A 72089-nucleotide genomic window follows, 5' to 3' on the forward strand; every position below is an offset into this window, starting at 1 on the left:
CATTGTGACAGGAGGGAGGGTCTCCCTCTCCAGACGTATAGCCGTGAGGAAGACACTGCCCCATTTGAACTGTCTGTCTGTCTGTCTGTGGTTTGCACCAAACTCCACAGCTCATCACTCACCAGTCAACTATGTAAGTTTCTAAAACATGCAGAGAGATTTCAGACCTTAGGGCAAAATTACTTTATTACAACTACCGAGATAGCTTGTTGCATGCAACATGTGGATGATAACAATAAAACTAGGGATGCACCGATACCGATACCAGTATCGGGTATCGGGTCCGATACTGTGCTCATGTACTCATACTCGCAAAACAGCTCCAATATCACTTTACACTGGGCTGGGATCCCACCTCAGCCGGCGCGCGTTGGCCTTCACTTTCATTGCGCCACGGGGTTTTGCTTGCACCCTCTGACTCGCGCACCCAACATGTTTTGACAACTGTAGGTCTTCGTCAGGGCTTACAAACAGCCTTACCCTTCGTAAGCCCTGACGAAAACCTACAGTGTTCGAAACATGTTTGTTTTTTTAAATGATTTAGCCACTACAATAAAGGCTTTTTAATATATTATCTTCCTTATTGCTACTTTTTTGATATTTTGCAGTGCCTGGATTGCCTTCCTGTTTATTTTTTCCCTGTTTTCCAAGAGCACCCGACACGTTTTGCCTTACGATTGAACACACCGAGCAACCAGTAATCTCTCTTTCCAACTAAATAAAAAGGGTTAATGGACACCACGACAGGTGCCGCAGGCATTCAACTACATCAATCAACCCCCTAACACTTCTTACAGAATTAACAACAGATTAAAGCATCCCAAAAGCAGACAGCACAAAAAGGTAGACATATTTTACAGCAAAGAGAGAGCTGCACAATTGTTGTACACCCCCGTAGTGCACATATACCTCCAACTAGCAAAGTACTTGTAAGGGTTTACAACTATCAAATAGAGAGTATTAAAAAATTATTAAAAACCAATGCTACAAACTGCAGTGGTTGTTGATGTTCTCTTCTAGAGCGTGAGCTTGTTGTTGCGCTTGACTACAGTATCTAAACGACATTCTGCAACCTTCATAATGCAAAGCAAAAACTCACTCAACGCACCTTTGGTATAATGTCTTAACTTCATATTATGCTTGTATGATTTTGCCCACTTTTAATTGTATTGTTTTATGTTTTCCGTTGTTATTTTTTGTGGTTACCATTTAGAATTTGCCACATACACATACAGTTAGATGCCAGACACCCCCCTCAAGCCTGTCTGAGTTTACCTTGGCAAGCACATTAAAAACTGACGATGTGTCTGACTGTGGGTATAGTTTAACCGGCTGCACGGGGGGCGTCAGTGCCTTGCTCAGGGGCACCTCATGACCCTAACAATCAAACATATTTTGCTACATGGACTACTCACACTGCTGTAGAAGTAATGCTTTCAATACTACTACTGTCCCTCCTTAATGCCAGGGGATATTGATGCTACTATTACTGCTATCAGTAGCAGTACTGGAAGTATTTTCTGGGTAAATCAGTGCAGCTCTGAGCTCTGAGTTCAGTTTGACCTCATTGACAGACAGAGAGAGAGAGAGAGAGAGAGAGAGAGAGAGAGTGTGGTAGAGTGTCATAGAGGAAGAGTTATAGAGCAGGGGGAGGGAGAGAGAATGAGTCATACATGTGGACGTGGCTTCCCTCTCTCTCTCTTTCTTTTTTGCTCTTAATCACTGCGTCTTCGTCCGTCCCTCCTTTTGCTTCCCAAACCAGAACAAGGCCTACAATTATCAGTTTTTTTGGCAGAGAGAGAGAAGAAGAAGACTGTGGACTAACAAACCCTTCATCTCACCACTGCCTCTCTCTCTCTTTCTCTCTATCTCTCTCAACCCAGGAAATTCCTTTATAATGTTCTTTGAGATTAAACTGATTCCGACTCTCTCTCTCTCTCTCTCTCTCTCTCTCTCTCTCTCTCACTTGTAATTCCAGTAGGTGGCAGGTGGCAGTATAGAGTGTAGTCAGTCTTGCTCACAGGCCTGTCACACACACATCATTATCACATTAAATCATTAAGGGCAGTTTGAAGTCTTTCTTTAGCGTTTTTGATGTCTGTCACTCGTTTGTCTCACGGAACCTCTATTTCTACAAATGTAACTCTGAGACATGCGTGTGACAAGACACAACTCTCTGCTCAGGCTGTTTTTTCCCTTCACTGCCTATATCAGTGTTTTTGAAAGAACTGTAGAACTATATCGGTCAAGATCTGCCCGTACATGCCCTGGTCCTCACTTCATCTACCAGTGGGGCAGCTGTGGCGCAGAGGTAGAGCGGGTCGCCCATAAAACGGAAGGTCGGCGGTTCCATTCCACATGCCGAAGTGTCCTTGAGCAAGATACTGAACCCCAAATTGCTCCCGAAGGCTGAGCCATCGGTGTGTGAATGAGTATTTAGATGAGAATCTGATACGATGGCAGGTTGGCACCTTGTATGGCATCTTCAGCCATTAGTGTATGAATGAGTATGTGAATGTGTGTGTGAATGGGTGAATGCTGACATGTAGTGTAAAGCGCTTTAAGCGGTCAGAAGACTAGAAAAGTGCTATATAATTGCGAGTCCATTTAGCATTAGCTTCTCCGCAGCGTAAGAAATTGAAGGAATTAACAATCCCTCTCCTGGGGCTATTTTCATAATATGTGTTATGTGTCCATTGTTGAACTTGATTTGAAAATATTGAATCTCTCTTTTCATGGTTTATTTTCTTTGAAAAAGGAAAAAGTGAGTACATTAATGGGGGGCTAACGTTAGCTAGCCAACGGAGACCCGCCAGCGATAGTGAACCGGTCGGCTGGTATTGCTTGGCTTTGTCTGGCTGGGTCGTTCGCTATCACTGGTGGGCTCCGCTTCGCCAACACCACCCGGCTCCAACCGGCCGAGCCAACCGTCACCACCGGCAGGTCCCGGCTGGCCGGCACTGAACGGCTTCAACCAGCTGGAGCTGGGCAGTGTTAGCTAGCTCGGACCCCACCGGTTATAGTGAATGACTATGTTAGCTAGCTAGCTAATATATGTGCTAAGTAAAGAAGGCTAACTTAATTGAGGTCCGTTCAACAAGACAGTGACAGCTGGTACTCTTCTTGTGGTCGTCAGGCAGCAGCATCCAAGAAACGTGAGAAATCATCAGGGAGAGAAAAAGGAGCAGGTCAGCTCAGCCTATTTATTATATTCTATAAGTTTATTCAGTTCAGACACATTCACTGACATGTATAAAACACACTGCTATCTGTTGTTTTGGAAAGAAAACAAACAAACGTTGGACCAAATGAAGATAAAGATGTATTTTAAGTGATTGCGTCATTTTTTTAATGATATCGCGATAATATGATTATTGTGATATTTTTTGCCATGATAATCGTATTGACAACAAATTGATATTATGACAGCCCTAACACACACACACACACATACACACACACATACACACACACACGCATACACACTCAGGCAAAACCCGATTATTAGGTGTAAACCTCCCGTTCCTAGCATACACACACTTGTGGTAAATGATTATTAGGGGGAGGCCCGTTTATACACACACACACATACACACACACACACACACATACACATACTCCGCATAAAACCCTAAAGTCGTCTCCTCTCCCGTCTTCGCCAGTAGCGTTAACTTCAAACAGCCAATAGCTTCCGTTCATAAAGAGCCCATTACACACACACAAACACACACACACACTGCTGAGGCTCTCAAAGGCAGTAATGAGAAAGCAGCAGGTAGGCTATCCTTTTCATCCTCCCTCGCTCTCTCTCTCTCTCTCTCTCTCTCTCTCTCTCTCTCTCTCTCTCTCTCTCTCTCTCTCTCTCACACATACCTACACACACACACACACACACAGACACACACAGAGGCTGTCTCGCTGTGTGTGATGACAGACAGCTGTGTACTGAGGTTTTACAACCTGAGAGGAAGTGCAAAGTCGACAACAGAACAACATCAAAGAGGCTGCTACTGTACAGTTCCGTTCAGATTAATTCAACGCGTGTTCAGTTAAATCTCATGCCGTGAAATTCACTTCAGATCTATCAAATTGACTTTAAATACATTAAAGCGTGCAGTGACGACAAATTCAGATCAAGTTCAGCTCACCACAGTTGTTTTGTTCTCCTCAAATGTTCGTGTCAAGAGTTTCAAAATGTCGAGGCCCAAAATAATCACATCTCTGCATTTACCGGCACTCCACTGCCATTCTGAACTCACATGAACTACTTCACTTTCTAATCTGTAACTGTACAGTCTGCCGGCATGTGCAGACTGATATTTATAATCTCTTAGGGTAGATTTGTGTTGATGGATTCCCGAACTGGAGTGTAAAAGATGTGCTTACTTTATAAAGTGTGTCTTCTCTGTCCACACACACACACACACACTGACACACACACGCACACACACACAAACACACGCGCACACAAAGGCAGCTAACATCTGCAAGCACTACCTCTTTACTTGAGGCAGAATTATATCCAACTACCTTCTGACTAACCCCTCGGTCACATCATTCCCAAATAACTACAAACTATGATTTAAGTAAAATAAGGCAATCCTGCTGATGGTGTTTAAACTAGGGCTGTCAATTGATTCAAAAATTTGATCGCAATTAATCACATTTCCTATTTGTTCAAAATATAACGTAAAGGTCCCATATCGTGTTCATTTTCAGGTTCATACTTGTATTTTGTGTTTCTACTAGAACATGTTTACATGCTGTAATGTTAAAAAAAACGTTATTTTCCTCATACTGTCTTCCTGAATATACCTGTATTTACCCTCTGTCTGAAATGCATTTCAACGGATTTGCAAGGGAATTGTGTTGCTAGGCAACAGTTTGGGTCCATGTTTACTTCCTGTCCGCTGATGTCATTCACATCCAATGCAACAGGAAATAAACTGGGACACATTTAGAATGTTTATGTTTAAAACCATGTAATGATCCATATATTGTAAATTTGTGACATCACAAATGGACAGAAATCCTAACGGCTTGTTTCAAACGCACAATTTCTGAATACGGGCTGTGTGTATTTCTCCGTATATTGAGCGTTTTGATACGTTAACAGTATTTATATAACACTTACACCTGCTTTATAATATAAAAGACATGACAATCTCACTTTTTACAATATGGGACCTTTAAAGGGAGATTTGTATTTAGTATTTAGTAATTATTTAATACTCTTATCAACATGGCAGTGGGAAATGACAACATTTCAATCAAAATATTGTCCAGAAACCCTCACAGGTACTGCATTTAGCAAAAAATATGCTCAAATCATAACATGGTAAACTGCAGCCCAACAGGCAACAACAGCTGTCAGTCAAAATCACAAGTTGCATTAATGTGTTACAGAAAGTAGTGGCGTTAAATGTACCAAATATGATGTCAATCCATCCAATATATTTTAGTCAAAACCACATGCCATGTCAACCTCATGGTGGCATTAGAAGAGAAGTCAGGGGATCACCAAAACCAGTATGGGCTTAATCCTCTGGGAACCAGGAATGTCTTCAAGATTTCTCATCAATCCATTCAATAATCGTCCAGACGTTTTAGTCTAGACCAAGGTGCTGGTTTGAACCAACATTGCCAACCCATTGCCAGTAGCATGGTTAAAGACTGACACACTATGCACACAGCGTATAGAAATTATACAAGTTGACTACTTAGTGAGAAACTTATGTACATAACTTAAGTTATGTAACAAATGTACTTATTTTAACCCAAACCATGACCTTTTCCTAAACCTAACCAAGCGATTTTGTTGCCTAAATCTAACCAAACTGTGGCCATCTGTTTAAAACTGTGACTGTTACATTTAGGTATGAGGACTTGATCTCCTGCCACCGGTAGAGGAGCCAATTTAAGAAACGCTCCTGTAGGTCCAACACGTTCTCATCTCAACTCGTCACATGCTGACGCTTTGTCAGATCCCTCGGCATCCCTTTTCGGTCGCATATAAACACGTGTTTAATGCTGGGAATAAAACAAATACACTTGCTTAGGTTTAGGCAACAAAACCATGTTTTTAGAGTGAATATGACTTGATGTTGTGAACACGCGACATGAACGATCAGCTGATTGCAAAGTGAAAGTGAAACAGATCAGAAACAGCGGTCTCCTGGATGAAAGCTTTGTGTTTGTTGATTATTAACTGTTAACCGACAAGATTTGTGCCTCGCATGCAGCGGTGTACCAGCTGCAGGAGCACAACAGATATTGGTTGACGGGAGTCTCCAGTTCACCGTCCGGGAGCGTTAGCTTAGCAGCTACGATGCTGCGTGTAGTGTCGCGGACATGCAGCCACTTTCCCAGTAAAAGTCTCCACCGCACATTTAGTTTAGTTCAGCAGGTTGTCAGCTGTGTGTCTGCCCGGAGTAACTTTAGCGAGTGTTCAACAAACAGTGTGTGTATTTGTGCTACGTTAGCAGCTCTAGCATTGCCGGAGGCTTCTTGCTCGCTGCCGCACACGTAGTCTGAGTAACTTTAGCGAGTTTCCAACAGACTGTGTGTGTGTGTTGGCGGTGAGTGTGAGGTTGTTGGTGGCGTTCTAGCTGTGATCGTAGGTGTAGCAGTGTGTGTACAGTTTATTTGTCGGTGAATAAATGCTATGAAACTACAACTTCCTGTATCCTGCAACTCTGGCTCCGCCTCTTAAGGTGGGCTGTTAAGGTGGACCAGCTTTTCTCCTTAAAGTGACGAGTCGCTCCTCTGAGTCGCTCCTCTGAGCCGCTCAGCTTTTGAGTTCATTATTAACATTTCTTTTAACCATTTTAACCGATAGCGTTAATCGGTTAAAATGCTTAATGTCGGTTAACGGTTTAACGGTTAATTATTGACATCCCTAATGTGAATGGATCATAATAGTCAATTCTGACCGCTGCTCCTCCTGGTTCGTGCTACACACAGTTCCAGAGTCCAAACTGCCTGGCCTGCATTCGCTTGTTGCAGCATCCTGACTGGACTGAGACTGAAGCTGCCAACAGTTCAGCTCCAGATCAAGAGGGAATCACATCTGTGTGTGTGTGTGTGTGTGTGTGTGTGTGTGTGTGTGTGTGTGTGTGTGTGTGTGTGTGTGTGTGTGTGTGTGTGTGTGTGTGTGTGTGTGTGTGTGTGTGTGTGTGTGTGTGTGTGTGTGTGTGTGTGTGTGTGTGTGTGTGTGTGTGTGTGTGTGTGCGTGTGTGTGTGCGTGTGTGTGTGTGTGTCTGTGGTTAGAGTGAAGGCAGCTCCACCCTGAAGTCTGCATCTCTGCAAACTGACCACAGGGCATTATGAGCACAGCAAAGAAAGTCAGTCAGCCAGTCCGTAAGAGAGGAACAACCAGACAGACAGACAATCAATCAGACAGACAGTCAGACAATCAGACAGACAGACAGACAGACAGTCGGTCAGTCAGTTAACAGTCAGAACAGTACAGGGAGTAATGACTGCTTCTATTTCAGTCTGTTTGGACAACACGCTGCCTTCCGGCCAAGGACGCACGCCCTTTTTTTTGCTTTGAATCTAATTTTTTCTTGTCTTCTCCTCTCCATCTTGTTTTTTGTCCTTCTTACCGTCCTACGTGTTCCACCACCTCCACTCCAAGTTCCTTTTTTTTCAAGAATGTGACTTCATACATAAATAATTATTGGACTTCAATACCCTTCTATGACGCTCCCCCCATTGTTCAGACTTTTAATATTTTAATTCAGCATGAAAGGGTGCTATTTCCTTACTCTATATAAAAAAGCGAGCCCCTGTCAAGTCAAGTCAAGTCAATTTTATTTATATAGGCCAATATCATCAAATCATTTGCCTCAAGGTGCTTTAGAATCTGTTGGCTATAACCTCTGTCTTATATATATATATATATATATATATATATATATATATATATGCTTTCACCTAGATGTATGACATTTGGTAGGTATATGTACCATGTTGAGACGTAAAAAAAAAAAGCCATATAGAGGTATACCGTAAACCCAACAGGAAGTCAGACATTTAGATTTTTGTGTGAATTTTTCGTATATTTTTGGCCATTTTCAGGCTCTCCACTTTAACGAACTTCCCCTACAGATTTAACCCAATCAACTTCAAATTTGGTCAGTACACTCTAAAGACCTGTGTGATGAAAAGTTGTTCAAATCGTGAGTTTTCATGAAACGGCATTGACGTGGCGTGGCGGAGAATTGACATTATTCGCCATTTAACGACACACTGTTGTAACTCGACTGTACTTGGTCCAATCTGCCCCAAACTTGACCTACTTCATAGCAGTCCAGGCCTGAGGACATGTACATGGCAATATTGACACTGAGTCATAGCGCCACCTACTGGCAACAGGAAGTCAGCGTTATGTGACAAACATCATCCGATTTAAACGATTACATAATTTACATGAAATTTACATTGTGTGGTCTACCCTTGATAATGAGCAACATAATGCATTTTTAGCGTGTGTTCTCTGGCGCCACATAGCGGACACAGGAAGTGATGAAAATTTTGCAATCCGGTATTTCCTGTGCCACTCAACCCACGCGGGAAATAACGTCTAACTTGCATGCGTGCAGTGTCCAATGGTCACTGAAATGGATAGCTGCGTCGACCGGCGTACCGTAAGCAACCCCGATGTGCGCAAAGGTGCGAGGGCCCGATAGTGTATACACGTGTGTGTGTATATATACACATTAGTGTTTACTGGAAACCTCAATAAAAAAATAAAATCGAATCTGAGCTTTATAAGTTTATGTATGTGTTTGCGTGTTTGTGTGCTCTTAATTGAAGCAAACATATAATTCCACATATTTGCTATTAGAAGCAGCTCACAGTCCAAGGTCAGAGGTCGCCTCCCAGGCTGTATACTACATAGATATAACACAGGTCACATCTTCTGTCTGCCAATCCCAGAGAGGGAAGTGAGACTTAAAAATATCTTCAATTATCAAAGGTTCAAACACAAATCCAAAGGAAAATACATTATAATTGGGAATAAGTCTTCATGATGCGGATTAGGACACGTGCTTATGGAGCACTATGTTCGTGTACCCAAAGTCCCCAAACCCAAAACGTCCATTACCCACTACACACACCCCACGCACACGTATACTAGTGCAGTTCCTTCGGTGTACTGCATTATTCTCAAAGTCTTGGATCCAAACTAGAGGGATAAAAATATATTTGTGTGGAATTTTAAATGTTTGAAGGAGGGACCCGCCGGTACAACTTGCTCTAAAGAAGAGCCAATCGAGACTCGGAGCCAATTGGGAACTAATTTGAGAGTGTTAATTGTGTTGTTTGGTGAATTGTAGGGATTCTGGGGCACATTTAGTTCTTCAGCCATGCTATACTAAAACAGATCTGCTCTGAATGTAGTTCTAGTCAGCTGTACACAAAATTACATATAGTCATTAAGATTTTATGTTTATGTTGTCTAATGTTCATTTTTTATGGCTTTCATCACTTGTTCTTACTAAATGTCTTTACTTTAACAACATAATTTTATACATTTTGCTTTTTTAATTTCTATAATATTTTTAATTTTCATCAAGCTTTGTGCATATACATATTGATATAAAACCATTTTATAAAAATAAGTGATTTCATGATTTTCTCTACACCCTGAATAATGTAGACGGTAACCATAGATGTCAGTTTTCCTACACAAACTCTATAAAATAGCTTGTTTTTTTTATGACAGATATTGTAATCACCACAACATCTACAGTGGTCACAGTAAGGACATGTGCGGAAATGAGATTTTTGCTAATATTGCAGATAAATGGCAGCTAGCAAGGTCATCTAGCATCTAATATACATGAATTCAACAGTTACTAAGCTGTATGGTATGGACAGAAATACTTCCTTGTTTTTCTTGATCTTGACGGTCACCTATGGGAGTGTCATCCATGTGCTCACTTGCCAACTTCTGTTTCCATGGAAACTAGATTTGTTTGTCTTTGAATAAAACTGTTACTTTGGCATTTGTTAAAGGTCCAATAATGTAAAAAGTAAAATTTTCATGTCTTTAATATTATAAAGCAGGTTTAAGTGCTTTATAAATACTGTTAAACTATCGAAACGCTCAATATACGGAGAAATACACACAGCTCGTATTCAGAAATTGTGCGTTTTGAAACAAGCCCTCATGATTTCTGTCCATTTGTGATGTCGCAAATATACAATATTTAGACCATTACACGGTTTTAAATGTAAACATTCCAAATGTGTCCCAGTTTACTTCCTGTTGCAGCGTATGTAAATAACATCAGCTGACAGGAAGTAAACATGGACCCAAGCTGTTGCCTAGCAACGGAATTACGTTGCCATTCTGTTGAAATGCACTAAAACAAAGTGTTTTTTAGACAGAGCGTGAATACAGGTATAATCTGGCTGACAGTATTATGAAAATAAAGTGTTTTTTGAACCTTAAAGCATGTAAACATGTTCTAGTAGAAACACAAAATACAAGTATGTACCTGAAAATGAGCATGATATGGGACCTTTAAGTCTCGCGGTAAGGACTCAGATGTGTGGGACAGGTGCATTTAGATGGAGAAAAAAAATGAAAATGCTTCATAACTTTCATTAAATCACATTATTTAGTAATTATTTTTATGTCAAGATGGGTAATAACACTGCGTATATATTTATCAATCATCAAATCAAATGACCGTAGTTGCAGAAACACCCACATATGAGTTGACAGGTGATTTCATGCAGCCAATCAGATTGATGGAAGAGGATCTATAGGACGGCATTCTGGTAATAACAGCTATTTCCTTTTCAAACATCTCCATCTGTGACCGTGATTTATTGGGAACAATTGAATCTGTCTTCCTCTTCGCTCATCTTCTTTCATTCCTCCTCTCTGCATCCTGCTGTCATCCCTCCATCCATTCCTTCCACATTCTTCCACCCGCCTCCTCGTCTCCGCACGATCTGTTTTTTTAACGACAGTCGGGAACTGAAGCGAGGAAGAGCCTCGCTCCCAGGGAGAAACAGCTGGGGAGCAACCCAAAATGAAGGTTTAGGACCCCCTCTTTACCGCCCCCACCTCCCCTCCTCAAACCCACCCTACCCCTCACCTGTCTTTGCTGAAAGATGAACAGCAGAAACCAAACAGCACTAACACCTGGACTGACAGCCGCCCATCAGTTAAGTGTGTGTGTGTGTGTGTGTGTGTGTGTTCTGTTTCAACGGTAAGTGTTTAAGATACTAATTTGGCAGGTATACCCACATTCACAACACAGTTATGCAAACAGTGATATATTTCCAGCCCTGTCTCCTAAAAATTACACTCCCATACAACGAAACAGCAATGTGAATTAAGTTTTGAGTGAAACATATTTTTACGTTGTTTTTGACGTATCACAAATACATTTCTAATGACATCGGGAGGAGGTCGGGGTGGTGGATCACCCAGGAGACCGCTGTTGGGTTCCCCAACACATTCTCATCCCAACTCTTCACACCCCTTGGATCGTACAATGAAAATGACACTAAACGTTGTCAACACGGAATACGAACGAACAACAGATTGTAACCTGACGCACGGGACACAAACAGCGGTCTCCTGGATGAAAGCCCTGTGTTTTTTGGACCCATCAGCCTCCCCTCCTGTCGGCCCGCTGTGCTCTTTAAACTACGTCACCACACTCCCAGCTCACTTTTCCGCTGTATTTTCGGTAGCCACATATGCGTTTACATTGTAGTAAATGGAACGCCCGGTGCGTTTCATACTGCCACTAAGGGGTGCCTTGTATGGCGGTATCGTACCCTGATGGCCATGACAAAGCCTCAGTATTTGATGCCCTGGGAATGAGAACGGGTTGGTGTTCCATGTGAAACCAAAAGTCTAAGATCACTTTTTCAATTTATGCCCGTAGCTTAAATAACGTAATAAGCGTAGTCATTTTAAGCCAAACATTATGTTTTTTATTAAACCTAACCAAGTACTTTTGTCGTGTTTTTGTTTTTGTTTTTTTTGTTTCAATTTCGTAGTCATTTTAAGCCAAACCATGGTGCTTTTTTACTAAATCTAACCAAGTAGTTTGGTTGCCTAAATGTAATCTGTAAGGGGGTCATCCCTTCAAGGCACTTTAGAAAGAAAAAAAAGTAAATTAATAATCAGGACCGGTTGAACGGGGATTGGTTGAAATGCGGCACCTGCAGCACAGGGGTAGCCGCTAACCTGCCCAGATGCCGTGCTCCAAAGCACCAGGGCCAGAGCGACAGGGGGAAGCAAGGCCTGAGTGACCAGAGGCTAACTAGGACAGAACCAGAACCGAGTTCAAACACTCATCAGATCTACACGAATCACACAAATGAACTGTTTTGGATTCAAAACAGCAATCTTTGCCGAAAAGTAACAAGATAAATTTCCTGGATTTAAAGACAAAACGCTAAAGTGAACCCTTTTCTAACCACTTCAGTGAGACCAACAGGTGAAACTGTCTTGTGAGGTCTTTAGCAATGCTTACAGTCACTTATCTGTCTGTCACCAGTGATGGTAATATTACAAACAGAAACAGAAGTACCAGTAATGACAGCAGCGGTTGCTCAGGTAATATGAGGCCTAAAGGAAAAAACACTTTTAACTTACAGCTCCTCAGAGAAGCAGGAAGCATGTCATTTGTCCATTTGCCTGGAATGGACGCTGCGTTAGCATGAGAAAAAAATATTCAAAGCATCCCCAGACTCAAAGACTGTAATCTGCACATACTTACACAAACAACAGGTTTGGGATGTTCGACGGTAGGAATCAGAGGTCAAGCTTAAAACAATCCTTAATCATGAGCTGAATTATTCTGAATACTTTTCAATTTTCAGTGTGCAAAGTAACTCTAAAGTTATGAGTAAGTATGTAAGAGACAAGCCTTATTTTTATTGTGATAATCATAGCTTTGAATTCAGGTCCAAAGTCATTATGTGGCCTTTTTCTCTTTTCAGTGGCAGCCCGAGTTGGTCTGTGGCTCTGTTGGCACTGTGGCGATGATGTGGCAATGATGCCATCGCAGCGTTCATATCATACAGAGAAAAAAGGCAGATAGAAAAGCTTTCAGAGGGTAAACTCAGCTCAATCTTTTCTGAAATTCTTTCCCTTTGTCAACTTCCTCAATTCTGAAGCTCAAAAGCTGCAGTTAAAGGTCCCATATCATGCTCATTTTCAGGTTCATACTTGTATTTTGTGTTTCTACTAGAACATGTTTACATGCTGTAATGTTCAAAAAACACATTATTTTGCTAATACTGTCTGCCTGAATCGGCTTGTTTCAAACGCACAATTTCTGAATACGGGCTGTGTGTATTTCTCCGTATATTGAGCGTTTTGATAGTTTAACAGGATTCATATAGCACTTAAACCTGCTTTATAATATAAAAGACATGAAAATCTCACTTTTTACAATATGGGACCTTTAAGACTATAAAAACCCTTGTATGATATTGCATGCGTTCAGCTTCTGAATGGCTTACTTACTGCTCTTCAATGCTTTTTGATTTTCCTGTAACACCAGCATTAACGCTCTGTTTATTTTACAGTACCTCAACTTCACTACTGCTGAAGTTCTTCATCCTTTTACAGCCATTTTTGGTGGCATTACTCCAATTCTTGGGCATTTGCCTGAGTATTTGCAACACTGTTTAGAAGGTGTTATCTATGCTAATAATAAACAATCGGTCACATGCCTCCAATTTATGATGAAGAGGGATTCATCATTCAGCACACCTGGGTAAGAGCACATTTGGATGGTTAAGAACGTTTGGTGCATCTGGAGTTGACTTCTCTTATTTTTTCTGTCAAGAGAAAATATAAGAGAAATTTCATAGAATGTTGCTGCTTGAGACAGGATTCAAATCCAGCTCTTCGCAGCATGGGCTTGGATGCAGACTAAATACTTCTGTGTGTGTGTGTGTGTGTGTGTGTGTTTGACATCTAGGTGTTAAATGTATTACCAGGTAAAAGTGAAACAAACTTCACAGCTTGTTAACAGTTGTCTGCCTTTTTGTCACCTTCTCTATAGACTGTTTGCGTGTCAGTACGACTGTGTGTGTGTGTGTGTGTATGTGTGTGTCATTCAAGGCCATTAGACTGAGACTGAAAGAGTCTGGAAGCTCCCACAGATCACAGATCAGTCGTTTAGGACAGTGATTCCATGACACTATACCAGGGGTTCCGTGAAAAGTTTTCAGATTTATTCAATTAAATCATCATGATATATTTATTTTCTTCTTTTTTTTTTTACAAAAGTCTTCATAGTTCAACAAATAATATTTAAATTTCTAAATCTACAGTATAAGAGTTCATTATTATGTGCTAATCTAAACATATCTAAGACTATGGAAGTGTAAAAAATCGTCTATACGTCAAAATACTCCAAGGGACGTACATGAGGGGTCCCAGGTATATGCTCTAACTTGTAAGGGGTCCATGGCTGATAGAGCATCTGGTTTAAGAAGCCCTCTAACTGATCAGAAGTCAGGTGATAAGGACTTTAGAGGGCACATCTGTGGTTTTCGACTGGATCTGCTGATTAACATTATTTTGCAACATTATTTGATTTAAAAAAAAAAAAAGATTTTAACTACTGCTCAGTACTATTTATTTTATTTTATTACATTTTATTTTATTTTATTATCCATATCTGTACATATCTGTACCACCATTTCCCATTTTCCCATGTTTTTTTATATATACGCTACATTCACACATTCAACCTTTATCTCAGTCATATTTTCATAATCCCTTATCCTTTATTTTGACATTTTTAATACGTTTACTATCGGATTACTTTATTCGGTGTATTTCTATGCAGTGGTTTATCAGTGTAAGATAACTATTTTAAAATGTGTGGTTGCTTCTCAAGTTCCTCCTCAAAGATTTTCCATGAAAAATGATTTGACTCTTCTTTTTCTTCTCAAAGACGTTCAGCCAACATTCCCCTCACCTCTCCTCACTTTGTGCTAGGACACAACCTGCGGACGACTCCTTCAGTATGAACCAATCACTTCACTGCAAATAAACATGAATGAATTATATATTGTATTGCCTTTTTACACCATTTACAACTGACTGACATATAAACATGAAATCATTCAATCTCCCACGATGCCTAACTACCCCTCTGGCCACTTGGCACATCATATAGAATATGGTACTTTATTTTCGACACATAAAAGAAATGACATTCATATTTATTTGTTCATGCTTATCCCACATAACATAAACTTGGTGTTATAACAATGATTTATGATCACATCTGTGTTCTGTCACCTTTATTTAATGTGATAGCTCAGTTAGTGGCAAAGGGAAGGCTTACCACTTAAAATGCTTTTCTAAATATTGAGTTTAAATAATAATATATTAAAGATTATAACAAAAAAACATATTCAGAAGCAAACAATAATTGGTTGATGCATTTATTGTAATTACACATACAAGAAGTAAAGCAAATGTCAAGTGTTAAAGTGATGAAACTGTATATTTTTGTTTCATTATTACAAAGAATAGATTTTTAAATGGAGCCAGGAACAGTACCCCAATTATTTTATCGTACAATGTGTCTAATTCCTGGATACATTCCCAAATAAACTTTGATATTCCATTCTGCATTTTCACCCAAAAGTGTGATCCATATACAGCAGCAAATCTTCTACATACAAATAGACTTCATGAGTACTCCTGAGAGTGCAAACTGTTCCACCACATCACCAATTTTTATTTTATCTGCAGTGAAATAATACACAGAAATGCAAAAGTCTCTCTGGGTCATTTAAATCAAGTCCTTTCTTGGCTCTTTTATCATTTGCTTCCAGGGTAATTTTAGAAGCCACCCCTCAGCTGCTTTCATTGGTTAAACCTTGATAAATCTCAATGGCCAGAAACTTTGATTCTGTATAATAATGAGTTCCCTTATAAAAGCAACAGTTGCAACCACAGGATACTTTCTTAAATTTGTTTGTTACCTAAGTGTCTTTCTACCTCCAACATATTCTCACTCCCAAATCGTCAAATATGGATGCTTGGTCAGTGGACCTACGCTTCAAACTGTGACACTCTAGGTACCCCTCTAGCGTCAGTTTTGGACGTGTCAGGGAAGGGGGGGTGTCAGTTTCCGCTTGTTACATGCATACAGTGTTTGTTCAAAACAGACTTCCAACTACTACTTAGCTTTTAGGTTTACTTGTTTGGATTTAGGCAATAAAAGTAGTTGGTTAGGTTTAGGCTACTAAAGCACTAGGTTTATACTTTACTTGGAAAAGATTGTGGTTTGGGTTAACATAAGTATGTTTGTTATGTAAAAAAAACGTTTAGACAACAAAAGTACTTAGTTAGGGTTAGGCAACAAAAGCACTTGGTTAGGTTTAGACAACAAAAGTACTTGGTTAAGTTTAGGCAACAAAAGTACTTGGTTAGGGTTAGACAACAAAAGTACTTGGTTAAGTTTAGACAACAAAAGTACTTGGTTAAGTTGAGGCGACAAAAGTACTTGGTTAGGTTTGGACAACAAAAGTACTTGGTTAGGTTTAGACAACAAAAGCACTTGGTTAGGTTTTGTCAACTAAAGCACTTGATTAAGTTTAGGCAACAAAATACTTTGTTAGGTTTAGGCAACTAAAGTACTAGGTTAATACTTTACTTGGAAAAGATTGTGGTTTGGGTTAACACAAGTACGTTATTATGTAAAAAAAAAAAGTCTGTTGGTTATGTAAAAATAAATATACCTCTTATGTAACTAACGTACGCAGCGTTAGTTAAGTGCTTAAGTTACGTAACAAAGGTAAGGTAAAATAAGTAAACATTGACTTGGTTTCATGCGGGACACGAACAGCGGACTTCTGGGTGAAAGTCCTGTGTTTGTTTGACCCAACCATTACCCCGACCTACGCAGACTTTCTCGTTCTGCTCTGCCCGTTTAATAATGACACGGATGGGTTTACATTGGAATTAGTCGGAAGCCGGGAACGTCTCCACAGACGCTAAATGGTGCGTTGGTGCGTTGGTATTGGACGACAAGGGGCACTGACCAAGCGTCTGTATTTGACGAGTTGGGAGTGAGAACAGATTGCTACCTCCTATCTGACCTTTGGGGATAATTAATATCATTTAAATCTCTTCTTCCCTTCATCTCGTGCAGAAATCCCAAACATTTCCATGGTTTTTCTCCAACTCTGCTCTGCCAGGGAAATGTTGGAAATTACAGAGTTGAAAATTTTGCTCCACTGATTACTCAGACTTTATTGCGTTACGGCTTTGCAACGTGCTTTCTGGGGTCAAACATGTAAGCTTGTAAGAACTGATTTGACCTACCAACATGCTAGAGTTAAAGCCCTTGAAATTCTGAACCAGCCAATTAACTCAAGCAACTAATTACCGACAGCTCTGTGAATGCAATGTCTGCTAGGATTCTTTTTAGGAATCAAAGCCTTTATGTACATTTATAGAACAAATTGACATGATTCTGTACTCTTTAATTTAGGTACCATAGTTCTTTAAGCTGAAAGGCTTAATCATCAGCTCCACGACAACAACATATTTGGCCCAGACTACACAGAAGGAAAAAAACACTTCACTGGTTTATTGTGCTGCATTCTACACCAACATTTTTTTTACTAGAGTATGTGTAAAGAAACTGTTACAAGAAAACTCCACTCATGTTTTGCATCCCTTTATATCTGACTGTTTTAACCTGCATGAACTACAATTACAACTATTTTGAAATCAGTTGTGCAAAAACCTCTCATTCTCACCCATTTCATTCCAAACAGCATGATGGAGATCCAATAGATCCAATATAATCCAAATCAGTCAGACAGTGTGGGCCCTCAGAACGCTGATATCAAGATCACATTTTGGAAAGTGATTTTCACTGTTTGTATTTGCAAACACTGGATCGCGTGGTGGCGGTGGTGCTTCCATGTATTCATGTTTGGATCTCACGTGACATCATCGCACTATTCCGATTCCGCCTACGTTGACGATGTACTGTCTGCAGTGGAAAAACGAAATTGAGAAAAGCACCTAATACCAAAAGTGAGTGGACAGAGTGAAATGCAATGGAAATGAGGCGTTAGTGTTGCAATACACATAGGGATCTATGGTGGGAAGTATAGATTTAGTTTAGTTAGGCAGAAGAAAAAAATCTCAACCTGCATTATTACTGGATGAATCCATTAAAGGGACTGTTTGTAAGAATCAAAAATGTCTTGTTAACAGCGCCACCTGTGGCCGTTAAGTCAACGAAAGTCAGCGTCCTGTTGCTCGCGCTTGTGCTCGCTCTACATAGACATGAACGAGCATCACTCAAAACAGTGAGGCGACACACGTCAGCTAAAAGCACAATATCACTCTATATTTCAGCTGCTTGGCAGTAATGTTAACTGACCAGACGAAGGTCTCTCCATGAATCACTGCTGATCCTAGTGTTGGCTTTTCCTGCCTCAGCCTCCCGACCGCGGCCGGAGGGAACAAGGGAGACACCGGAGTTTAGGTCGGAGACGATAACGTTTCTCTCTGCGGAGCCCCGTCACTTCACAAGACACGGGAAACCTCTGTTGGTCTGGAGGAGCTGCAGCAGTTATCTCTGCACAAACGTCCACTATATATTCACTAGATATTCTCATAGCTAAACTAACTCTTCTGCAGGGTGTATTGTGCGCGCATGCACGTGAGAGTTGGAGCGAGAGAACGAGCGTGGTGTGTGAGTGAAGGCAGGCAGAGGAGCAGAGAAGCAGAGTACAGCAGAGACTCTGGCCCTGGAGACCAAAGCTACGGTCTCCCCGGCGTCCTCCGACCGCGGCCAACACTGTTTAACAGACGGGTTTCACTAGATACAACCAAGAGGTTTTGGTGCTTCACCTTCATTTTTTTGTTGGAGTCTGAGTCTGAACAGCGTAGCCACACGCGAGAGCGCATGGAACATCGACCTGCAATGATTTATACGTGTAAGAAGTTACAAACAGTCCCTTTAAGCTGATATAGTAGAGAAGAGCTCAGAGTAGTGTGATGATCAGCTGTGGGTTCTCCATAGAGTGCTACAGGAATGAGTCCTGAAACCCTGGAAAAGGGTTAGCATTTTAGTTTTTTGAATGGGTTTCTAGTTAGATGCCTGAAATAAGGTCTGTGGTTAAACACAAGCTGAAGAGATTTGAACGTTTTGTTCTACGACATAAAATAAATCAATAAATACCCCACTCGTAAATTCAGAAGCCTTTATGTGTCTTAAAAAAGGCGGTTGCTAACAAGTGGCCAAATGAGACTACTTAACGTCGTCACGCCGACTCATCCGCCGTTACAGCCTCGTTGTGTTTACTCACACTCATGCGACCGTGGTGGAGTTGGTTTATAACTTAACGTTAGCTTTTAACTTCTAGCAATTGCATTCACACTTCATTTATGAAGATTATCTTGCTGAACAAAATGTGTAGGTATCATAAACGTGTGTTTGCCACAGAGCTCACTTTCTGCAATAATCCAGAACCCAATGGAACAATCCCATTGGAACCAGAGTGATGCTAACTTCCTGGTTGGCCTACAAAAATACATCATCCTTGGAGTACTCTATTACCAGCAACCCCTTTCACAAACAAATAGTCATTGTGACTTCTAAAAGTGTGTTATAGTCCTTTAAAGATTGTATTAGCACTGGCATTGGCATACACACATAGCAATCTGCAATATTTGAATTTTTTTTTACTGTAATGCATGACTCAAGCATGTTTAGAGGAAGCTTGTCCAAGCACCATTTTAAAAACTATTTTCTAACATGTACTTCAAGAATATACAGTATAAGATATGTGTGTTTTAAGTGTTTCTGTTCAAGACTTTGCTATTTGTATACGCCTAAACTCATTTCTTTTACGTGCCTAAACTCGACCCCACATTTAAAATGAAGTCATTCTGATGTATAAAGGACGGTTGCTTACTGACTGAGAGTCGACTGGAAATGCCACATAGTGAAGATACTGTTGAATGGTTAGGAGTTAAGTCTCTGTGGTGTGCTGCTGAAATGACAGTGATATGTTTTTTTCATCAGAGAACCATTGGAACAAAAGCTAAGTGTGTGTGTGTGTATAGGAGTGTGTAAATGCGCGTTTGTGTGTGTTGGTTTGTGGCGCTCCGAGGATCCGATCAGAGCTGGAGGTCGGACCGGGGGAATGATGAGGTGGCGCTTTCCTCCCTTTCTTCTTCGTTTCTGCCTCGCTTAAAGACAGATTGCATTCCATCCTCTTCCCTGTAAAAAAAATAAAAAAAGTAACAGGCAGACACATGGATAATGTGAAGGTATCTGCAATGTGTGTGTGTGTGTGTGTGTGTGTGTGTGTGTGTGTGTGTGTGTGTGTGTGTGTGTGTGTGTGTGTGTGTGTGTGTGTGTGTGTGTGTTTGTGTGTGTGAGAGAGAGCGAGATAGAGAGAGAGAGAGAGAGAGAGAGAGAGGAGGAGTGAATTAGAGGCTTGCTTGGCCAGCTTCAGACTGTGCAACGTGTCTGCTGCTGGTGGATCAGATGGCAGAAAGCTGCTGCTCTGCGTCTCCCTGCAGCTCTCCTGCTCCATAATGTCTGTTTTCTGCTTAATTACAGCTCACCTGCAGCCCGGCCGGCGCTGCACACAGCCTTCTGCTGGGGGGGTGGGGTATGCGGGGGACGAGAGAATCGCCTATACCTTTATTTGAACTGGGGGGGAGGGGGGGGGGGGGGGGAACGCAGCCGCTAAAAAAGGGCTTTTATTATTTTGAGCCAATAACAATCATAATGTGTGCAAACCCCACAATTGTGCAGGTATTTCAAAACCGGCAGTTTCAGCTTCAGCCACTTGCTCAAGAAAATGAAAACATCTGGTTCACTCATAAAAAACGGCGAAGCTTTTTTACAATCAGCTGCTTCGCTCAGTTAGGTATCTGTCTTATCTGTCTGTAATCCGTGATTACGTGGAGACAAAGGTGCAGCACCTATCACGGTGCACCTTAAAGTTCTTATTTCTATACATTTCTATCAAATCTATATACATCGGAGGATAATTCTGCTGGTGCCGGATCTCAGGAGGAAGCGTTTCGGATCTATTCACACATCACTATACCATATACATGAGTCTTCTCTGGCCTTTATGTCTGCAGGTTCTCACCAAGTCCCAAGTAACAGGTTTTTTTTATAAAATTAGCCTCTGCACCAACTTTAATACTTCCAACATATGTTCAATGTTAAGGTCAAATAATCTGCTCCTGATCATCGGGATTGTTCAGTCAGTTTATGTTCATGCATCACATTTCATAAAAGCAGCAATTTGGAGTACTGCCTCTTGGACTTGGGGTTATACACTTGGATGCAAAATATGAACCTGCCCAAGTACAGTACTAATGAACGGTACTTCGTTGCTTGAGGCTCGAGGCTACATTAGCCGCTACGAGCATAACGCACAACAAATCTCCAACTGAACAGTTGAGTTGCATTGTGGGTAATGCAGTATGAGGAAGAAGAATGTGCCCCACCTTGGTCAAAGAACGTATGTTGCCAGCCAAGAAGTGAAAGTCAATTGTTCGGCCCCATTGCAACATCAGCACCCAGCAGTAAAGCTACGCTTCCGCCATTTTGGACCAAAAGCGACGAAGTGCTGTACAAAAGTAAAGCAAAATTATTTCTTGTCTGTGTTGAATAATAAAATATTTTAAATATAATAAGTGTTTTCAGTCCAAAATACCGACAGCAGCTGTTGTCAGAAAAACACCAGAGTTTTGTCTCTTTGCTTGTATACTCTTTGCCTTGGGTTAGGTCACATGACCAGGGGGGGACGTAGCTCACAAGCTAGTATGGATCTGAGAGCTGATACAGGACGACTCAACAATACAATTAAACATAACGGTGCCGTTCTCTTACAGACACTCGCCGTCGATGAGTCGCTGATCAAGATCTGAGCTCTGTCTGAAGTGCAGTCCTGTGACGCTTAAAGGAAAAACACAGTGATTTTGAATACATTCTGGGAGTCATTTAGTGATAAAAGCTTGTTGCCCATGGACCGTCAGATGCAAATTAAAGGGGCACTCTAGAAAATTTGTATTGCACTTGAATAAATTTGAATGACTCACAAAAGAGAGATTTTAAAAAAGAATGGTTTAAATTGAAGCAACAAAGGCATAAATATACTGACTCTCAGTCCCTAGTACCTATGGGCCAAATATTGCTGGATCCTACAATTCCCATAATGCAACTTAATAGACCCTCCCTGCCTGGTAAATGTCAACTTCTTTCTAACTCCATGCACCATGTTTTTGAGCTGGTTTGTACAGATAGAAAGTAGGGTATCAAAGTTAATGTGATGATAAAGCGTTGACGCAAATCTGTTTTAATGCCACAAATTTCTGTAAGGCACATAAAAAACGTTGATTCAATATTTTAATGGATTGACAGCCCTAAGAAAGTAAAGCTAACATTTTGTCAATATGGTGACCATTTTTTTCTTTTGCCCCTCGGGACAAATAAATGTCTCGAACTTGAATTTTTCTGCCTGAGGGAGACGAAGATTGACAAGCTGAAAATGTAGGCTACAAACAAGTTCTTATTAAAACTATCTCTAGTTCAAGCTTTAGTGCTGAGGTTATAACATGGTGACAATCCAACACATGAAACAAGTTAATGTTAAGTCATGTGGACAATGCAAACAATGAGGCTTTCCAAACCTGAAGTCAAACATCTATAATCATCAGAACTGAATTAACAACAGAAACACAAATACAAGCTATAAGCTAACCCTACGAACCAAAACCAACTAAGCCTGCAGCCATGCTCAGCACATGTTAAACCATAAAAACACTTTGATGACACAATCTACAACCAAATACTTATCTTAAAAAAATTCAAGAACCTATCCTGAAACACAACACACTGAAACTGGACTAAAACTGTAATGTTCTGAGATTTTCTTTGGTGGACTAAACCTAAAACTGAAGCCAGACTCCCAGAAGGAGTCTAAAACTCAACTGAAATCAAAGTGAATCAGGAAGTAGACCAGAACCAGAAATAAAATCTGGATTAAACCCATGGCTGCTGGAGGAGAAGATCCTCCTCCGACCCTCCGATGCTCTTCAGGATCAGGTTTCCTCCTGCGCCCCCCTTCCTCCTCTGATCCAAACTCCAACCCTTCTGCTGTGGAATTATGGAAGGAGGGACCTGCTGCTTTTTCTTCTTCTTCTTCTTTTCTTCTGCTGTTTTTTTTTTTTCTTTCTTTGAAGGAGGGGTCCATTCTTGTCTTCCCTAAACGTGCAGCAGCGGGGTAATGAGGGTGCGTCCCCAGCCGGTCCAGTCCCCAGCACCTCCCAGTTCTTCAGGCTCCCATATAAAAACCCTGGTGGAAAGTGAGTGTAGGCAGTAGGGAGTTTTCTGCTGGGGTCAGGAGGATTGTGAACAAGACGAGCGGACCCTGCCCCAAACACCAGTATATGAGTGGAGTGTAGCAGGAAGAGAAAACATCCCCAACTTTTTTTTCCTCTCGCCTCAAAGAGTCTACATGTCTGGTGGCATCTAGTCATGTTCAGCTTTGTGGATTTGCGGCTCGCGCTGCTGCTCGGTGCAGCGGTGCTTTTGGTCAGGGCGCAGGGCGAGGACGACCGTAAGTTTCATCACTGTTTACTGGAGCAACCTTCTTTTTTTTCTTGTTTTTTTTTAACTGGGTTTTTGAAAATGGATTTTCTCTTCATGGGTGGACGGCTGCTGAGACCTTAGACAGAGAAGAGAAGAAAGGAAAAAGTTTAAACTAGAAATAAGAACTTTGATGCGTGCTGCTCCTTTGTATAGATGTAGATAGATAGATAGATAGATAGATAGATAGATAGATAGATAGATAGATAGATAGATGTGCTTGTGCAGCTTGTAGTTTAAACAGTACAGGGTGTACTACGTAATGCATTGGACATCTCAAGAAGGCCCCTCTCTCTCTCTCTCTCTCTCTCTCTCCTTGTGTTTGTCTCTGTCTCTCTACCCCCCGCCCCCCGTGCATGCAGAGCGAGTTGCTGCAGGTTTTCCAGGCTTTCCTCCAGGCGACGCTTTCTAACGGAGAATGGCAGAAATGCATGTTTATCCAATCTGAACCCCAAAAGCTAAAAACATCAGCTTTTTCTGACTTGAAAGGCCTAATCCTTCCATGTCATTTTTCTCAATTTGACACCCTTTACTTTTGCTGCCTTCCCCCAGTTTGCCAAAGGTTGATGTCAACCTAAGAAGGTGGTAAACTGCAGTTTTGGATGTAAGACTGTAGGGGGGGGAGAATGACCTTTTTAGCAGCGAAGATCCCCCCCTGCTTCCAGCTGACACGAGGCAGGTAGAGAAAGCTTCTACAGGGCTGATTGATGTGGCAGATTAATTTACTGCCTGGAGCCAAGTGTTGAGTTGGCCTGATGAGTGAGTCACATAATACAGAGAGAGTAGGCGTAGTCTTTGTCTGCCGGAAACATTTGACCTCTACAGCCTGAGCAATCTTCCACTTTATGCTCTCTAACAGAGTTTGCAAAAAGCTCAGATGCATTTAAAACTAGAGTTTTGGGGTCATTGAGGGGGGACGAAGGCCTCTGCTTGAGTTCACCAACTCGTAAGGAGACAAAGAAAATCAGCTCTGGAAAAAAACGAGGAGCTGAAATTCAATTTTTCCAGATGTTGCTGTTGTCTGGAAAGGACTCAGCTGTCTGTCTATCTGATGCAGATGTGGTTTGATCCTCTGAGCGGTCTCGCAGCGCCACCCAGAGGTTTCACTCCGCACCTGCAGACACATCTGGCCGCCACGTCCCCTACACCGCCTCCTTTTCCCTCCCCCCTCCCCCTCCTCCTCCATTTCTTCTTCTTCTTTCCACTCTTTTTTTTGTTTCCTCTAATTGCAAACACATGCGGACCGTGTTTCCACCAGCTGCTGCCAAGCCGACAGTCTGCTGCTTTTCCCTCTGAGCTCAGCAGTTTGGCACGCTGGGACACTTATGACCCCTAAAAGGAGCCCCAGTTTGGGTTTAAGCTTTGTAGAGAAAGCCACAGCAGCGGCAGTGATGCAACTGCAGGTCGGAAAATGTGACTTTGAGTTAGAGCGGAGGAACGATCAGTTTTTTTTATTGTTGTAAAAGGGAAATTAAATCAGTTGGGGACGCGTTCGCTCCATGCGTAACGCTGATGTGATCTGCAACCAGACACAGCACATCGGTGCCCTCTCTGTCACCTTCAGCCTGTCCTCTTTCTGGTCCGGTTCTGAGTTCCACCAGTTCCTTTCCAAACCTTTCACAACACTCAGCTCTCCTGCTTGATATTTTTTATGTTACTGCCATAACCATTTTCTCTGTTCCTGTTCATAACGTTTGCGTCAATATATCAATTATTTTTATGTAGCCTATTTTCTCATGAAGTACTTTAAAACTTGCCTTTAATGCTAAGAGTGCAACAGAACAAAAACATGGGCCTGTATAGATTAACTGTTATAAAAACTATTCATTATTAATATTCTTATTTAAATTGTATTATAATTAATTTTTTAGGTGACGTGATATGGGTATTTTAGGAAATTTGTTAAAACACCACCAAACTAAAAGCTTAACATTTATATATTGGGGTATTATATATATATTACTTTTTATTATTTTTATTTTTTTTCAACTTTGAATTTCAGCTGCTTTTAAATTCCGCTTCCATCTATACCCTTGATTTATTTCTGTGTATGTGTGTTCAGGTTTCTCACTGTCTCTCTCTCTCTGTGTCGCCCCCCCCCCCCCACCCTCAGGTACGGGCGGAAGCTGCACCTTGGACGGCCAGGTGTTTGCTGATCGGGATGTGTGGAAGCCAGAGCCATGCCAGATCTGTGTGTGCGACAGCGGCACAGTGATGTGCGATGAAGTCATCTGCCAGGACACAACTGACTGCCCCAACCCCGTCATCCCCCACGACGAGTGCTGCCCCATCTGCCCCGACGACGGTATTATATCTCTTTCTTTCTTTCTTCACTCAATTTTTTATACTTAATTCCATATTCTTTCTTGTTAATGTCACTTATGATCAATTTCTTTTTCATATTTCTTATTCTCCCCCCCCTTCACCCCCCCCCCCCCCCCAAAAAAAACAAAACAGTCAATCACTTCCAGTCTTGCTCACCCATCTCTCACACCTTCCTTCACTTCTTTCACATTTGGCTCCAACATGACTTAACATGTTGTCTGTCCCCATTAACCCCACAAATATACACACATACACCCGCACACACATTCCTACATTACCAACAACAGAGGACTATAATGCTTCTCCAACAAAGTGGGGACTTCTGTTTCTGGTCACTTTGAAAAAAACAAAAGTAGAATAGAACATTTACTTTTAAGGTCGTGGGTCAAATGCACACACACACACACACACACACACACACACACAACCTTGTACTTCTATCTTTGTGAGGACACTCCATGACATAATGCATTCCCTAGCCCTTTACCCTAACCTTAACCATCACAACTAAAATGCCTCATCCCCAATCCTTACCCTAACTCTAACCTAAACCTAATTGTAACCTGGACCTTAAAACCCAGCTTGAACCCTCAAACAGGCCTTTGAAAGTCTGTCCCCAAAGTGAGGACCGCCCAAAATGTCCTCACTTTCCAAAACTGTCCTCACTCTGAAGGTCTGACACTCAAATTGGTCCTCACAAAGATAGCTGTACAAGTACACCCCCCCCCCTCCTGACTCTTCTGCTTTTCTGTGTGTTTTCTTTCATAAACTGATCTAATAACCTGTCTCCTCTCTCTGCAGGCTATCAAGAGCCTCAGGTTGAGGTAAATATTGATTATTTCTTTGATCCCAAATCATTCAATGATTGTTCTAAATTGTAAATAATATATTCATCATCATCATCATCATCCCACAAACAATATAATTCAGTGAAACAAAAAGACTTAATTGGTTTGATGTAACTGTTGATATTGATATTGATATTGATCACTGATCATTGATGGAGTGATGATTTGGACATATGATAATCAAGAGGAAGATGATGATTCTTTAACTAAATCTATAGATGTTGCTTATTGGTCTGTATCAGATACATTTAGTTGATTGATCATATTCATGTGAATCACACTCTGATATATCAATTACATAATTTAGTTTTAGACTGAGACACTATCTCTTTTTGTTTTTCTTTACTCACAGGGACCCAAGGGAGACCGTGGAGCCAAGGGAGATAGGGTAAGGTTCACACTCTCTTCCTCCTATGATTCACTTAATCAGTCTCTTGATTTCTGGTCACCATGTGGTGCGTTCACAGTCTGTCTCTCTGAGCAGATTCCTGTGTGTTCTGAAGCAGCTTTACTGACAAAAAACGTGATGTGTTTACATGTATTTTCATTCAGGCACATGTGGAAACAGGAACCTTTAGCTCAGTCCAGCATTCAAAATCTCACTTACATCAAAGTAGAGCAGTAAAACAGTGTGAAATATGAAAAGTAAGAGTACTGTGTAAACAGTAGCTGGTCCAAATGACATCATGTCTAGCTACTTATTGGCAAATAGTGTCATATATGATAATGGATTTTGCATTTAAACATTCTTCTTGCAAAGTAACTACAGTCATCAGATAAACAGACTGATGTAAAAGTCCCAGAAAATAGCCTTAATAGTCACTTAGAACTGCGCTACTTTTACTGTTTTGGCTTCCACCTCTGAATTAAGTCAATGCTGCTCTTGTTTCTAGAAATCATTATGAAGCAACAAAGAAAGAAATGTGCTTTAACAGGGTTCATCATTTACTGAGAGCTTTGAAATTATCAGTGACTGAAAACATGCAGAGGTCAGGTTGAAACATGTAGACTGAGGTAGTGAGAGCTTTGCTTGGTTGAAGAAAAGTTAGAAACTGTCAGAAAGAGGGTTTTAATTATTATTATTATTCAAGCAATTTAAGAGTTTTCACACAGAAAACTCAAATTTGATGTCAACGAAATCGACAATATTCTCAAAAAGTTTAGGCGTGCCTTATGGGAAAATCTTCAGTTGTGTTTGGGATTCATTTTGCAACGGTTATGCCACTTCTATTAAAATTGATGAAATCTCGAATTTAAAGTTGAGTTATATTATTTTTTACAGATTGATTTGATTATTTAATTACATTTTTGTCATAATCGGATTTGATTCAGCTAGGGCAGCTCACACTTACAACTGAGATGGGGAGGACACCTCTAATCATTTCTTATTGATATTTAATATCATATTATTATCTAATTATGTGTAATAATTATTATTTTCATGCATTCATGATATTATTTATAATTTATTAGGATCATTTATTTTGAGTTTGTGATCATGATGTAATTCATTCATTCAATGTGCAGTTTCCTATAAAAGGGTCAATGGCTGTTCTTACCCAGTTCCTTTAGCCTGATGTCACATGACCACCACGTCCATTCCTGGTTGGTCACATGTTTAGTCTCATAGGGGAGTAAACTGCATCTCCTCCAGGTTTAATGCTGCGTTCACCACTATAGGAAGCAAGTGAGGAGATTAAAGATTATACACAAGGATCTGTTCTGATGATGTAACAAGAGCGTAGACAGTCATGTGATTGGGGTTTGAACAAATCTAACAGTGGATGTTGTGTTTTCCTCTCTACTGGTCTGTTATTGGTGTGTTAGCATCCAGGTGACCCTCTTATTCTGACTCTTGAGCCTGACCCCTTCTTTCTTTATTCTTTCTCCCCCATCTGCAGGGTGCTGCTGGTCCTGCTGGTAACGATGGTATCCCCGGCCAGCCTGGTGTGCCTGGACCCCCCGGCCCTCCTGGACCTCCCGGCCTCGGTGGAGTAAGTTCAGGATTATTTTTTTTGTATTTGACTTGTTTAGGTCCAAATTGACCAGTTCTAAGCCAACCAGAGCTGGAGACAAAAGTTGCGTGACTTATGCATGTAACTCATTTGTTGGACAGAGGTGTGGCATCATATCGGTGGTCAGGCAAACAAAAACAAGCATTAGTCCCAATTCAGTTTTGTTCTTCTCAGCTCCCAAGCCCTCATATTCCACTAACCATAATTCCTATTGTTTCCTGTAGTTTGTTGGGTTGCATTCTCACACCATCTTGGTGCTTCTGTTAGAAAAATTTGAGATTCCCAAATGTCTTTTTGGATGAATGCCATAAAAATGGACCAGTATAAACCAATAAGAGCATGCTGGGTGTGAACACATCTTCAGAGAGGGCAGAAAGGGCTGGGCAACTGAACTCCACTTTCACAGCTAAAACTCAAGCTTTTCATTGACGTGATGGTCTCTCACGGAATCCAGTTATTGGCTTAAAATGACTGGCTCCGACTTTGGCTTTCAGTCTGGGGTCAGAAGGTCAGAAGTTTCATTAGGGTAGATGTTCAGGAAGGGGAAGCAGAGATGTTCTGGATGCTTCTTTGACCCATTAGTTGATTATTATTTTAAATCGAACAGTATGATAATGATGTTCAGTTAACCATCGACTTCCATCCTAATTGAGTATACTAAACTAACATTCCCACTGTCTCTCATTGTAGTTTAGGCTACTGAGCTAACATTCCCAGGCATATTTTGCATTCCTATATAGAATTTATCACATGCTAATTCACTAGGCTAGGCTAAGCTAACATGACATATCATCCCAGTCTAATTGACCATGCTAATGTAGAAGCTATCATTGGCTAGCATGCTTCTTTACCACATATAGCTAATAGAACCACAATCTAATTTATCATGCTACAGTATGATTCAGCTTACCCTTGACTTCTTTCCTAATTTTGCATTGTTGTGTAGAATTAATCATAGATTAAAATGCTAATTCAATAGGCTAAACTAACATGACATATTATCCTAGTCTAATTTACCATGCTAATGCAGGAGCTATCATTGCTTAACCTGGTTCTTTATCATATAGCTAACAGTATCGCAATGCAATTTAGCATGCTATGATTCAGTTTACCATTGATTTTTGTCCTAATTTTGCATTCTTATGTTGAATGTATCATTGACTCACATGTTAATTCACTAGGCTAAGCTAACATTATATCATCCTAGTCTGATTTAGCATGCTTGTACAGAATTTACCACTGACTCACATGCATATTTACCACACATAGCCTATAGCTTACAGTTTTAGAATCTAACTAAGCCTATGATTCAGTTTGCTATTGACTTCCATCCTAAATTAGCATACTAACTGACCATAATATACATACAACAGACTTCCATTCTAAATGACCACGCTAAGCTAATACTAACATTAGCATAGAGCTCAACAAATCCTACATCAGCAACATTACGAGTGACGAGGTCAAAGGTCATGGGATGATCCTGGCTGATAGAGAGAAGGGAACCAAACTGTTTGTCTACACAAAAATGATGGGATGTGGTAGAAACAGGAGTTGGACACGTGTACAGTTGGAGCAGACCAAACTACACTAGATATTGGAATTGGCATGTTTTGCTTACGTTGCTTCAGCATGAATCTTAGGATCAGGATTTGATTTAGACATAGGCCTACTTGAGGATGTTTTGGCTGGGATGCTCCAAAATCTATTATCAGAGAAAGAGAAATTGGTCTTGAGCTTGTTATGAAAATGTGTGAACATATTTTACATAAACTGGCATACAAACAACGTAGAAAAGGCATTTTATTCATGTCATTTAAACCTAGTTGATATTTTCAGATGATATATCACATGTATTTATATCTATGTTTGCTTTTTTTCCAGAACTTCTCCCCTCAGATGTCCGGTGGATACGACGATAAATCACAAGCCATGCCTGTGCCTGGACCAATGGTAGGTCACACACACATACACATACACACACACACACACACACACACACACACACACTATAATTTCACTGTCGATCATGGTGATGCAGTATCTGACCTTGCCTTTGTTTGATTGACAGGGCCCATTGGGACCCCGTGGACCCCCTGGAGCTCCCGGCTCTAGCGTAAGTACACCACTTCCTTCTTCCTCAAAATGTTTCAAAGCTGGGAGGATAGAGGAGGAGAGGGCAGTGGAGAGGGCATGTGTACCTCATACATCATCATGACATCACAAGCCATTTTGGCTTCATGCTCCACTGAGTAACTCTCATAGGAATGAACAGGAGCCCGCCTCCAACGCTGTAACTCTTTATACATCCTCCATGGTGAATAACAGTGGTAAGATATGCGTGAATGAAGCAAGGAGCTTCACTTTTTTTGTCTGAAAACACACTTAAGTTCCGCGTGCAGCTTACACAGGCAGAACCGTGACAGGAGGCTATAGATAGGTGAGCGTGTTTCAGCTTCGGCCAGTATTAACACAACATTTGGACAGCACCTTGCTTGCATTACCCTCCATGCTCCTCACTAAAATACTAAGTTTGTCTGGACCAGGAAGGATCATTCAAACCTTTAAGCTAGTGGGTTAGCTTTGAGCTTTCTGAGATTCACCACAGTTACCAATAAAAAATACAAGAAGTTTTCGGATCAAACATGGACTAAGTGATCAATGCAGCAGACTTGAGGACGTCTGTGAATGTAGTCGAAGCTAGCCAGGACTCACTCCAAATATACACAAATGATTTAAGTCAATGATAGAGAGTCCTGCTATATAAGGAGAGAGATTCTCCCGCATTTAAAATTCAGCTCCTGTTCCCACCCAAGATACCTCACTGACTCACAGACACATAGACATACAACTTATACCGGTTTGCATGTTATTACAATAACTTGGGTGGATTTACCCCTAATAGAGAGTAAGTGCAAAAGTAGTAGTGCTGATGTCTATGTGTGTCTCCACCTACAGGGACCTCAGGGATTCACTGGCCCCCCTGGTGAGTCTGGAGAGGCCGGACCTTCTGTGAGTATTAGAAACATGGAAACAGATACACACCTTGCACCTTGGTAGTTTGTCATCGTTCTCACCTCGGTTGTGTGTCTTTCTCTGCAGGGTGCCATGGGTCCCCGTGGCCCCGCCGGCCCCTCTGGAAAGAACGGAGAGGATGTAAGTCGACCGCATCTGCTCATTATTCACCATCTATGTCACAGTTTAGAGTAAAGAGTGACTTTATCCATCCACTCATCCCCCTTCTCTCTTTCTCTCAGGGTGAGTCTGGCAAACCTGGTCGTGGTGGTGAGCGTGGACCTTCTGGCCCACAGGTGAGTTGTAAATCTTAATGATGTAATGTAGAAAAAAAAAGAAAGAAAAAAAAACAGAGCAGTGATACTAAATTGTGCCTCCTATCTCTTTTCTTTCCCCTCAGGGAGCTCGTGGTTTCCCAGGAACCCCTGGACTGCCCGGCATCAAGGGACACAGAGTGAGTCAGATCTCCCCCCGTTCAACAAATCAACACTAGAGCATCACCTATAACTGTGGACTTCATCTGTTGCTATATGTCTCTCTTTCTCTGTAGGGATTCAGCGGTCTGGATGGTGCCAAGGGAGACAACGGCCCCTCTGGTCCCAAGGTGACTGCCTCACTTTGTTACCTTGCTCCTAGAAAAATGCCAATTTTGAACATCCAAGTGGGTGCAGCACTAACAGTGGCAGGAGCAATAGAAGAAGTAGTTGTAACAGTACTGCTACTAGCAATGTAAATAGTATTAATGTGGTACTCCAGTGAGTAGAATTGCACTTCCATAAAGTTTGGGTGCTCGCAAGATAAAAATGGAAGCTGCAGAAGTTGTGGTATCCTGACTTTTAGTCCCTAAAATTGGCTAAAACTGGCTCCTACATTTCCCATAAGGCCCATCTTTTTCTTTAGACCTGCCTGCCTGTTAAAAGCCCATGTCTTGCAAACTCCACATATTCAGGTTGTAGTACAAGCTTTCTGATATAAATTTTGTAGTTTTCAAGTCCAAGCAACAAGTAAACTGACTAAAATCAGTGTGCTGAGTTTTGGTGTTAGTATTAGTTGTGGTCACAGTAGTGTTACTACTAGCAGCAGCAGTAGCAGACATAGTAGCATCCATATTGGAGATCCAGAACTGGCCAATATGGCTAGTTATAATAACTAGCCAACATGGATAGTTATTGGCTCGTAGCAGCCATATTGGCTGGTTATATTGACAAACCATTCTCAACACCTCACCTGCCTGTGTGTTTGTGCATGTTTAGGGAGAGACTGGAGCCCCCGGTGAGAACGGAACCCCCGGTGCTATGGTGAGTAAAACAATCATCCCATTCATCTTGGATTTTTCCTCCCTTCAGATTAATATATATATATATATATATATGTAATTTATATATGGTATGGCTGACTGACTATTTGTTTCTCTGCCTCAGGGACCTCGTGGTCTGCCCGGTGAGAGAGGTCGTACTGGTGCTAATGGAGCTGCTGTGAGTCCACACACACACACACATACAAATATTGCAATCGATCAATGGAGTCGGTCAATGAACAGATCAACCAATCCTGTTTGTCTATGTCCTGCAGGGAGCTCGTGGTAACGATGGTTCTGCTGGTGCTGGCGGACCTCCCGTAAGTCTTTCATTTTCCCCAAGCTTTAAATCCACTCAGTGAGTCACCTGTGTCTGTCAATCAGTAGCATGTTTGAACTCCCAGTGAGCCTAGTTTAGTGTTTTAAAAAACCCCAGGGGGATTCTCAGATAGGAACCTTTAAAAAAACACATTATTTTCTGCCGGATGGCCGGATGAATCTGCTACTTTTGTCTGAATCTCTTTGTTTTATTGTTTCCTCCCAGGGTCCCACTGGCCCCGCTGGACCTCCTGGATTCCCTGGTGGCCCTGGAGCCAAGGTACAACTATGCCTGTTATGATCCACGGCACTCCATTTTTAATGTCTTCAACATCTTCCTAAATTTTCCACCATCTCTTTCACCATCCAAAATAACACCACACATGTCATTTGATCCCATTTCCTCTTCTCTATCTTCTCTTCTCGGGTTGAGGTTGTAGCAGTCATTAGAACGTTACTGAACTGACCCTGTAGTGCTTTGATGCATTCCTCTTCACATATGTGACCTTTGATTTGACCTTTGAACAGGGGTAACATAGGGTGGGGGGGTCATACGAGGTCGTCCAAGATGCACAGGAATTCTGTTCTATGTCTTTTTCCATACTGCACACTAAGTCTAAGCAAGTTTGGGGTTTGTAGTAGAGTGTGGAAAGTGAAAGAATGACATACATTATGGATATTAAATTTGCTTATTGTTTGAGTGAGCTGTTGATGGACACTAGTTGCCCGCAAGTATAAGTATTGAATCTTTCAAAATAAAACATTTACTATGTAGTGTGGAATTGGGACACAGCTTTAGTTCTAGTTAATTGTGTACAGATATTGGTGGAGATTGGCCAACAAGTTGGTGTTTTAATATTTTTTTTCAATTTGAACACAAAATACAATCCTCTGTTCTCCCACCTTTCAGAAGACTTTTCCTTTTTTTCTGTCATACTGGTATTTTTCATCCCTCTCCAAGTATTCAACCAGGATGGATCACAGCCTCGCTGTCGGTTTGGACATGATAATCTAACTGTTCTTTGGTTCTCCTCTACCCAGGGTGACGCTGGAGCTCAGGGTGCTCGTGGATCCGAAGGACCCGCTGGATCCCGCGGTGAGCCCGGTAACCCCGGACCTGCTGGACCCGCCGGACCTTCTGTAAGTAAACAATAGCCTTCTCTGATGGACTGTTTAGGTCCCAAATGAGATCACTTTCACAATGATGTCGTGGCATATACATCATTCCTCAGAATCTTCTGCCCTCTGGTTAATGAAAATCTCTTCTCCTCTCAGGGAAACCCCGGAACTGATGGAGCCGCCGGAGCCAAGGGAAACGCTGTAAGTATCTCTCTCAACTTCATAAGCATGTCTGGGTTGAGGATTTTAATCCTTTTTCTGTCTTAAAATTCTGTGCGAGGACGCTGACAAAGCAGCCGGTGCCGGTGTTTCATGGTAACATAGCGGCAGAGAGTGATTACTGGCAGTGCAGCATGATGTGACCGTGTTGTTGCTGTCTGCTGCCCCCTGCAGGGTGCTGCTGGAGTTGCCGGAGCTCCCGGTTTCCCCGGACCCCGTGGACCCTCAGGACCTCAGGGTGCTGCCGGTGCCCCCGGAGCCAAGGGTAACACTGTGAGTAAAGCTTTCTCAGAAAAACTAAACAAAGCCAAAAATAGTATTTTCTGAGATCCCTCTCCTGTTACGGACATGATTCAAAATCCAAACATAGTGAAGTAAAAGTAAAACCACTGAAAAGTAAAGATAAGTTAAGACAAGATAAGGTATTACTTTAGTTTCCTTCCAGTGTTTTGTTTGTTGTTGACAACTATTTGTGTTGCTTTTTATTTATTTCTTGTTAGCTCTGTCTCAATTATTGTTTATTTGTTATGCGTTTGTCCATTTGTTTTAGATAACTGATGTTAGTTGTTGTTGTTGTTGAATTGGATTTGTTTGTTTCCCTCAGGGTGAGGCTGGTGCCCCCGGATCCAAAGGAGAGGCTGGTGCCAAGGGAGAGGGTGTAAGTCCAAGTTCACCACAGTCAGCTCTGTAATACACACATGCATGGATACACATTCCATCTCTTATGCCATGCGTGTTGTTTGTGTGTTCTCCAGGGTGCCTCAGGAGTTCAAGGACCCCCAGGACCTTCCGGTGAGGAGGGCAAGAGAGGAGCCAGAGGAGAGCCTGGTACTGCTGGAGGCCGCGGAGCCCCCGGAGAGCGTGTATGCATTTCACCTTATCTTCACTATAACATACTGAGTACTGTAGTATTCTTTAATATTAAGCGTAATATGGAGGGAAAATGATAGAGTTGCCCTCTGGTGGTGTTCTTCAAATAGAAAAAGTGTCTATATAGAATTGTATTAATATCTGCTTGAATCACCATTTTAAGGCAGCCCTGCCACTTTTAACTGAGTCAATTTGAAATTAATCTAACTTTTGTGCAATGACAGACTTAACATGTTTGATTTTAAATTCTAAAAAAAAAAACTTTTTTGCTGGTCAGTGCAAATATGATTAAATATTCTGATAAATCTCATGAATATACTGAGGTAAAAGGTCAAAATATGACCTACTCATAATACAAGTATTCATCGTGGAGGCCACAAATTATACAGAAACCCTTAAGGGTCATCAGGACCATGCAAACAAACTCTCTAGTACCCCCTGCAGGCCAGAAAGTAGAACTGTAAATGCAGAAGCAGAGCATCATTTCCAAATATTTGGAAACATAGTGCTGATACAATATCTAACATATTGCACATAATGCACGGACAAAAACAGAGTTGAAAAATTATAGAATAAACTCTAAACATAGTTACAATTGCTTCCGAAGTCTTCCTTATAGGTCGTCAGGCAGGGAGTCTCCCAAGAGTTGTTTTTGCAATTTGCAGGTTACCTTCTAGACACGACCCATGTTAGGGTTAGGGATGCACCGATACCGGTAACGGATCGGATATCAATTGAATTCAAATTATTTTGATATAGCGTCAAATCATTACAGAAGTTATCTTCATATAGAGTAGGTCTAGACCGTACCGTATAATTTAGAGACCCAATGAAACCCTCGTATCGAATCAGAACTCAGTATCGGCTGCCACCCCAAAGCCCAGGTATTGCTATCGGTATCTGAGACTGAAAAAGTTGGATTGGTACATCCCTAGTTCGGGTCATGGTAACAGGCCAATCCTGTCTAGATGTAACAGTGTTGGCTTGTGTTCATAGAGCTAAGCATGATGTGCTTGATTCTCTCTGCAGGGTGCCCCTGGCGGTCGTGGTTTCCCTGGCTCTGATGGCCCTGCTGGAGCCAAAGTGAGTACATCCTTCCATTTCACTAACAAGCATTGAGTCACTCCAGATCAGTTTTGATTGAACTAATCATTGCCTTTCTGCCTCTTTTCTCCCTCTCTCCCCCCATCATAGGGCGCATCTGGCGAGCGCGGTGCCCCCGGTGCCGTTGGACCTAAAGGTTCCACTGGCGAGGCTGGCCGCACTGGCGAGTCTGGTTTGCCCGGAGCTAAGGTGAGATTCCCCTCTCTTTGTCCATCACATAATTGTCATCAACATCATTTATTCACTGCACAGGACCCTCCTTTGACCTCTGACCTCTGCCTGTAGGGTATGACTGGTAGCCCTGGCAGCCCTGGACCTGATGGCAAAATGGGACCTGCTGTAAGTTCATGTTCAAGTATAATGCATTTTGATCTCAATCTCATCAAAACACAGACATTTTGTGTTTACTTAAACTAATCCTTAATGAATTACCAGGGAGCCACTGGACAAGATGGCCGCCCCGGACCCCCTGGCGCTGTTGGAGCTAGAGGCCAGCCCGGAGTCATGGGATTCCCCGGACCCAAGGGAGCTGCTGTGAGTGTTGTGTCTCAACTGCTACACAGTATCATTGATCATCTGAATATTTTAGTCAGTAGACGACTGAGAAGTACGCTACTAAAAATGGTCTCCACATCTCTGGTAACAGTGCTTTTCTTTCTCCTGTCTGTAGGGTGAGGGTGGAAAGCCTGGCGAGAGAGGAGTAATGGGACCCACTGGCGCCCTTGTAAGTTGTCTACACTATACTACTGAATCAACTCCATTCTACCGTTTTCCTGCAATGCTTAAAGGCTACAACCTGCGAGTCTAAAAAGCATGCCATCTTTCTACCCAGGGTGCCCCTGGAAAGGACGGTGATGTTGGTGCTCCAGGCGCCTCCGGACCTGCTGTAAGTACAACGCACACACATGCCCACATTGACAACCGGTTCCATAAGCTTGATGGTCTACGAACTTACATACGCAGCGACTGACTGTCATACCAACACAATGCCTTACTTCTGGTCGTTTTCCGTTAGCTCTAACAGCCCTTCTCTTGCTCACCCTCAGGGTCCTTCTGGTGAGAGAGGAGAGCAGGGACCTGGAGGTTCTCCTGGATTCCAGGGTCTTCCAGGACCCCAGGGTGCCATTGGTGAGAGCGGCAAGTCCGGAGAGCAGGTATGGACTGAGATATGATCGATTTAGATATCTGATCAAATTGATACCGTCTCGTAAATCACCACATTAATTGCCTCTCTGTCTTTCTAGGGTGTGAACGGTGAGGCTGGAGCCACAGGACCCGCTGGAAATAGAGTAAGTCACTTATCATCATCATCATCATCATCACTGTCACAATTACTCAGCAATCTGCGCCCAGCAGCATCCATTAATGGAGGATCATTGGAGAGTTGTCTAAATAAGTAAATCTTTACCTACCAGGCTACAAACAGCTAAAAAAGCTTTAGGTTGATTGAAAATTTATGTTATTGCTAACAGGCTAAAGCAAGCTAATAACAGGCTAATGCCGATTGGTGAGCTATGCAGATAGCATGACTAACTTTAAGCTGACATTGTCTGAAAACTTCAACAAATGTAGCCACCTGAGGAAAGGCCCTTGCTTAGCAGATACATGTTTTGCAAAGCATTGCTGATAGTGTTTTGGGATGATAGCCTTCCACCTCACATCAGTACCTCCCTTTGGGGAATATCGTCGACTTAGATAGACAGATAAGAGTTTAAATTCAATTCAATTCAATTTATTTTTATATAGCGTCAAATCATAACAAAAGTTATCTCAAGACACTCTTCATATAGAGCAGGTCTAGACCATAACTGGGCTCTGGGTGGGCGGCCATCTGCCTCGACCGGTTGGGTTGAGATCCACAGTCAGATAGATTCTCGTGATTTCTTTGACCACTCTTGGACCTCCACTTCAACTTACCTAACTCTCTGCCACCCCTTCCCCTTAGGGCGAGAGAGGATTCCCCGGTGAGCGTGGTGCCCCCGGTGCTGTTGGACCCGCTGGTGCCCGTGGATCCCCCGGATCCGCTGGAAACGAGGGTGCTAAGGTAAGCCCAGAGAGATGTAAAAGAGAAAACCTCGATGGTCTGTGAAGTTCTCGTCGATCTGGTGTGTGACTCTCTTGCTCTTGTCCTCTTCCCCTTCCTCCTCTTCCTCAGGGAGATGCTGGATCCCCCGGTGCCCCCGGAGCCCAGGGTCCTCCCGGACTGCAGGGAATGCCCGGTGAGCGTGGTTCTGCTGGCCTTCCAGGACTGAGAGGAGACAGAGTGAGTCACCGAAACAATATTCCCAGTAGTCCCAATATTCCCAGTATATAGGATTGGATGTAACTAGTCACTACTGATGTACAGTAGTGAGTGTCACCAACGCCATCCGCAGTAGCTTTCTAGTGTATCTACTCCTCACTCCCCGTCTCCATCCAATAACCTAGGGTGACCAAGGAGGCAAGGGTGTTGATGGAGCTCCTGGTAAGGATGGCCCCCGTGGTCTTACTGGACCAATTGGACTTCCTGGATCTGCCGGATCCACCGGAGACAAGGGAGAGCCTGGTGCCGCCGGACCTGTCGGACCTGGTGGAGCTCGCGGAGGCCCTGTAAGTACCTACCTGTCTGTCTGTCCTTCTGAAGATGAGCTCAAAGTTCTCCAGCTGCTTGAATCTTGAGATCCTTGACTAACTCCTCCTCTTCCTCAGGGTGAGCGTGGAGAGTCTGGACCACCCGGACCTGCTGGATTCGCTGGACCTCCCGTAAGTCACTTCTGCATGAATGTCCTGGCTCCTGTGTTTCTTTAGCTTGAAGCTTCAACACAGAATTTACTGACTCTCTCTCTCTCTCCATCCACCATCATTCTACCACAGGGTGGTGATGGACAGCCTGGTGCTAAGGGAGAGGCTGGAGATAATGGTGCTAAGGGAGATTCTGGTCCCCCTGGTGCTGCTGGACCCACTGGTGCCCCTGGACCTCAGGTTTGGAAACTCATACATTCACACCTCATTATAGAAAATCCCATAATTTAGAGTGAACATTAGAAGTTTGCCTGGCACTGGTTCTCCCATGCTGACTGACAATATGTTTTGTCCTTTCAGGGTCCCGTTGGAAACACCGGCGCTAAGGGAGCCCGCGGAGCTGCTGGACCTCCTGTAAGTCACCACTCTTCTTCTACTCTGTCCTCCTCTTCCTTTAATATATTTACATTTATGCTGACTTCAGCTTCAGTTCCTCAATTAGGAGCATCATAAGCAGTATTGTAGAGGTCAGACGTGACGGTGCCCATGGCCATACTGAGCAGAGAGTGTAGTCCGTTGTTTATTATTCATCCTTCTTTTTTATTATTTACACTGACCATACACAACCAATTTTCCAGAAACAGTCAGCTAATGGACCTTTGTCTTTCCCTAGGGTGCTACTGGCTTCCCTGGTGCTGCTGGTAGAGTTGGAGCCCCTGGCCCCTCTGTAAGTCTTTCTCTCATGTGATTAGCATGTATTGTTCCCCATGACAGGGCTCAACGTCCAGGATGGTTTTTCAACAATGTTGTGTTCCCCCGCCATAGGGAAACGCTGGAGCTCCCGGACCCGGTGGACCAGCTGGAAAGGAAGGACCCAAAGGAAACCGTGGTGAGACTGGACCTGCTGGTCGCCCTGGTGAGATGGGTGCATCTGGACCCCCAGGAGGTCCTGGAGAGAAGGGTAGCCCTGGTGGCGAGGGATCTTCCGTAAGTGATCTTTAACATTCAAAACAAACTGGAGCCCCTTCCATCTCAATCTATCACAGAACCAAGTGATTGGTGGCTAATAAATGATATTATACATTAATGTTAAATGATTTGATACCACCTAAAATTATCCTCTTTAAGTTGTAGCACTGAATTAATTAAGTCTCCACATTTCACTGACAACACCACATTGTTGAGGTGTTGGTTGCTGTCAGTTTATGCTGCCATACACCAGGATGATGCCTAACCACTTTCTCTTTTGTCTCTCTCTGTCGCCCCCTGCAGGGAAGTTCTGGTCTGCCTGGACCTCAGGGTATTGCTGGATCTCGTGGTATTGTTGGTCTGCCTGGACAGAGAGGAGAGAGAGGTTTCCCTGGCATGCCCGGACCTTCCGTGAGTTCCTATTGTTACTCTACAAAACTACAAACTGCAGAGTGGATCTAATGGAACCAGAATGCCCATATGTCATGTGATTTTAAAGTAGTATAAAGTCATTGTAATTAGTAACTGAGGTTGTTACGTCTGGACTGACTGTGGCTGTCACCCACAGGGAGAGTCTGGAAAGCCTGGACCTTCCGGCCCCGGTGGTGAGCGCGGACCTTCCGGACCCATGGGACCCGTTGGACTGGCTGGAGCCCCCGGTGAGCCTGGACGTGAGGTATGAAGAAAGGATCGTACTTGTACACTAGCTGTCTGTCTGACTTGTATACTGGTGTAGGTGTTTCCTAATCAGTTAACCTGCTTTGTGTTTTAGGGAAGCCCCGGTAACGAGGGATCAGTTGGTCGCGATGGAGCTGCTGGACCCAAGGTGAGTTCAAACGATGTCATCGCTGAACTCGTTCTCAGTCAAGGTGAACAGTTTGCTGTGCTAGATTTGTTTTCCAAATGGCACAGTGACACGGTAAACTTTGTCTGTTGCTCCAGCCTCTACTAAAAAACTGAGCTTGAGAAAAGTCAGCTAGGTTGACCTGAACCAAGCAAGAGCTAAAGCCGCCTGCAAGGTCATTTAGCAAACAACATGCTAACCACAGTAGCTTCTGTTAGATACACTAATACTTAGCTGAGCATCTTCTGTAGAAAGCAAGTTGAAAAGCTGCCATCACACAAAATCAGAGCCATGTCTGTGAAAATTCTGTTGACATGGATGGAAACACCAATATTGTAGCACCCCAAAATCACAAACTACAGGTTTGGATGCCCTTAAGGCATATACACTAGGGAAACAGCATTAGGACAGAATGATACCTGCAGCTAAAGTTTTGTACAGCCTAGACTAAGGGAATCAAACAAACATCCTGAGGGCCAGAATCGGCACGCCAAAGGCCATTTCGGGCCACTGATTTGCCAATTTGGGCCAATGCAGCCCAATTCAGCCTACTGGATGACTTTGCAGAGTGCAAAAATTGCAGAGAATTAATTAATTCCAATAAAATGCACTGCTATTTTTATTAGTCTACTGGGGGTTGCACAGTCGTAATAAGAGTAGCAGGCCCTACACTGGTTAGGCTATTACCTACTACAGATCCCAACGTGCTTATGTATAGGCTAAGTGACAACACTGTCAAAAAAGGACAAAAGGGTCAGGTTTTCTAAGAAAAATGGACCAGTTCCGATTTTTTCACAGAGGTAAATGGGAAGTGTGCTTAGTGTGTTCACAGCACCTTTCAGTGCTCAATGAATACAGTATAATATTGAGCGCCACTTTCAGATTCATCATGGCTAGAAATACTAGAACTTGCAAGGAAAACTGAGCGAAGATAAATGGATTGTTGTCTGTTTTTAGTAATAGCCAAGAAATCAGCGAGACATCTCTGGCTGTTCATCACCTCTTTTGAAAATGGATTGTTCATAAATAGTGAACGTTTTCCAAATATACTTGTACTCCTTTACACTAAAAGAAAGGGAAAAATTTGGAGGTGTTGTTATTATGCAATGGTTTTACTGGTCCGGCCCACTTGAGATCACATTGAACTGTATGTGGCACAGGAACTAAAATTAGTTTAACACCCCTGGCCTAGTCAATAGCCTATTTCACCAAATCTTGTGTATCTGAAGTTTCTCTGGCCAAAAATCAAAGGCCAAAGACCTGTGAGATCCTGGATGACAGATATTTGGTTTTATCTGAGCCTCTTTCAGCAGCCCTTTATTTTATTCCTCGAACATAGGACCATGGTAATAAAATACATGAGATTAAAGCTGGTGAAATAAACTTATTTTGTGTTTGCGTTTTAGGGAGACCGTGGAGAGAGCGGCCCATCTGGAGCCCCTGGTGCCCCTGGACCCTCTGGTGCCCCCGGACCTGTTGGACCCGCTGGAAAGAACGGTGACCGTGGAGAGACTGTAAGTGACGGAACCATTTTTCACTTCAGTCAATGTCTTTTAATGAAAATAACTTCAGTATATACCTCAGTACATATTAATAAAAACTAGCCACTGATACTAGATCTACTGTAGGTAAGTGCATGGATTGTGTTTCACTGCAATCTGCCTTGCATTAAACTGATTTGTTTTATGTTTCAGGGACCTGCTGGCCCCGCTGGCTCTGCTGGCCCATCTGGACCTCGTGGCCCTGCTGTAAGTAACAACACTAGCACCATTAATAGACAAATACAAATAAACAACAACTAAAATAGATGGAACGGCGTACAAAGGAAGGCAAAACATCTCCTTCTTCCCACTAACAGGGAGCTGCTGGACTTCGTGGAGACAAGGGAGAGTCTGGTGAGGCTGGAGAGAGAGGCATGAAGGGACACAGAGGATTCACTGGCATGCAGGGACCTCCTGGAGCATCTGTATGTCACTTCACACTCGCACCTACACGTATGTCACACATGCAATATGCACACTTTATATCTAACTCCTGTTTTTGTTCTGGACACATAGGGATCATCTGGAGAACAGGGACCCGCTGGTACTGGTGGACCCGCTGGACCTAGAGTGAGTTAACACACCACATAATCTTTAAGTGCTTGGAACAGTTTTAGGTGTTTTGCATTTTAATATTTAGTTTATTTTCCGTGTCTCAGAGTGTTTGGAGGAACTTTGACATTCAGAGACTTTAAGGTTTTGCTTTGTGCCGTTTGTAGGGCCCCTCAGGATCTTCTGGATCTGCTGGTAAGGATGGTATGACTGGCCTGCCTGGACCCACTGGACCTCCTGGACCTCGTGGACGTTCTGGCGAGATGGGACCTGCTGTAAGTCTAACTGTCTAACTATCCATCCATTCATCTGGCTATTTACTTTGCATCTCCTTGCTAAGGGAAAAAAGGTGTTGTGATTTTCAAGGAAGCTTCTACCAGCAATAAAATAACCAACTTCTTCTCTTCCTCATCTTGCTCTCAGGGTCCTCCCGGAGCTCCTGGACCTCCCGGAGCACCAGGTGCACCTGGTGGCGGATTTGACCTCGGCTTCATTTCCCAGCCTCAGGAGAAGGCCCCCGATCCCTTCCGCATGTTCCGTGCTGATGACGCTAACGTTCTCCGCGACCGCGACCTGGAGGTGGACGGCACCCTGAAGAGCCTGAGCCAGCAGATCGAGCAGATCCGCAGCCCCGACGGCACCCGCAAGAACCCCGCCAGAACCTGCCGCGACCTCAAGATGTGCCACGCTGACTGGAAGAGCGGTAAGTGTTTATCCAACATTGGCAGGACAATTGGAAGTATAGAGGAGGATTGGAGAGATTAGCTTGCTGGAGTTGTGATTTTTCTGACCTTCTCCTCCTTTTCTGAACTCCTTGTTCTCCAGGCGAGTACTGGATTGACCCTGACCAGGGCTCCACTATGGACGCCATCAAGGTCTACTGCAACATGGAGACCGGAGAGACTTGCGTAGCCCCAACTCAGCGCGAGGTCGCCAAGAAGAGCTGGTACACAAGCAAGAACATCAAGGAGAAGAAGCACGTCTGGTTCGGAGAGGCTATGACCGATGGCTTCCAGGTAAACACGCTAAACCCGAAACACTTCCTCACTCCTTGCTCCAAATCCATCCCTACCTGCCCTCTCTTAGGTCAAGGTCCATCTCAGTCCCTACTTCCTCTACCCCTCCCCTCCTCTCAATTCCACTTCTCAGCCCTCTCTTGTTTCCTCGACTATTCCTCAACTCCATCTTACCTCTACACTCATTATCCCTCCTCTGGCCTCACAGTTCAGTCAGTAACTTCTCCCCCTCCTCCCTACACAGTTCGAGTATGGAAGCGAGGGCTCCATGCCAGGAGATGTCAACATCCAGCTGACCTTCCTGCGCCTCATGTCCACTGAGGCAACCCAGAACATCACCTACCACTGCAAGAACAGCGTCGCCTACATGGACGCCACCGTCGGCAACCTCAAGAAGGCCCTGCTCCTCCAGGGCTCCAACGAGATCGAGATCAGAGCCGAGGGCAACAGCCGCTTCACCTACAGCGTCCTGGAAGACGGATGCACGGTGAGAAAACTTTAGTTAAAACTCTCATCCCAATTCCACTCACAGCTGAATTAGCTTCAAATGCTAAGTCCCTGCAAAGTTAGGAATAACCAGTAGGTCGCAATTCAGCATGCACGTACACTCCTTGATGTTACGCACACAGTGTTTTTGAGTTAGATAGCAAAGACTCCAAGGAACATGCATGCTAGCTACTATAGATAGTCTTGCGGTTCATGTGCTTTGTACAAAAGTGCAGGCAAAATTGGAGGAATTTTGATATGTCCAGCGTTAACTTTGCAGCGGCCATTTTGAATGTTGACACTAACACCCCTTTCTTCTTCTCTCCCTCCAGTCACACACCGGTACATGGGGCAAGACAGTCATCGACTACAAGACATCGAAAACATCTCGCCTGCCCATCATTGATATCGCTCCTATGGATGTTGGTGCTCCAGACCAAGAGTTCGGCCTTGAAGTTGGACCCGTCTGTTTCTTGTAAAAAGAGAAATCTGGACTTGAAATTGTTGTTGTGTGTGTGTGTGAGTGTGTTTATTTTTTTTTCTAGCAGTCATCTCTCTCTAAAAAAAAGAACCCACCAAAACATTTCTCTAATTCCATTTTTCTGAAAAATCTGACCCATCGCTCCTGATTCTACGAATTCCTATTCGGCCATTGTTCCGATGGTCCACTTTGCCTAAAACCTGCACTTCAACAAGATGGCGGCGATGCGGCGGAGTCTGCATCGTCGTGTTCGGGACCACTACTTTTTTTTTGTTTCTGACATTTTTTTTGTTTTTTTTTACCATCACCAACACCAAGGATCCTATAGAGAAGACATTTTGTTTCACTGGCAACAAGAAAATAATATATGCTTCTGTAAAGTGTAAAAAATTGACTTCCCCCCTCTTCATCCAGCCAAACCAGGCCTCTCTGGAGTTTACAGAAACACACAGGTGACTTTTGTATTTTTATACACCACTGTGGTGAGAGGAATGAAAGGACAGTCCCAACAGACAGAACCCAATTGCTTTGTACCACGTTCAGGTGTTGATGAATAAACGGTGAAACTGACAGCCATGTTTGTCTCTGTTGTTCTGCCCCCAACCTGTCCACCTGCCCCCCAGACGAACACTGACAACTCCCTCATTTTGTAGCTGTTGTGATTGTTTGTTGTTGTGGTTGCTTTCTTGTTTGTTTGTTTGTTCCTTTCTATTTCTTTTTTTTTTTTTTAAAGAAAAGTCACATTAAAACCACCTGCAGAGAAACATGGGTTTAAACCTCTTTTTTTTTTTCAAGAAAAAAAAAATGGCTACCTCAGAAAAGCAAGGAATACCAGCTGTTAAAAAAAAGGGGCGCCTAGTGTTTGTGAAGTGAAGCCTGCAGTAGTGTTGGCGGTCGGCGGGGTAGTCGAGGACCAACTAACACTTTAACAGAAGCAGAAACAGCTAAAAACGCAAGGTGCTATTCTTTCTTTGAGGTCTCCTGGCTGTCCAGTATGGCTATATACTTTTGTGTAGTGTTAAGGTCACTCTGGCGTGGCAGGGCCCTCTTGGTGCTAAAACGAAACCACAGGTTTTTTGATTGTTGCCGTCCAGAATGTGGACAGACTTCCTCTATTCCCAGGCACAGTTAGTGCTGGCACTCAAACTCTATCACCGAGTTCAAGAGTGGATCCCCATCTCTTCTTCTTCTCCCACTTTTTGGTTTAATGTTTTGAACCAACCCCCCTCAAATTTGCTGTCCTCCAAAAGTCTTCTCCAACCCCTTTGTCCACACATCTGTTGTAGAATGTTTCTTGTGTTCTTATGCGAAGGATGAATTTGCTCAACGACAAAAAAAAATTGGCATCAAACAGATTTTTATTTGAAATGCACAGAAAGAGAGCCATCAGCAAAAGAGTATGTGAGAGAGTGCAGACAGACACACCCATGGGGGAAAACACCACAAAGATCTGTACCTATTTTGTATATGTATAATAAATTGAGATGTTTTTAATTATTTTGAATGCTGAAATAAAGCATGTTAAGTGGTCTAACATTTGAATCCTGCCTAATTCCCTGACTGACTCACTGACTGCCCCCATAGGACTTGAATCAAAGCAGCTTTTTCCACCTATTCACCAGTTGTACAGTGACTGATAAGGGAAAAAGATTAAAGAGAGATGTCAGAAATGTCTCCTATTCAATCTCCTGGAAGGGCTGAGACAGACGGTGTTAGTGTGTGGGAAGAGAGAAGGTGTAACTGAGACAAATCCCAGGAGGAAGGCTGTAGCACATTCTTAACTTTGGTTTAGGAGCTAAATCAGGTCTTAGTCTTGGACTTTGGGTGTCCCTGTTTGCTTAAAAAGCTCAGACTGGATTGAGAAATATTTAGCGCTGTGACATTCTGCCTCTCATCTGAAAATCTCTTAAAAGTCATTGTTTCCCAGAGTGGTCAGTCAAAAAAAGTCAGCCTCTTCTCATGTATCTTACAATTTTGCTCCAAACTGTGGTCTGAAAATACAGCCCACATCCCTAACTGGGCAGCGTGTGCTTTATCTCAGAAAAAGAAGGAATAACTGTGGCCTACCTCTCAGCTGGTGGAGACTCCTTGTTGTTGTCAGGCAATCCCAAAGAGCTGGGGATGTTTTATCCAGTAAATCCATTTTGAACATCCATAATCCATCAAGAGAACACATGTAGCTCTGATAATCCAGCATTGATGATGACAATATTTGTCCACAATAATCCAATGTTTCCACAGCGAGGCAGACGATCTGTGCAGCTCGAGCAGCAGTGACTGAGGGGCTGCTGGGTGGACCTGCGCCGGGCTCAAGCCTGTTGGCATCGGCTTGGCTTTACAAAGACACTGATTGTCCACCTTGAGGGAGGCAGCTACCCAGGATAGGTTTGCAGTCCCAGTGGGAACCTGGATTATTTCTGCAAGAATTTGGGTCTTTATTTGAGGCCTGGGCAGAGGAATGCTGACCTCTCCGATTTCAGGCACAGAGGAGGCTCTGTTTGCTGAGCGGAAACCCCCTCTGCAGGCGAGTGGGATTCAGCAGTTGACTTTACAGTGAGGGTAAACATCAGAGGGATGCTGATGAGGTGAGGTCTGGTAAAAGCAGATAGAAAGGTAGATGGAGATGTACATTAGGAGGGACTGGGATTTTTAAAGCACTTTAAAAGGTCAGAAAATATATTTGATCACTTCTACCCCAGTGGTATTTGGTCATGGAGATAGCTTTGGTTTTATTGTAGAGGTTTTGGAAAATCTGTCACCGAAATTGATGTCATCACCCCAATATTGGAGGAGAATGAAACTCTGTAAATGGTACAATGTTTTGTGCCAATCCATGTGATAGATGTTAAGATGTTTAAGTGAAAACTTTGACCTGCTGTCAAAAGTTTCATTTCTCTGGGGGCCCACAGATCAACCAACGGCCTCCTGACATGGAGCAAGGCCACTAGCGTGGCAAAGATGACTTTCTATAATTTGGGTCAACTGATGTTTTACAACCCAGTCGCCAGGAAAGAAATGTTGGCATTGTACTTTTCTTCGTAACAAAATACGTTTCATGTCAGCGTTGTATCACGCTTGCAAAGAAACACAAAATGCCACGAGGTTAATGTTGTGAAACGATTGGGGAGGTTTAGGAACAAAGCTACTTAGTTAAAGGCAGGGTTGGTAAAGATTTTAGAATTTATTTTTTGTTATATTAGTTGAAATTCTCATTACATAACGAAACCAATCAATAAATCAAATGCTCTGAAAAAAAAAGAAAATAAATCTGGTATGTGTGTCTGTTATAAGCTGTTGCGGGACTGTAATAAGCCCGTCCAATCATTTCTTTAAAGGTTCCATATTGTAAAAAATTAGATTTTCATGTCTTTTATATTATAAAGCAGATTTAAGTGCTATATAAATACTGTCAACTATCAAAATGCTCAATATATGGAGAAATACACAGAGCATGATTTGTATAACCGGAGTGACGATAAATATCTTGAATCTTACTTTGCGTGTCGCTCGTTGTAGAACGTCATTCGCTCTGACCGATTGCAAAAAACGTTGACATTCAACGTATCTGTGCTTTGCAGAAATGTACAATGCCAACATTATTTTTTCCTGGCGACTGAGCTGTGCTTTAATGTGCATATAAGAATATACTGTCATGAATAAAGTTTTTCTTTGCATTAGGGCCGTCAAAGTTAATGCGATACTACGTTTTAACCATGTCATACTAGCTTGTCATGAAGGCAGTTAAATAACGCTTCAAACTTACGCTAAATTTTGGCGAGGAAAAACTGTCATGGCCATTTTCAAAGGGGTCCATTGACCTCTGACCTCCAGATATGTGAATGTAAATGGGTTCTATGGGTACCCACGAGTCTCCGCTTTACAGACATGCCCACTTTATGATAATCACATGCAGTTTGGGGCAAGTCATAGTCAAGTCAGCACACTGACACTCTGACAGCTGTTGTTGCCTGTTGGGCTGCAGTTTACCATGTTATGATTGGAGCATATTGTTTTATGCTAAATGCATTGTTTTGTGTTGTTAATTGATTTCCAATAATAAATATATACATACATTTGCATAAAGGAAGCATATTTGCCCACTCCCATGTTGATAAGAGTATTACATACTTGACAAATCTCCCTTTAAGGTACATTTGGAACAGATAAAAATGTAAAAACAATTAATCATGGACAATCATGCGATTAAATATTTGAAGTGATTGACAGCCCTACATTGCATACATTCACAGATAATGACAGAAAGGAGGAGCACCGCAGGAGGAACTAAAACTCTCTCTAAGTTCATCCCACAGGTGTTCAGTGTGCCAGTACAGCGACAGAGACAAAGGAGTCACCATGATCAGAAGCCTCAACAGGATCACTCTCCTGGTCCTCTGGCTCTCCTGTGGGTTTCAATTCAAATCTTTTGACTGACCTGTACTCAAATTGTAATTGTTTGAAAACCAGCTCTCTTCTTTTAAGATCATTTTTCTCTCAATTTCAAACGCAGGCCTCTCACCGTGTAAGGAAGTCCATCAGGGTCCACCAGCCATCTTGGGACGTCTTCATGATTCTGCAACAATCAGCTGCAGCCATTCGATCGGTTCATACGACACAATGTTGTGGTACCAGCAGCCGACGGGTGACTCTGAGCTCAAACTGATCGGATATGTTTTCTACAGTAGCCCGATTGTTGAAAAGCCATTCAGTGATAATTTCAAAGTAACCGGAGACGGCTCAAAGAAAGCTGAGCTTCATGTTCTGAAACTTAGACATCCAGAGGACAGCGGCGTGTATTACTGTGCTGCTGCTGCTGCTACTGTAGTACGCACAGTGACTCAGTCACCTTCTCTTCTCTACAAAAACTTGATGAACGGACTCTGAAGGAAAGGAGCACACCTTCCAACCACAGACTGCCACAGAAAATTGGCAGTGATTAGCAGAAGACCCATGTTTGAACCAACATAATGAATGAATAAGCAATATGTGAACATGGTTTTCAGGCCAGATCTTACTAATGTTGTTGTCATCATCACCTCAAATATGCTCTCAGTGGCATATGATGTCATTTAAAAAAATAAATAAATCTGAATTGAGGTTTCAGGAAACACTGAAACTGTTGGTGCAGGTAAGGACAGATCCTTTATGATCACAGGTGGTTTTGAATAAGGCATAAACTGCCTTTAAAGGTCCCATATTGTACAGAGTGAGATTTTCATGTCTTTTATATTATAAAGCAGGTTTAAGTGCTATATAAATACTGTGAAAGTATCAAAACACTCAATCCACAGATAAATACACACAGCCCGTATTCAGAAACTGTGCGTTTGAAACAAGTCGTCAGGATTTCTGTCCATTTGTGATGTCACAAATCTACAATATTTAGACAATTTCACAGTTTTAAATGTAAACATTCTAAATGTGTCCCAGTTTATTTCCTGTTGCAGTGTATGTGAATGACATCAGCTCACAGGATGTAAACATGGACCCAAACTGTTTCATAGCGACGCAATTCCGTTGCCATTCCGTTGAAATGCGCTAAAACGGAGTGTTTCAGACAGAGCGTGAATACAGGTATATTCAGGCAGACAGTATGAGAAAAATAAAGTGTTGTTTGAACATTAAAGCATGTAAACATGTTCTAGTAGAAACCCAAAATACAAGTATGAACCTGAAGATGAGCACGATATGGGACCTTTAAAGGTACAGTATGTATGATTGGAACCAACTGAAACTTCTCCCGAGTGCCAAGCAAACCAAACACTGGCCCTATCTAGAGCCAGTGTTTGGTTTGTTCATTCTGGGCTACTGTAGAAACATGGCGGGCGGCTCCGTGAAGAGTGGACCTTCTCCCTATGTAGATAGAAACGGCTCATTCTAATGAACTGAAAACACAACAATTCTTATTATCAGGTGATTATACACTAAAGAAAAAATATATTTATGAATATTATATTATACCAATAGATCCCTCTAAATGCTACACACTGTACCTTCAAGTACCGGTTTCTGTGGTTGGTATTTTTTAATGCAATGGACGGGAAAACCAATACTATTTCAACATCATGTTGATTCATTGAAAATGCTGATTTCAAATGATGGCATTGGATTTAAGATCACTCTGCAATAGTTAATCAAAAGGGTGACATTTTTTTATCTCTGACAGATGTTAATGAGACAACCTGGCCGTGCTGCCAGCTGTTATCCTTGAGTTTTCCCATCTGTCTCTGTTTGTATGTGGTGTGGGTGTGGTTCCCTCCCCGGCTCCTGCCTCATTGCGATTCATTCACCTCACCTGTTCAGTCTGCGCAGCTGCCTTCCATCTATACTCATCAATTCTGCAGTATATCTACTCCGGTTCTCCATCTATGCATCGTCAGATTGTTGTTGCAACCACAACGGTGGTGGAAAATGGCATCAGCATTTATAAAAGATCCTGTGGAGCTCAGTGTGCTGATAGTGGGAGGGTCTCTTCGAAGGGCAAGAGTGTTCAGAGACCGGCAATACCCTTTGGCATTCCCTGACCATTTCATATATGAGAGATGTAGATTCTCGTCGGAGGGATTCTCAGGATAGAAATGACATTTGGGATACTGAAGCCCGCTTCACCTGCCTTCGTGGGCGCACCATTCCCTGGTTTACCGAATCATTTCAGCGTGCGTTGTGCTCCACATTTAGCCACCATACCGAAAGAGAGGGCCTCTCTTTCAGTCAACAACCTCCTGATGTTGTGGACCCCATCACCCTAGACCAGGGGTCAGCAAGCTTTACTATCAAAAGAGCCATTATAGGCAAAGAAAAAAATCTGTCTGGTGCCGCAAAGTATTTGAGCATTGTGATGAAGGTAACACAGTTTAAGTATATCATAATATTACAAGATAAAAGTCATAACTTTACGAGAAAAAATACGTAATATTACGAGAAAAAAGTCATAACTTAACGAGAAAATAAGTCGTAATATTACGAGAAAAAAGTCATAACTTTATGAGGAAAAAAAAGAAAATAACACATACAATTACTGCTTTATAATATTATGACTTTATTCTCAAAATCTCAGATTTATTTTTTTTCCTCAATGTGGCCCTAATACTCTGTCATACCGTCGTACCATAGACCTACAGCAATGATAAATAAAAATGAAAATGTAAACAAAAAAAACTTATTCATTTCCATTTTTTTTAAACCCACAGGGAGCCACTGGAGAGGGGCTGAAGAGCTGCATGTGGCTCCGGAGCCGCAGGTTGCTGACCACTGGTCTAGACCTATGAAAGCGACCAACCCACAGCAGTATTTTGCTTAAACACACACAAACAACAGGCCTTTTTTCTTTAAATTAATTAACAAGTCATTAGTCTTCAATTATTATTTCTCCCGTTCCTGTGAACAAAGAGTTTAATTGTCTCCCATGCCTGGAAATAAATTACGGTACTGAATTGCCTTCGTTTCATACTCTAGTTTCTCCACCTCGAGTTTCACTTTTTTAACTAAATGTTTTTTGTACTACATCAAGTCCCAAGACCCTCTTGTAGATGTTTTTTGTTTTGTTTTAGATTTTATTTGTTTACACATTTAAAAAAGGTACGAGTTGATATGACATAAACAATGACGAAGGTGATGGAGAGAAACAAAAAAAAACCTGAGAGGGGCTTGATCAGGGCACTCTCCAGAGCATACCTTAATCAATTATAAAAAGAGGATAAAATATTAAAAAGGACAGTAAAGAGAGAGAGAGAAGGAGATAAAAAAGAAAAGGATACGATTACACACACAAGCAAACAAAGAAGAAAACGTCCATATGCAAGTAGACAAAGTGTTGGAATAGAATTTAATATGATTCTCATTGTTATATCATCAACACAAACTCTGTATTGGCAATCAGTTCACAGCAATAATCCTTAAAGCTACAGTAGGCCAGATTGGAGCAAAAATGATTAAAAAAAGTTATTTTTATAAAACGGTCGCTATATCGTGACAGTAGTACATGAAACAGGTAACCTGAAAAAAATCATGTTCCTCTGTGTCCTCCGGTGTCCTATGGTGCTCCTAACGGCATCTGCAAGATTTCACAGACCGGAGGAAAACAAGCAGTAAGAGCTGATTTGAGGTCTGCTGTCCAGCTGCCGTCTATGAGAGCCGACTGTCAATCACTCGCAAACTCCGACCGGGTCAACCTAGGCAGCGCTGATGCCTTACGTTAATGCCTATTTCTCTCAGATGTTTTCAGAATCATCTTGTAGTGCACGGTTTAGCTGTAAAATGAGAAAGTTTGTGACGCATTCAATAACTTCAGTATAATGCATTGTAGTATGACAAAAATCACTTATTAAACTAATTAAGACATTTTGATGGGACTAGACTTTATTAAAGTGAAGTTATTGTATATTTTTCCCATAAAAATTCACCAAAATTATGCAAAAGCATATTTTTCCAAACTAATTGTTGCAGTACAACTAGGAGGAGATCATTGATGTGTGAAGTAATTTTGGTGGCACTACACTGTATAATACTGAGTGGTCCCTGACCACTTGTCTCACAGCCGGCTGCACAGAGACCAACGTTATGTGTTATGTGTTAATTAAAATGAGGTTGTAGCTCGTTGTCTACCTAAAAGTGGGTTAGAAAGAGACCTCGTTTGTGTTTTAACAACGCTTTGGTTATGAGTTATTGATCCAGGAAGTTTGAATCTGTGGCTGTGTGAGCAGCGTCAATGTAATGTTATGTTCACTAAAAGTGGAGAAATCAATGTAAAAAAGCTAAGACTGACTAATCCCTACATAAAAAAAAAAAAATGCAAAAAAAAAGACCTAACTGTGGCAAACACATTTAAAAATACTTACAAGTTTTGTTCAGCAAAATAATCTTCACAAATGAACACCACTTTTATGATTTTTAATGGACGAGTCGGCCTGACGTCTCATATAGCCACATGTTGGCAACCGCATTTTGAAGACGAAATTCTTAAGTGGGGTATTAATTGATGTATTTTATATCGTAGAACAACATTTTTAAATCTCTTCAGCTTGTGTTAACCACAGACCTTATATCAGGCATCTAACTAAAAACCCATCGACTTCCACACGAGGGAACCAGAAGTGCAGAAATGCTCATTTCCGGGTTTTAGGACTCGTTCCTGTAGCAGTGGCATACACATTTTTCATAATAATTTAATGAATTGATGAAATGCAAATACAGTGTAACAGTGTACTAGAAGGTGCATTTCTTACATTGTTTGATGTGGAATTTGTGGAAAACTTTAAAGCACTATATCTATAAAAAAGAAAAACAAAACTCTAAGTATCAGTGTCAACAATTTGTCTTTTACATGATGCTGTTAAAAATGTTGCATAAAGTCATACACACGTTGCTTGAAGCTTAATTACTTTTACGTCATCGTAACTACCAAAACATAAGGACAAGAGAAAACAGGCTTTGGGGTTAGTGTATAAAAATAAATACATTGTTGCGACACATCTCTTAAAGGGACTGTTTGTAAGAATCAGAAATTGCTTGTTAACAGCGACACCTGTGGCCGTTAAGTCAACGAAAGTCAGCGTCCTGTTGCTAGCGCTTGTGCTCGCTCTACATAGACATGAAGGAGCATCGGTCAACACAGTGAGGCGACAAAAGTCAGCTAAAAGCACAATATCACTCTATATTTCAGCTGCTTGGCAGTAATGTTAGCTGACCAGACGAAGGTCTCTCCATGAATCAATGCTGATCCTAGTGTTGGCTTTTCCTGCCTCAGCCTACCGACGGCGGCCGGAGGGAACGGGAGACGATAATGTTTCTTTCTGCGGAGTCCCGTCACTTCACAAGACACGGGAAACCTCTGTTGGTCTGGAGGAGCTGCAGCAGTTATTTCTGCACAAACGTCCACTAGATATTCTCAGAGCTAAACTAACTCTTCTGCAGTGTGTATTGGCGCGCATGCATGTGAGAGTTAAGCGAAAGAGCGAGAACGAGCGCGGTGTGTGAGTGAAGGCAAGCAGGCAGAGGAGCAGAGGAGCAGAGTACAGCAGAGACTCCGGTCCTTGAGACCAAAGCTACGGTCCCCCCAGCGTCCTCCGACCGCGGCCAACACTGTTTAACACACAGGCTTCACTAGATACAACCAAGAGGTTTTGATGCTTCCATGTAGTTTGTGTTGGAGTCTCGCCTGAACACCGTAGCCACACACCAGCGCACATGGGACATCGACCCGCAATGATTTATACGTGGAAGAAGTTACGAACAGTCCCTTTAATGGTTTACCAGTAGTTGTAGATACACCTTCAAAATCTGCAAAGTTTATTGCAACTGTACTTTAAAGTGTAGTATTAAGTCACGTCATTAGCCAGTACACAATTATCAAATAAAAACGGCAATCTAAACTCATGGGGAGCTCCATATCACTACTAAAGACGGAGTAAAGTGTCTTGGCTGCATATTAGACAGGTTTTTATCAGATGAAAATACGGCCTTTAAAGCCCCCACCAATATAAATCAAAGAATTAAATTTCTAGCCAGAAAAGCTTCTTTTCTAGAGAGCTCTAGTTCAAATTCCTTTTGATTACGCTGCCATCTCCTGGTATACCCAATTACAACACTTAAAAAGCAAATTATAAAAGGCCCAAAATAAATTAATAAGGGTTATATTACAGTTTTTCTCAATCGTTGTGGCAGATATTTTCTAAAGTCTTAACTTTTTCTAAACAGTAAGTACAATTGTCACAACTGTAATTGTCACAACTCTTTTGCATGTTTTCAAAAGGTAGTAACTCCCCCAAAACATTTCATTCATGCTTCAAAACCGAGCCATAGTGTCAGTAAATTGGCCAATGCCACCAAATTGAAAAGTTGCTCTGTCATCCTGTGAGCCGTACTGGTCAAAATGTTTTGGTGTTTTTTCACCATGGCAGTCAACCCTGGAAGTGTTCTAATACACAAATCTATGTTTTGTTCTACTGTTTTATTGACACTGACTGCTTATTGTACTGAATGTAAGTTTGTGTATGTGTACAGAGCTTTTTAGATTCCCATTTCAACGGTAAGTCAAATACTCTACAATACTGTAATAGTTACGGAGAAAAAGGATATGCACATTTGTATGTATACAGCACATTTATTTGTGTAGCAATGTGTTACATGTTCTGCAAACAGAAAATTCACTTTTGATCTTTCATGTAAAGTCATATACAGTGAACAGAAATTTTGCCACAAAATTACATCTATGCCAACAAAACAACAAAAACCCTGCAACAATGACAAAACCTGCAGTTCAAAAAACACAAATTATACCTCCTCGTCATAGATATTTATGGAATATATATGTACAGTATGTCTGACAGATTTTGTTAATTGAATGGATCACTTTGCATGTGATGGCTCAAATGATGAAAGGTTGTTTAGAAGTTGTGAAGAGGATGACAACTTCACTGAGAATCAACTCATCAGTTTTGATCAGCAAGACATGTGCAAGTGGTTATTGTGCAAATTGTAGACAATTGTACTTACTTTTTGTGCATGTGCCAAAACTAGTACAATGTTGCTTGAACGAATGAGATATTCTGATCAGTTGTGAACAACAAACAATTTTTTTAGAGCAGGAGTCTCCAACCTTGTTTCCTCTGAGAGCTACTTTGACAAAATGAAAGTGGCCAAGAGCTCCTCATACATTTATTTTATAATATTAGTAACATTTATTCACATTGCTCAGCATTTCTCGCCTCAAATGTTTTCAGAGTCATCTTGTAGTGCACGGTTTTGCTGTAAAATGAGAAAGTTTGTGACGCCGCCACCGCCATTGTAAAATCTGGTGAAGGAACGTATTTTACATGGTTGGAAAGCCTGTTTATTAACCTTCACAATGATGTCCAACTTGTAAGGATCATGCATTTGTGGGATGAGCAGCACAGCTGATTATGTGGGTAGCGCCCAAGTAAAATTTGCCAAAATTCTCTGCCGATGCTAAACAGTGTATTCTCCTGTTGATACTGACTCTTGTTTTGAGTTGTTTGGTGGATTGGATGATTGAACTCTCTATCAGTTACAAGGAACAAACAAGACATATTGGCAATTGCACACTTTATTCATTTAATACACCGTCAGGAGCCTCAGTAGCGGTGGAAGATCCATACGCAGCCACAACAGCCTGGCACCTCCTCCTCATGCTGGTCACCAACCTGGTCACACGTTGCTGTGGGATGGCGTTCCATTCCTCAACCAGGATTTGTTTGCGGGTCAGCCAGCGTGGTTGTGTTGGTCACTCTAACACGTACAGCACGCCCAAGCTGTGTGTGTGAAGAAGGGTTGTAATGGGTGTAACTATCACAGTGTCTGAATACTTGATGGGTTTTTTTTTAGAACACCCAAAGTCATTGCTTTCACCCCATAGTGTAAATAAAGCTTGAAAAAATCTATTATTGTATTTTTCTTACTTTGAATATCCTGTAGGCTTTATATAACTCTATATAAAAATATAAAAATGGTTACTTCTGATTTTTTATGATCATTTGTTGTGCCCTATCATGTTTTGTTTTTGTTGTCATTTGAGTGTACAATATGCGTAAAACTATGAAGTTGATCTGGTGGACTGTCAATCCTTGCATCCGTAGCTTTTGCATGAATTTGAAAGTAATTGATTTATATCCCGCTTGTTTTGTTCGGTCTCAAAAAAGGAAAAATATGCCCCAAAGACACGGCAGTGAAGATGAGGAGAAGGGGACAACATCTAAGAGTGTAATTGAGTGAAGCTTGTTCAACAGATAAAAGGGGAGAAAGCTTGCGGACATTGCAAAACAATGCAAGTGTAGCTGAGTCAATATGTTGGTTATGTTATTTTTATTATTTTTATTTTTTGTGAACATTCTCATTTGTGTCATACTTTCTTTTGCCATCAATATCAGCCATGTTATTTGTATTGTAACTTTACTTGTGTTAACTTTGTATTGAATTAATGAAACGGTTTTGTTTTCATGGTTCCGGATTGCCTGTTGTAGCAGGGGGGGCTTTAATCGTCGACGCACAAAATACACATAGGCAAAGCATGGACAGCTTTTGTGCTGGGGATTGAGAAAGAGCCTGCCACTGTGTGTGTGTGTGTGCGTGTGCGTGTGCGTGTGCGTGTGCGTGTGCGTGTGCGTGTGCGTGTGCGTGTGCGTGTGTGTGTGTGTGTGTGTGTGTTGACTGTGCCCTGTGCTGCTCCTTATAGAAAATAAAGGTGCAGATCCTGATTCCTGGTCTGAGTGGTGTCCTTCAATCTACAAGCAACCATTCTAGAGCTGCTACACAAGGAAGCTGTCGAGGCCGACAAAGCAACCTCAGAGGACATGAGGCAGATGAAGGAGAATAACGAGCTTCTGCTGATAAGAAAGCATCAAACACCCCAACTGCCTTGTTTAGGCAGTAATTTTTGATGTTCACATCCCCTCCTGCTAAAAACAGGATTTTAGTTAAATCCTCTTGGAGGCTCTTCAATTTCAGTTGAAAATGTTTTTTTCTAAATAGCATGCAAATAGCGGAATGAATCAGGTTGATAACAGATGGTTGTCATTAATTGATTTACAGGTTGAAATGTTTCACTAATGTTTAATAGCTGTGTGATTGTTTCAAATTTACAAGGATCACAAAGAGCATTAGTACATAGGTAATTATGGTTAGGTAATGCTTATTCAGCCTTCTTGTGCATTTATGAAGTATTACTTAAGAGACCCATGTGTTCACATTAATATATAATAAATTATGGTTAAGTAATGCTTATATAGCATGCGCAATAATTTAAAGGTTAGACTATATGTTAAGAAACGTCTCCATGAAAAGAAAGGAACAAGCAAACCTCTACATGAAGACCGTGGAGTGTGTCCACTGATCTCAACCTCTATCAAAATTTGTCATAAATTGGAGCACGGACAAGTAAGTGGACAATCATAACTTAACCTTAAATAAACAATTACAGAAACAAACAGTTGTATGGCTTAGCTGTGAACTTCATGACATACCTGTTAGTTAACATCTTTATTAACCATTTACTAATATTACTTAGTACATTCATTAGCATGTAAATCCTTAATAAATGTTAACAAGAGATCTGTTTTAAAAGTTACTTAATGCTTAGTATTGTATTACTTAAATGTTAGTTCACAATGTTCAGAATAATTTTCATTTTACAAACACAGTGTTATGTCCAACCATGTAGTTCTTTCCTAATCCTAACTATAGGGGTGTTGTTGGCTAATCCTAAAATGACACCAAGGTTAACTATAGTGGTTTTGATGCCAAAAATAGCGTGACGCCAAGGGGCGGTGAGTGACGAGTTGGGATGAGAACATATTGGCATATACTAGTTGACTCAGGCTTTACTTGTGTTCTCTCTCAGGTGTATCTGGTCGAGCTTGATTGAGGGAAAATAATAAAGAAAATATGAGCCCTATACCACTTTGAACTGAATTAAGCAGTGAAGAGCACAGAGAGAGGATGAATTAACCTGCTTTAGTATGGAATTCCATGTATCCTGTGTTAGAGAGAGGCCTTAGTCCTCCTCCCAGGCTGCTCTGAGCTTGTCAATGGGGCACACCTCAGGTCCAACACCTTGCCATAGAGAGCTGAGATAACCCTTTTGTGAGATGGATTTAAAGAAAGGACTGTATTAAAAACTGTTGTGTCTGTTGATGTACGGGAGCTGGACAATTGAGAGATCACAAAGTGCCTTGCTTGTAGATATTTAAACAAATTTGACTTAGGAAGACAAAAAAATGTTTGCTCCGAGTGAAGTTCCATCGAGTCAGGACAGTCGGGCTGACTGTAAAAGAAAGACCAAAAGGCAAGAAGTCACAAGTTAGCAGCCCAGTAATAGAAACGAAAATTTGGAAGTACCAGACCACCAGTAGCCTTGGTTTTTTGAAGGTGGGCCATGTTAAGACGAGGACGCTTACCCTGCCATATATAGGAGGAAATTATCGAATCAAGTTGGTCGGAGGATCTGAGGATAAAGAGTGGTAAGGCCTGAAAGAGATAAAAAAATTTGGGTAGGATGATCATTTTGATAGAGTTGGTATGCCCCACGAGAGACATGGACAGAGGTGACCACTGTTTCAGTGTTTGTTTAATCGGGTTAAAAAAAAACAATACGATTTTCTTTGTATTTCCTAGTATTTGAGATGCCCAGATAGGCAGGTTGGTGAGGCCTAAGGTTCGTGCCTCATTATTAATGGAAAAGAGCTCACTTTTGTTGAAATTTAATTTGTATCCAGAAAATCGATCAAACTGACTGAGCAGCGACAGAGCGGAGGGCAGTGAAGTACTCGGGTTGGAGACAAAAAACAAAAGATCATCAGCATAGAGTGAGACCCTATGCTCCGTGTTGCCTTTCCAAATACCAGATATGTTCTTGCAACTATGGAAGGCTTTGGCAAGTGGTTCAATGGCCAAATCGAAAAGCATGAGGCTCAGAGGGCACCCCTGGGTTCAGACGTTTGATTTTTGTTAGATCCTTGTGTTTTTGATGGGTCCGGTAGTTCTGTTTTCGTAGCTTTATTCATGTTAGGTTCAAGTTAATGATGGTTTAGGTTTGAGGGGAAAGCCCAGATCTTACGACCCACGGTCTGGGTGTCTCCCCTTCTTTTTGTCAATTTTGGCCAGCCCAGTCTTTTGCTGGTAGGTTTGGGTTGGGTTTCTTGTCATTTACCTTGTTTATCAATAAACTGAATGTTGTTTTCTGCAAATACTTGACTCTTTTGCTTTTAATTATGTTGGACCTCTTTTGTGAAGAGCCTCTCTGGGGGTCGTAAAAGGAATACAAAAATATAATTATAGTCTACTTGTGCTCTAGATGGGGCAGTGATATTCTAAGCATTAACTTAAACATTCCCAAAGTCGACGGTTTTCTGCCAGCTGTCCTTCCTGCATTAGATGCAACTGTATTTCTTTTAGCCTGGATTATGTGTTTAACATCTTTGTATATCTGTATTATTTTTGTTTGTTTGTTTATTAAATATACTGACAGTAGACATATAGCCCATAGCCCAATTGAGAAAACCTGGGTTGATTGACTGAGTTTATAACCACCGTCGTAGGACGGCTGACTATGGTTGTTAGAGTTAGTGAAGCCTGATGACGAAAGGATATCCTGGGTATGTTCAAATTGTTTTGTAGTACAGGCCCTCAGGATCATTACCCTCCGACTCCTCTGCTGGTCCGCCTGCCTCACCTGCTTGGTACCATAACCCAGAGTCCACCAATTACTGATCGTAACAAAATCTCGAGAGGATAATCATGAGCTGAAAAGTGCTGACCAGTCTGATGATGCCAACTCGTGACAGGAGAGATCATAGACTGAATTATGAGACGATCCCATCAGCTGTTGTCTCACTGTGAGAGACGTCTGTGTGTTGGATCCAAATGATCTCACCTCTCATCATCTGCACTGTTTCTCTGCTATGTATTGCAGGTACTTTTACCCAAAAGGCTTTATTTGTTGATTGTTAAACACCATGAGACTCAAAAACCCATGTGGTTTATTATGTGTTATATGCAAATGATTATTTATATCCAAAAGGGAGCATTTTTTAACATCTCAGCTTGTTTTCTTGCTTGATTCCAGGTGAAGCATTGACTACTGTAGTCCAACAGACCCCAGGCTTACTGGTGGAGAGGGGTCACTCTGCTCAGATGGACTGCAGTCACAGCAGGAATTGGTATCACATGTACTGGTTTCAGCAGTTACCAGGGGAGAGTATGAAGCTGATCGTCCACACGGTGCCTTTCAAGCAGCCTGACTTTGGGAACTTTAGCCAGGACAAATACTCAGCCAGCAAGACTGTGGCTGAGAGCGGATCTTTCACAGTGAAACACGTGGAACCAGGTGACAACGGAGTGTATTTCTGTTTTATTGCGTAGGGACACAGTGATGCAGATACCTGTCAAGCTGCACCAAAACTACATCAGAGTCAGGAGGGGTTTCATTACTTCCTTTCAGAGAAGCTGGGTGACATGTGCATGTGGCTTCACAATGTGGTGATCGTGGTTTATGTTATGTTTCCCATGCCTGCAACACTTTTGCAACCAAGGAAAATAGTATTGCAAGAGTCTTGAGTAACACAGTTTTAATGTTAAAAGGATCTTCTGTATCTTTTCCTGTTGCTTTGCGGGTAATGACTTCTGTTGAAAAGCAATCATCATGCCAATTTCTGAAGCTGGAGCACCAGGCCAGGTAGACAATTATAGACCCATCTGTATTCTACCTGCTTTCTCAAAGGTCCTGGAAGAAGTCATTGCAGAACAACTAGCTGACCACCTCGAAACCAAAAAACTCATTCATCCTACGCAATTTGGCTTTAGGCAAGGGTACTCAACAGAAATGGCCATCTGTTACCTCACTGAGAAGATCGAGAGCTCCCTTGACAAGGGCAATGTGGTGGGAGCAGGGTTTCTAGACCTTAAAAAGGCTTTTGATACCGTGAACCACAACATACTCCTGAACAAACTTAGTGCCTTTCATTTTTCAGACAAAGCAACTACCTGGTTTGCATCATATCTCCAATGAGCAACGTGTAAAAATAAATGACAAATATTAAATCCCCCAACAATCCGGAATGAGTATTCCCCAAGGCTCAATCTCGGGCCCGCTGCTTTTTCAGCTTATATATAAATGACTAGCCATCATGCTGCAGAACAGCTGGATGTCAAATGTATGCTGATGACACAGTCATTTACTTGTCAGCTAAAACCCCTTGTGTAGCAGCAGAGACACTATCTAGTGAAATGGAGGGTGTATCACAATGGGTAAAAAATAATCATCTAACCTTGAATCTTAAGAAGACTTTGTCAATGTGTTTCTCCATTAGAAGGAGAGCACAAGATAAGCTTACAATCAAAACTGATTTTAACAAACATGTTAAAAAGTTATGCAAGACAGTAAAGGTAAATCTAGACTGTTTTAGAACGATACGACAATACATATCCCTTAAAGCAGCTCAACTGTTTATGCATGCAATGATATTTTTACACTTGTCTTATTGTGTTACTGTGTAGCACCCCAACACGCTATAGTAGCTATAAATAACCTTAAACTAAGATGAAGGGGTGTTTGAGTTCGGTTTCTTAAGGTAGCTACCATAAAGGTTTACCTGTTATGGGTGAAAATTATAGGCTATCAAACCCAGCGTTCTTCCCACTCCTTCGTTCTCTCTTCTCCTACGACTGTTCTCCGTTTTCCCTTCTTCCTCTCCTTTCTCCGCGTCTCTCTTCTTTCTCTGTTTTTTTCTCTCCTCCCGCCCCCTACTGGTTCTCTCCCTTAACTACAACCAATCACCACAGGTGTCATTGACTGATGAACCAAATAACCAATCACAAACAAAATAGCTGAAACTAAAGGCACAGTCTGTGTTTTTTCACTTAGTTTAAATCCACTGTTTACCTTAAAACAATATACATTTATTTATTTTGAGCTACTCATTAACACATTTACATCCTACCTTATTTATGACTTAATTACTTTTTAATTAAACCTTTGTTCTTTCTTCATTAAACTAAATTACTTTCAGTTTAATTGCTTTACTGGATTTATCCACCTAACTTTATTAGGCAAACTTGTTTTAGTCCCTGACTGTTTTACACCGGGCTACACTGTATGGAGCCAGGCTTCACAGTCAACTGTCAAACCTGCTGCATCGCTATATAAACAAGCACTGAAAGTAATGGATCAAAAACAAATGAAATGACACCACTGTAAAATTCTGAAAAAGTATAAGCTGCTCAGTTTTGTTTTATCAAGTTTTCCTTTATCAAATTGATTTTTGAATGTGTGAACAATTTCTCCCCAGCTGTACTTTGTCCATATGTCACCAAAATGAATACCAATAGAATAGCCACTAGGGGATCAACAAATGGTAACTGCAGAGTGGCACAGTGCAAAACAATCTTCGGTCAGTCATCTTTTTCAGTAAAGGGAAAACATTTCTGGAACGCCCTACCAACGGAAATAAAAATACAACCTTACCTGAAAACATTTAATGAAAAGGTGAAACACTGGCTGAAACTAAACCAAACCTGTGATCACGGATTATTGATTGGGAACATACATATGTAAATTGATTGTAATGTACGATGTTGTATTATGTGATTTTATGTATGATGTGCTATTCTGTTTTATTTTTTTAATTTATTTTATTTTTCTTAAAAGCCTAACCAGGGACAAGGTCTGAAAATTAGCTATGGCTAGAAGTCCTATATACGTTGCATTGGTTGCACTTTAATTAAGTGTAACAATGCCTATGTATTGTCCCTGTCAAATAAACTAATAAAATGTTTGGGGAGGTTTTAATTCTGTCATTCATCAGAAACTAAGAATGTCTCTCTTTTTGTATCCAGGTGCCCTGCTCTTATCCGGAGCTCTGCGCTCTCATATATAAAACAGTGCATAGGATCCACACTAAATGTTTCTGTACATACAAATGAGGAAATACACGTACGCCAAAACACACCTGCCAGTGTGCAATTTCCATGATTTATTTATTTATACATGATATTATGTTAGTTTTCTTATGGATAACTAGGCCTGCATTACAAAAAGGACATGGAGTGTAACGATTGTGCGAGAGCCGTCCAAGCCCAGGAAGTGCGACGGGCTGTGAAGCAAATTTTCATAGTGGCCATACGGTGGTACTGCAACTTCTGTGTCCGTCACGTGATGCCATTGGGCCCAAAAAGACTTTTTCCCATTGACTTACATTGGGAAAGAGACGTCTGTAACTTTAAACTTTTTGTTCAACCGATGATGATAATTTCAGCAGCTGCGGTGGCTCCACAAGCTGACCACGAGTGTCAGTTCTGTCACATCGTTTAGAGAAGATTATATCAGTTAAAACTGGATGGGATAAAGGGCTGTGACCAGTAAAGATGTTTCCTTGTCCTGTTTGCATCTTTTCTTAGCTGACACAGAAATAGCAGCAGTCAGGCTGCATGGAGCTCACCTCAACTGTCAGTCAAACCGACCTGCACAGCTGCTCTTTCAGACAGACGCAGAAAGATGGAGGCTGAGATACTGAAAAGCTGCTTGGGGGGAAGGAAAGACACGACGAGCAAAGAGAATTCAGGTTTTTGTGTCATGCTTCTTCACTGTGTCAGTCAAATCCGGATTGGCCTGTTCATGAACCTATCTTTGGATATGGAACTAAACTCACTGTTCTGGGTAAGTCTGAAAAATATTTATATTGTTTGACAATAAGGGAAAAACTGTCTGACTAACTAGCTGTCAGATACCTGACTTGGGAAGAATGTGACCGGCTCTGATCCTAACAAAACCAACATGACCATTTTAGCTAAATGTTTCAGTTTAACATTATTATATTATATTATTTTTAGAAATGTCTTAAGATTCACAGAATACAAAGTAGATTTTTTTTCCAGAAGTCAGATTATGTTATATTCCATAATGTATAATTCAAGGTTAGCTGGTTTAATATCTACAAGGCATGGTTTGATGTTTTTCACCCTATTCTCTTAAATCAACCAAATTTTTCAAAAGAACTTTGGAACATTTGTTTTGTGTAAAACTCCAATGCTGTGAATTTGGATTTCAGAGGATGTCCCTTTCTTTTCTTTTTTTAGTCATAGAAAGCAAAAGTTAAATAATAAAGAACACAAAGCAACTTACTGTAAACAAAGTAAAAAAAAACTAACTGAATACTACTACATGGAGTAAAATGAGATGAATCAGTCATATAATAAAATAGGTAAGTGTTTTGTTCAGCCGTTGTTGTGTTGTGCTCCACTTAACCTGCTAATCTCGGAGAGGGAACTAGGCTAACAGTTCCTGGTAAGACGATAATACATCTAAAGAAACTGAATGATAATGGCACTGAATGGGAACACTGTAACCTGTAGGGCCATGTTGTTTGTATGTGGCATTTATGTTTAGCACGAGAGCATGAATCCTCCTGCGTCCTCCTCACTGTGCATTTCTAAATTCTGGTATTAAAATCTCACAATATCTCCAGGAATTTGATAGGCAGCTTTAAAGAAATGCACTTATTTTGTTTGTTGCCAAGAGTTGTAAATATGTTGCTGGAAAGAGCAGCCAAAGAACGTACGTATATTACTAAGAAGTTAAAGTCAATTGTTTGTAACATTTCAACATCAGCACCCAGCAGTAGAGCTACGCTTCCGCCATTTTGGACTGAAAGCGTCTACCAGACGCCAGTAAAACATTCGCCTACAAAGTGCCATACACAAATAAAACTAAATTATTTCTATTCTATTGTCATTATTTAATGATTCTACTGAAATGACCTGTGTTGAACAATAGAATAACATAAATATTCATACTATTATAACTATTTACTAACTTACTTATTCATTTATTAAACTTTTTGTCCGGCCGCTCCGAGGAGCATAAAGGGAGCGATGGACATAAATGGAAGTTAGAAAAATCACATAGCACAGATTTTAAGAGCAATGTCAAACTTTTTCATGTCAAGGATCCAAAATGGAGTCCAACAGACCACAGACCATGGATGTAGAAGAGGTTGTGTCCTGTGCTTTTGCCCTGCGTATTAGTGAATAGCCTACAACTCCATTAAATTCTGTTGATGTCATGCTACTAGCACTATTAGCTACTGTCACTACTAGCTACTGTCACTACTAGCTACTAGCGCTACTAGCTACTGGCACTACTAGCTACTGGCACTACTAGCTACTGTCACTACTAGCTACTAGCGCTACTAGCTACTGACACTACTAGCTACTGGCACTACTAGCTACTGGCACTACTAGCTACTGGCACTACTAGCTACTGGCCGATAGCCAGTTGTTTGGGAACAGAGACGTTAACACATCCACCACGGTACAGGCTGACAGCATATAAAGCCCATGGGTGTATTAGAAGATAATAGTGATGAATTACAGCCAATATATCCATTATTACAGCCCCATACAGCTAGCAGGAAGCTGTCAGAACCAGATATGTCATATGAGCGTGCAGGGCGGTGCAGTCCCGTGGGTCTGATGACCGTTCATTATGCCGAGGAAAATAACTCTGGATTCAGCTGTTAGTGAATTTTATAACTTTTAGTACATAATGATTTAAATGAGGGATATTTAAATGTTCATACCGGGAATATGAGTGGCCTAAAACAAAATGAGTGGCCGTTGTCCAAAAAGCACCAGAGATTTGTCTCTTTGCAGCAGCTGGTTAGCTTAGCTTAAAAGAAGGAGAAGGAGGAAAAACTAGCTTCTCTAGCTAGCCTGGCTCTGTCTAAAGTTAAGAAACTCCACCTACCAGCAGCTCTAAAGCTCACTGATTAACATGTTGTATCCTTACTTGTTTGTTTAACTTGTACATCAAACCAAAGTGTTGTCACTGGTGGTGGCAGCTAACTGGCTGCAGGCTGTAGCTCCATATTTATCGAGCAGACTTCAGAGCGGTATCAATCTTTTCATCTAACTCCTAGCAAGAAAGAGAACACGCTTATTTCCCTAAATGTGGAATCATTCTAATGATTTGTTTCTTTTGTCCCGGCAGATTCAAACCGTTCTATCACCCCGCCAACAGTGACGGTGCTTCGACCTTCACAAAACGAGTGTCGAAACAACAAAGACGAGAAAAGGAGGAAGACCTTGGTGTGCGTGGCCTCTCGTTTCTACCCGGACCACGTGAGTGTGTTCTGGCAGATCGACGGGGTAAATGTGGAAACGGATGGCGTGGCGACCGACAACGCTGCCCTGTGGGAAGGTGAACATTACAGCATCACCAGCAGGCTGAGGGTCCCGCTCAGGGAGTGGTTCACACCAGGCAAGAAGTTCACCTGCACCGTCAGCTTCTTCAACGGGAACGAGACCGTGCACCGTTCAGACTGGGTCGAAGGCGTTGAAGGTACGTTCATTTGCAACTCAGAAGACGTGTTTTTAATGATGTGAAACGCCAGGATTGCACTGAAAAAAAACCTATATCTACTTTATCTTCCTGTCAGGACCAGGAGCTGGAGCGATAAGAGGTAAATATAGTTTTGTGTGAGCCTATCAAAGCATCGACACAACTGAAACATGTCATTCATAAAAAGTGATGCAATCTCTTGCAGAGAAATATTTGAGGATCACGCACACTGCCAAGCTGTCCTACGTTGTTTTGATCTTCAAGAGCAGCGTCTTCGGAGTCTTTGTGGTGTTTCTGGCGTGGAGGCTTCAGGTTCGTCCAACCTGACTCATTGTGGTGTCCCTGTACCAAAGACATCCCACTGGAAGTGTTGTACTTGCCATAGAAAATGGCTCTGTCAATACTGAATTAAACGCTCATGGCCAGGAGGTGCATTTAATCCCCTATCAGACATTGAATACATAACATTGTTGGCTTCACCTGTCTGTTAAAGTGATGGCTTTCTGTCAGAACAAAAGTGTCCGTTATGTAAATGTTAGTTAAGGCTTCATGCCGAGCGGACACGACAGGACTGTTACAGAAAGAGTCACAATGCTCATGCAAGAAGGATAGCGGCACCACTGAGACCTGGGCTGTGGTCCAATCGTGTTTTTTTGCTAAGGAAGGTTCCTAACTGAGTTAAATGACCCAGAACTATCAAAGTAGCAGCCATGGGGCTAGGGTTAGGGTTAGGGTTAGGGTGAACCCTAACCCTAACCCAGCCATGATAAGAGCTGTTGGAATTCTCTGAATGCTAAGGAAAGGAGCTTCAATGCTTCCTTTCTTATCTCCTTTAGCAGAGGATACACTGGAGCATCCTTTACCAAAGGAAAGGAGATAACATCCCGCAACTCATTTAAAGTAGGGCTGTCAATCGATTCAAATATTTAAATCATGATTATTATCCATAGTTAACCATGATTAATCACAAATTAATCGCACATTTTGTATCTATTCAAAATGTACCTTAAAGGAGAATTGTCAAGTATTTAATACTCTTATCAACATGGGAGTGGGCAAATAAGCTGATTTATGCAAATGTAGGTATATATTTATTTTTGGAAATCAATTAACAACACAAAACAATGACAGATATTGTCCAGAAACCCTCACAGGTACTGCATTTAGCATAAAACAATATGCTCCAATCATAACATGGTAAACTGCAGCCCAACAGGCAACAACAGCTGTCAGTGTGTCAGAGTGTGCTGACTTGACTATGACTTGCCCCAAACTGCATGTGATTATCATAAAGTGGGCATGTCTGTAAAGGGGAGACTCGTGGGTACCCATAGAACCCATTTACATTCACATATCTGGAGGTCAGAGGTCAAGGGACCCCTTTGAAAATGGCCATTTTCCTCACCAAAATTTGGCGTAAATGTTGAGCGTTATTTAACCTCCTTGGCGACAAGCCAATATGACATGGTTGGTACCAATGGATTCATTAGGATTCCTAGTTTCATGTGATGCATCTCCACTCTAGCTTTAAAGCTGAGCCAGCTACAACCTATATATCGGAAGTCGAATTAATACATTAAAGAAATTTGCGTCAACGCGTTATTATTGCGTTAACTTTGACGGCCCTAATTGAAAGCGACGCACCATTCGGCCGTCAATAACGTCCACCATTGCTGTTTAATTGAACACTGTGGATAAATTGAAAGCAACCTTCTTAGGAGGTGTGATTCTGTTTTGGACAGGAATCCCTACTTGAACTGTACAGCACTGAGATCACTGTACTCATTTTCTGTGTTATTAATAAAGTGTCTATAAAAAAGTGAAACCATCCTGGGTAAATACAGTCGGGTTCTCTCAGCATTGTGGTCGTCCTTATGAATTCTCCTTTGGATCTTTCCTTGACCTCATGACATTTTCCATCAAGGTCAAGGAAAAGTGGTTAGAAAAAGACAGGATGTTCTGTTTGACTGCAACCCATCACTGTTCTTTCACCTGACTACATCAGTGAAGACCAGGTGGAGGTGTTGGAATTAATATAATAATTGTTTAGTTTTCTTTAATAAACCTCTGAAAATGTCTCCTTCTCTGTCTGCTGCACAGGGTCGTCTGGAAAACAGCGGGACTGAGAGCTGAGCTGCACAAAGCAGCTGATTCTCCTGATTTCTGTGAATAGAGATTATAAAGTGTGCATGCTGAAGTGCATTTTGCTTTCAAATCAGTTACTCACATTCTGCACAAATTAGAGCAACTTGCTTGACTTAAACAGTAGGGCTGTCAAAATGAAAGTGATAATAACTGTTAATGCAAATTAATTTTAACGCCACTGATTTCTTTAACGTATTAATGTAACTTTTGACTTTGAGGTTGTAGTGGGCTCAGTTTTAAATCTAGAGTGAAGATACTGGTATCATATGAAACTAGGAAACCTGATGAATCCATTGGAACCAACCATCATCGTCATACTAGCTTTAAAGAAGGTTAAATAACGCTCCAAACTTACATTACATTTTGAAGAAGAAAAACTGTCATGTTCATTTTCAAAGGGGTCCCTTGACCTCTGACCTCCAGATCAGTGAATGTAAATGGGTTCTATGGGTACCCACGAGTCTCCCCTTTACAGACATGCCCACTTTATGATAATCACATGCAGTTTGGGGCAAGTCATAGTCAAGTCAGCACACTGACACACTGACAGCTGTTGTTGCCTGTTGGGCTGCAGTTTACCATGTTATGATTTGAGCATATTGTTTTATGCTAAATGCAGTACCTGTGAGGGTTTCTGGACAATATCTGTCATTGTTTTGTGTTGTTAATTGATTTACAATAATAAGTATATACATACATTTGCATAAAGCAGCATATTTGCCCACTCCCATGTTGATAAGAGTATTAAATACTTGACAAATCTCTTTTTAAGGTACATTTTGAACAGATAAAAACTGTGTGATTAATTTGCAATAATGGTGATTAACTATATCTCGATTGACAGCCCTACTTAAAAGCATTTGATGTATCAGCAGAGCTGATTTATAGTTAACAAAGCTGTCTGTTTGTGTAAGTGCTGGTGAAGTGCTTCATGCTGAATTTATTCTCATTAAAAGTCTTTCAGAAGAGATATACTGTATGGCTTCATTATTTCTTTGAAGTGAAACCAATGCTGCCGGCCAAAAGTCACCGCCAACCCAACACACAGGAAGTAATCTCCTCACCTATCAGAGGCCGATCACACAGTCGGTATTAGTAGTCAGCAGTTAACATGCGTGCTGTGTCAGTTTCCATTCATTTCTGAAGACAGGAATGCACTGCCCACATATCTCTGCCTACATGGCCTGACAGACTCAGCGGAGGGATTTTTAGCAGTTTGCTCATCTTTTCTTTCTGACATGTTTCAGTTCACAGCAATAAGCCCCGGCTCTACCACCTTGGTCCATTGAACTTAGAGTTGATAAAAGCCTCTATGATGACATTTATAAGCAACATTAAATTAGATCTATGCCATTGTGAATTTAGTTCAACATTTTTTAAATAATATGAACTTTAGTGAGTCATCTTTTTCCACGATGCACATAGGGTGAATTAACCTAAAGTGGGACATTTTTTGGCATTTCAGACTTCTGGAATATATTGCGATATGAGGCCAATACATTAAATCTACACCCAGTAGCAATGTGAAATCCCAGGATGGGTCCTAATCAAACCAACAAATAAAATGCAGATATCACACTCAAAGAAATGAAGGAAACGGTAGACATGTTAGTTCTCTTAGTGCCAAGTTGTCTCAGACTAATCTTTATCTTTCTTTATCTTTATTTCTTTATGTTTTATTATTATAAGAAATGTGGG

General features: G+C 41.6%; 2 protein-coding genes and 1 long non-coding RNA gene across 3 annotated transcripts; 2 read left to right on the plus strand and 1 right to left on the minus strand.

The window, feature by feature from the left end:
* The first annotated feature begins 23495 nt into the window (after positions 1 to 23495).
* Positions 23496 to 45970, plus strand: col1a1a (collagen, type I, alpha 1a). The gene is made up of 49 exons (XM_074657238.1): positions 23496 to 23631; positions 25774 to 25965; positions 26787 to 26809; positions 27186 to 27221; positions 28735 to 28827; positions 30733 to 30801; positions 30920 to 30964; positions 31807 to 31860; positions 31951 to 32004; positions 32106 to 32159; positions 32264 to 32317; positions 32414 to 32467; positions 33117 to 33161; positions 33285 to 33338; positions 33436 to 33480; positions 33705 to 33758; positions 34520 to 34618; positions 34754 to 34798; positions 34991 to 35089; positions 35421 to 35474; positions 35572 to 35679; positions 36716 to 36769; positions 36881 to 36979; positions 37076 to 37129; positions 37226 to 37324; positions 37461 to 37514; positions 37623 to 37676; positions 37837 to 37944; positions 38035 to 38079; positions 38736 to 38834; positions 38946 to 39053; positions 39218 to 39379; positions 39479 to 39532; positions 39644 to 39751; positions 39872 to 39925; positions 40185 to 40238; positions 40337 to 40498; positions 40784 to 40891; positions 41049 to 41156; positions 41253 to 41306; positions 42731 to 42838; positions 43019 to 43072; positions 43183 to 43290; positions 43382 to 43435; positions 43585 to 43692; positions 43841 to 44120; positions 44243 to 44433; positions 44678 to 44920; positions 45252 to 45970. Exons 1-49 carry the CDS (start codon positions 23550 to 23552, stop codon positions 45396 to 45398), a joined length of 4344 nt encoding a protein of 1447 aa, XP_074513339.1. The 5' UTR covers positions 23496 to 23549; the 3' UTR covers positions 45399 to 45970.
* On the minus strand, positions 23614 to 29883 carry LOC141781517 (uncharacterized). The gene is made up of 3 exons (XR_012596885.1): positions 29759 to 29883; positions 28393 to 28507; positions 23614 to 23739 (listed from the first exon to the last, which is right to left on the minus strand). It is a non-coding gene; the product is annotated as an uncharacterized LOC141781517 (long non-coding RNA).
* Positions 45971 to 61544: 15574 nt separating the features above from the next.
* LOC141781469 (M1-specific T cell receptor beta chain-like) lies at positions 61545 to 71352 on the plus strand. The gene is made up of 8 exons (XM_074657225.1): positions 61545 to 61823; positions 61977 to 62268; positions 62714 to 62831; positions 65426 to 65564; positions 67896 to 68246; positions 68344 to 68367; positions 68452 to 68558; positions 70347 to 71352. The coding sequence occupies exons 1-8, from the start codon at positions 61775 to 61777 to the stop codon at positions 70377 to 70379; spliced, it is 1113 nt and encodes a 370-aa protein (XP_074513326.1). The 5' UTR covers positions 61545 to 61774; the 3' UTR covers positions 70380 to 71352.
* The last annotated feature ends 737 nt before the right edge of the window (positions 71353 to 72089 follow it).

Source organism: Sebastes fasciatus, chromosome 13 (genome assembly GCF_043250625.1).
Source record: "Sebastes fasciatus isolate fSebFas1 chromosome 13, fSebFas1.pri, whole genome shotgun sequence".
NCBI lineage: Eukaryota > Metazoa > Chordata > Actinopteri > Perciformes > Sebastidae > Sebastes > Sebastes fasciatus.

Excerpts from the sequence above, each read along its gene's own strand:
- col1a1a (XM_074657238.1), top strand. The coding sequence starts at position 23,550 with ATGTTCAGCTTTGTGGATTTGCGGCTCGCGCTGCTGCTCGGTGCAGCG. Across the intron at positions 35,090-35,420 it reads CCGGAGCCAAGGGTAACACT|GGTGAGGCTGGTGCCCCCGG; the intron begins GTGAGTAAAGCT and ends TGTTTCCCTCAG. Across the intron at positions 39,054-39,217 it reads CAGGACTGAGAGGAGACAGA|GGTGACCAAGGAGGCAAGGG; the intron begins GTGAGTCACCGA and ends CCAATAACCTAG.
- LOC141781469 (XM_074657225.1), top strand. The coding sequence starts at position 61,775 with ATGATCTCACCTCTCATCATCTGCACTGTTTCTCTGCTATGTATTGCA. Across the intron at positions 65,565-67,895 it reads AACTAAACTCACTGTTCTGG|ATTCAAACCGTTCTATCACC; the intron begins GTAAGTCTGAAA and ends TTGTCCCGGCAG. Across the intron at positions 68,559-70,346 it reads TTCTGGCGTGGAGGCTTCAG|GGTCGTCTGGAAAACAGCGG; the intron begins GTTCGTCCAACC and ends TCTGCTGCACAG.